The sequence below is a fragment of the Nelumbo lutea genome, chromosome 5 (genome assembly GCF_056320005.1).
Source record: "Nelumbo lutea isolate HS-2025 chromosome 5, American lotus-T2T, whole genome shotgun sequence".
Taxonomy (NCBI): domain Eukaryota; kingdom Viridiplantae; phylum Streptophyta; class Magnoliopsida; order Proteales; family Nelumbonaceae; genus Nelumbo; species Nelumbo lutea.
In genome coordinates this window covers 47,673,194-47,745,282 of record NC_142688.1, presented here as the reverse complement: position 1 = coordinate 47,745,282, position 72,089 = coordinate 47,673,194, and the positions used below count along the sequence as shown (strand labels likewise).

General features: G+C 39.6%; 2 protein-coding genes across 12 annotated transcripts in view; both read right to left on the bottom strand.

Annotated features, from left to right (window-relative positions):
• Positions 1-15,586: 15,586 nt before the first annotated feature.
• Positions 15,587-49,092, bottom strand: LOC148852205 (partner of Y14 and mago-like). Of its 5 annotated transcripts, none has more exons than XR_016099645.1 (6): positions 48,460-48,917; positions 48,223-48,364; positions 24,175-24,420; positions 18,004-18,056; positions 16,409-16,889; positions 15,587-15,935 (listed from the first exon to the last, which is right to left on the bottom strand). XR_016099645.1 is itself a non-coding variant. In XM_088946858.1 (5 exons), the coding sequence occupies exons 1-5, from the start codon at positions 48,652-48,654 to the stop codon at positions 15,887-15,889; spliced, it is 660 nt and encodes a 219-aa protein (XP_088802984.1). In that variant the 5' UTR covers positions 48,655-48,917; the 3' UTR covers positions 15,587-15,886. The 5 variants fall into 5 exon arrangements, 3 of the variants coding, with proteins under 3 accessions (XP_088802984.1, XP_088802983.1, XP_088802985.1); XR_016099644.1 differs by having other exon boundaries at positions 48,223-48,339; XM_088946858.1 differs by lacking the exon at positions 16,409-16,889 and having other exon boundaries at positions 48,223-48,339.
• Positions 49,093-62,058: 12,966 nt separating this feature from the next.
• Positions 62,059-72,089, bottom strand: part of LOC148852204 (syntaxin-52-like) — an 11,625-nt gene continuing 1,594 nt past the window's right edge. For all 7 annotated transcript variants that reach the window (XM_088943913.1, XM_088943912.1, XM_088943918.1 and 4 more), the window contains 5 exons: positions 71,215-71,437; positions 68,807-69,012; positions 68,606-68,706; positions 68,477-68,521; positions 62,059-62,344 (listed from right to left, as the gene is read on the bottom strand). In XM_088943913.1, coding sequence (XP_088800039.1) covers positions 62,213-62,344; positions 68,477-68,521; positions 68,606-68,706; positions 68,807-69,012; positions 71,215-71,432 — 702 coding nt within the window. In that variant the 5' untranslated portion in view covers positions 71,433-71,437 and the 3' untranslated portion in view covers positions 62,059-62,212. The remainder of the gene's footprint in view (positions 62,345-68,476; positions 68,522-68,605; positions 68,707-68,806; positions 69,013-71,214; positions 71,438-72,089) is intronic.

Genomic DNA, 72,089 nt, shown 5'->3' with positions numbered 1-72,089 from the left:
CTGCTAAGAGAGAAACCATGCTGCATTTTCAACCCCAATAGAGACAGAAATAAGGGGGAAAGGGAAGGATATTGTTTAAACAAGAGTTGGATGGATTGTGAGATTTGCCAAATACCAACTTAGTAATCTGTGAGATTTGCCGATTCTTAAAACAATGCTTATTTTTTGTTTGGAAGCAGTGCTGCCATATAGGCTGTTTTCTGGGAAAATAGCAGGTAACAGTGCTGTAAAATCGTTTTTAGCATTGGTTAATATTGTCCAACATCCAAGATGATGCCACATCATTGCACTGCTGGTAGCAATGAACTGTTTTCTGAGAAAAGTTGAATTTAGCATTTCTTCATACCACATTTTTCTGACTTCCAAAGTGTAGTCTGAAACACGTTTTTTTTCTAGAAAATGGTACCAAATAAGATGCCATTTTCTAAAGCACTTCTTTTTCTAATAAGGTGCCTACATGGCGTCATTTTCTCAGAAAATGGCATTGATGACAAACACCACCTTAGTTGAGTGTATTCCCTTTTTTACTTTTCCTTGCTGGAGCACCACTTTATTTGATTGGTGCCTACATGACTTGAATGCATTTCTTTTCTACTTTTCCTGACTTTATTTTTTGGGGTCCCAACAAGATGCTATCAACACAGCTTCCGACGTGCATGGCCTATATAGGCACATCTCATATTTCTGAGATGTATTGTTATAGATCATGCCAGAAGCTTTGTTGGTAGCGTCTTATTGATAGCATATCCAAACTCTTATGACAAATTAAGAAATTAGACAGAAATATGTGGTTAACCAAAATGCAAACTTCAAAAGCCTATAATTTTCGAGATCTATGGTTCCAAATGAACCAAAAAACACCTTTGCCATTATTTGTACCCAAAAGTCCAAAACCCCTTTTCTAGACGAATCCCAATTTTAATATTTTTATAAATAAAAAATATTTATGTATATTTAATTATAATCTATACCAAGTATGAATGAGTTGTTGAAGTTTCTGGAATTTTTTACTGAAAATTTCTAATTAGTACCCTTGTACTTTGGGTCTAATGTTATTTTGATCCCCCAACTTTAAAATGCGATAATTCGATACCCAAACTTTTAAAACGTGGCAATCCAGTACCTGTTGTTAACTAGTTGTTAACCAGCCGTTAAATGGTATTTGAAAAAGACACAAATTCCCTACAAGTGTTATTTAATTTTCTTTATCAACCATCTAAACGTTGACAAAAAAATTAACAGTCCCAAATCTTTGTCTTTTCCATTCAAGATTTGGGTCCCAAATCTAGTGACTCCAACTTTCTTGAATAGAAGATGAGACTGTTAATTTTTTGTCAATGTTTTGATGATTGATAAAGAAAATAAAATAACACTGAAAGGGCATTGTCTTTTCCATTCAAGAAAGTTGGGTCATATTTGAGTGGGCATTCTAGTGACCCCAACTTTCTTGAATAGAAGATGAGACTGTTAATTTTTTGTCAATGTTTGGATGATTGATAAAGAAAATAAGATAACACTCAAAGGGCATTTGTATCTTTTTCAAATGCTACTTAACGGCTAGTTAAGAGGTAGTTAACAGCAGGTACTGGATTGTCATGTTTTAAAAATTCAGGTACTAAATTATCGCATTTTAAGGTTCGGAGCCCATAGTGGCACTAGGTCCAAAGTACAAGATGCTAATCGGGAATTTCCCCATTATTTTACAATTATGGCAATTTAATCTATAGCACTATAAAAATATTTATGTATATTTAGTTATAATTGCCCATCATACTCCCTATTTAAATAGAAGGGCAAATTTGTCAATTTAATCAACTATGACATTTATTTATGGGGTAATTTGAGTTAATCCACCTGAGAATTCATAATGCGATTTTACAGGTCGAATGTGTCAAGAGAGGATTTCCAATTCATCGGGGACAATACTATTTATAAGGGGGGATAAATACATTTAGGAGAATTAATAAATGAATTTAGAGGTAGAGTGGGTTATAAAAATGTTTTTATTTTTCATTAAATCTATGGTACATGACGCCCATGCTTTCCAAGTTGATCCTATTTACCTAATTGGCCAAAAGTGTAAAATGCAAAATTCAGTTATAATGGCATTAATGTGAGTAATGATGTGATTTCTTTGAAATCTAGATCTTATCCCAACACTTTTTAAGATGATGTTTATGCGAGCGTTTTGAATCTGCCATTCACAATCCGGTCAGTCTTAGTTGTCAACGAACTCGCCTATGGGCTAGAGCGTCGGGGAGCCTGAAATGGAAAATATGAGAGAACTTCGGGGGAATCTGGTGGGATAACTCTGAAGCTCAAGTCAGTAATCTCTCAAAGGCGAAGCGTAGACCAGATAGTGCAAAGTTCACATACCTTGTTTGTTGGGGGCAGGGGGCTTTTATAATCACTTCGCGCACTTGCTCCGAGACCCTTGTCAAGTCGGGTATGATTACCCTTGCGTCTGTCAATTTGGTCGTTGTCCTTTCTGTTGGGACGGAACCATCACTGCCTAACCGTCTCTCTAACTGGAGATGGCGGTGTCAGGAGGTGGTGGCAGGTGGCCATTTAGAGTGCAGCTGTCAAGCATCAGATCCCAAATCAGTCAGGTGCGGCGCCCTCGGGTAAAGACTTCCTCAGTGTCAAGCATAGTACGGTTTGTTTGGTTTTGGTGCCCTGAAGGTGATGTGGTGGAGTGGTGAGTGAGGCAAAGTCTTGAGTTCGGAGGTATGTATAGGACAGGTCAGTTCGGCGAGGGGTATCCCGAGCTATTACATGGCAAGCCAGTTCGGCAAGGTGCATCCCGAACTGTTACAAGGCAGGCTAGTTCGGCGAGGTGCATCCCGAGCTGTTACAAGGTAGGCTAGTTCGGAGAGGGGTATCCCGAGCTGTTACAAGGCAGGCCAGTTCGGCGAGGGATATCCTGAGCTGTTACAAGGCAGGCCAGTTCGGATTACTTTCTAGTTTGGGGCAAAGGTGAGTTCGGGCCCCTAGTAGGGAGTTCGGACCGCTGGTTTCTCCCCTTGGTGCTTGCGCCTTAGGCTTGCTTTTGTGCTGAGCTGTTGCTTTTGCCATGTGTCGCATAACTATGATGTCGGGCCAAATCTTCCTTCATCAATTGCCCCCCACTCCTCGCACCAAGGGTCGTGCCCTGGTGCGGGGAGTTTTGTGAGGTGGTAGGTGGATTTGTCTGGTTCTTCAAATCTTGACTATGCGATTTGCTTTTGCCAGGGTTCTTCGGTTTCGAGAAGGCGGGAAATGTGCCTACTGCTCATAAATGTTGACGGTCGTGACAGCGCGCGTTTAAATTTCAAAAATTCGTGCCACTAGGACGTGACAGCGGGTCATTTAAATTTGAAGAAAGCGCGCCACTACCGTTCTGAAGGGACGTGCGCTGGCAGTTTTTGTCAGTTGCAGGGAGACGTGCGGCGTGGTCAGTTTCAGAAAGACGTGCGCCGGCACGACATCGGTTTCAAAAGACGTGTGCTGATGTTTCACTCTTTTCGGAAAGACGTGCACCAATCACGTCTTGACCTCAGGGGATGTGTGGTCAGCACGAATGTGGGTCGTCGGATCGTCTTTGATCTGCACGGTCGATTCTTGGTTACTGTAGCTATAAATAGTGGGGGACCCCAGTCGATTTGTCACTTCTGCAGTTTGCCCATTGAGCTTGCGTCCAACTTTTCAGCTCGTGTCCAAGTTTTTCAGCTCGCGTCTAGGCTGGTTACTTAGTCTCCAAGGTTTTTTGGCTTGTTCCCTTCTCCGGAGCCTTCAAAACTTTCTTCCGGTGAGTACCTTCCTGAATCCACCTATTTTCCTCGATGTCTAGCTTTGATAGCTCAGACGACTCTTCAAGTAAGACTGATGTAGGTTCTACAAACCGAGCCGTATCCCCCGACTGCCTTAGTGATCCCATGGTGGAACTTGAGGATGACTATGAACCCATAGGCCGAGCCGCTTCGGGCAGTTTGGCGTCTACCTCTCGCCAAGGTTGGATGCTAGACAGGTTTAGTCCCTCGACCATGATGCCCGAGGGGCTCCAATCTATACTCATGTCTTACAATCTGCTTGGGGGGTATACATATTTCATTCCCTCAGGTAGTTTTCCTTGGGAACACAGTCCTGACGAGATCATGATTTTTCGAGAGCAGCTCACCATGGGGCTGCGACTGCCTTTCCACCCCCTTTTAGTCAAAGTCATAAACCACTTTGGCGTTACCATTGGCCAGCTTCACCCGAACTCTATTCGGAACCTAGTAGGGACAGTCTCCCTTTTCTGTGAGCAGAATTTCCCTTTAGACTTGGAGATATTCTCCTCCATCTTGATGCTTAAGAGATAAGCGGGTTCTCTTCCTAGGGGAAGACGGATGTATTACCTTTCTCCTCGCCCGGGCTTTAAGCTTCTGCACGATCTTCCTAATAAGGTCCCGGCATGGAAGCGGGACTATCTTGGCATGCGAAGTGCACAAGGATGGCCCTTTTAGACCGGGTGGGGTGAAGCCGCTCCTGATTCTGGTGTCACTCTCGACAAAGAGACGGTGATGGGCCTCCTGCAATGGGCACGACAAGGTTTAAAGTGTCATGAGTACTTGACGGAGGCCAAGCTTATTGCGGCCGGCTTGAGTTCAGGTAGGTTTCTAGTTCTACGATTTCTTGCCTGCTTTTTTCCTTCATTTTTTCTGATGTCGAACTCGTTTCTACAGTTGTGATGGATGCGGAGAGAACTCGTGGGGGGCGCCTGTTCCAAGGCATGAAGAGGAGGAAGCAGGTCGCCAAGCGAACTCGTACCGAGCTGCCCCGGGATGAGGAGCCTCAAGTTCCAGGCCACACATCGGAGGATCTACCGAGGGAGCCCGAGGTGACTCCGCCGATGTATGAAACTACCATGGCGCCTTAAGCTGAGACCACTCATACGGGTGCTCCTGCATACTCCAGTGCTCTTGCTCACTCTGGGTTCGCTCATACGCGAGTTGGGCCCTCGGGCTCGAGAGCTCAAGGGGAGTTCAGGAGTGTGTTGACGCCGAACTATGCTCTTCAGAAGAGTAGGGAGGCTACTTTCCCTGAGGAGATCGCGGCGTGGACCGATCTTCCTTTGAATCAGGTCGCCTGCCACGCCATAACACACGCTATGGTGGTAAGTTAGATTTCGTCTGCCTTCATTTTCTATCGCTTTTGTTGTTGTTGCTCACTTGTTTCTTTTGGTAGGTGAATTCTTCAATTCACACCTTAGCAACCCAAGTGGAGAGGATCTCGCGACAGGCGCGAGCTGCTGAGGTTGCCGCCCATGCTGCTGAAGAGGCTTTCTGTGCCGCCGAGGCGAATACCCGAGCCGCTTATGCTGCTGAAGAAGTTGCTCGCGTCGCCATGGCCAGGCAGGCGATGTCTCAGCATGATGCCGAGGCCATGGGGGTAGTCATCAAACACATGGCAGATTTGAAGTTGGACTTGCAGCATCAAGTCGAATATCTTCAGGAGGACATCAGGGAGAAAACGCAGATTTTTTTCCAAGGCATTGAAGACGCCAAGAAGAAGGTTGTTGAAGACTATATTGCCTCTTCGCGTTTTGACGATCTGATGGTGGATTCTTACAGAAGGGGGTTCAAGCTGAGTCGGTGGATGATTCGAAACATGTACCCCGACCTCGATGTTAGTGCCATATCCACTTCGCGTATAACTCAGGAGATGGCCAATGCTGTCGATGGCGAGCCGGATTCTGAAGGAGAGGCAAGGCCTTCGGGTGTTGTTGAAGTGCCTTCTGATGGCGAAGAAGTAGCTCCAGGCATGTAAAGATTTTTTTTTTGAAGTGCCTTCTGATGGCCAATGTACTCATGTTTCTTGCAACGGAATAGATAATCTTTTTGGCCAAGTGTTCCTTTTCCCGAACTGATTCTTTGTCGAACTGATAATATGCCAATGTTTCTTGTTCGGGTTATTATACATTCACGACCTGTTTTTCCGCTAAGGCTTTTGCAACGAACTGATTTTTTGCCGAGCTGATAATATGCCCGACTTTTCTTTGCTTTTTTATGCCGAGGTTCCTCTTGGCTCTGCATCGTGGCCCATAGGACCTTATAGTGATTTCGTCCACTTCGCTTGGCAGTTTATAGGTAGTATCGCCTTAAATTCACGATGTTCCACGCTCGAGGTACTTGTTTTCCTTCTAAGGTTTAGAGCCCGTATGCCCCTTCCCCCCCGAGCGCTCTCTTTACTTTGTAGGGCCCTTCCTAGTTTGGTCCAAGTTTGTCCACGTCGGGTTCGGGCACCATAATCTTACAAAGGACTAGGTCGCCGACTCGGAAGCTTCGTTGCTTTACTATGGCATTGTAGTAGCGAGCTACCTGCTGCTGGTAGGCCGCTGTCCAGATGTGCGCGAGGTCCCTTACCTCTTCCAGTAGGTCAAGGTTGGTACGTAACTCCTCTCCATTTGTTCAATCGTCGTATGTTTCTAGTCGCAATGTTGGTACTTCGATTTCCGTCGGGATCACTGCTTTAGTGCCGTAGGTGAGGTTGAAGGGGGTTTCTCCTGTGGCGATTTTTTCTATAGTTCGGTGAGCCCATAAGACACTTGGTAGCTCTTCGGCCCACAATCCCTTAGCTCGATCTAGACGTGCTTTCAATCCGCGTAGGATAGCTCTGTTCATTACTTCCGTCTGACCATTTGCCTACGGGTGCGCGACTAATGTGAAGTTTTGTCGAATCCCCATGTCCTGGCACCATTCTTGGAACTTGATATCCTCGAACTGCTTGTCGTTGTCGGAAATTAGTACCCGAGGTAACCCAAAACGACATACTATGTTCTTCCAAAAGAAGTTCTGTATGTTTCGGGCCATAACAGTTGCTAGAGGTTTGGCTTCTATCCACTTCGTGAAGTAATCTACTGCAACAACTAGGAATTTTCTTCCACCTGTTGCTTGCGGAAATGACCCCAGGAGGTCGATGCCCCATTATGCAAAGGGCCACGGGTTGGCGAGGTATTTGAAGTTGGAAGCAGGCTGATGGTGGATATTGGCGTGCTTCTGACACTTGTCGCATTTTCTGACAAGCTCGATAGCTTCTTCCTTCATCGTTGGCCAATAATATCCTTGTCGAAGTGCTTTTTGGGCGAGTGCTCTGCCCCCCAAGTGTCCGCCGCATAGGCCTTCATGAGTGTCGTAGAGTACGAACTCGGCTTTGGCAGGTCGCAGGCAACGCAAGTAGGGGAGCGTGTAGGACCGTCGGTATAACCGTTCGTCTATTATGACGTATTTGGCTGCCTGGCACTACACCCTCTTGGCCGCGTTGCGTTCTACAGGGAGGGTTCCATCTATTAAGAAGCTCGCGAGTGGGTCGATCTAGCTCGGCTCTGCTTCGAGGACGGGAGCGACCTCCTCTGCCCCCCCGAGAATACTAGGCCGAGGTAAATCCTCTATGTACACGGTTCTCATGTTGTTGTTACTTGTGCTGGCTAACTGGGGCAGAGCGTCGGCCTCAGTGTTCTCTGACCTCGGGATTTGCTTGAAGAAGTGTGATTGGAAGTTGAGCAGGGCCTCTTTTACTTTCGCCAAATATGCGATCATGGAGAGCTCGCGTGCTTCATACTCGCTCGTAACTTGGTTGACCACGAGCTGGGAATCGCTGCAGATGACTAAGTGCTTTGCCTTTACCTTTAGCGCTAGGTTCAGCCCGGCTATCAGTGCTTCGTACTCTGCCTCGTTGTTGGATGTCGCGAACTCGAAGCATAGTGCGTATTCTAATTTTGTGCGTCCCGGGCCGCATAAGACTAATCCAGCCCCGCTGCCTTGCTTGTTTGAGGAACCATCCACGTGAAGGATCCAGGGCTCCTCATCCCAGTTCGCGTTTCGCCTGACCAGGAGAGATGCTACACTGGCTGCTACTTCACGGGGTTCAGACTATTGGCTTGGGAGCTCCGGGTTTGCCCGAACTAAGGACCTCGGGCTCAACCTGTAGGGCTTCGTGGCTGAAAGTGCACTCGGCGATAAAATCTACCAAAGCTTGGGCCTTAATTGCGGTTCGTGGTTTGTATTGGAGATCGTACTCGCTGAGTTCGATGGCCCACTTCATCAGCCTACCGGAGACCTTGGACTTCAGCAAGACTTGTCTTAGGGGTTTGTTGGTTAAGACGACGACGGTGTGAGCTTGGAAGTACGGGCGGAAATTTTGAGTTGATATCACCAGTGCGTAGGCAATTTTTTCTATCTACGGGTACCTTGTTTATGCTCCCTGCAGAATTTTACTAACATAATAGACGGGCCGCTGGACCCAATCTACTTGTTTTACTAATACCAAACTGACCACTTCGTCGCTTGCTGAGAGGTATAGTTCTAAGACCTCGCCCTCCTCTGGTCTGGCTAAGGTTGGTACGTTGGCGAGGTAAGTTTTTAGCTCGTCGAACGCGAGCTGTCAATCTCAGGTCCATTCGAACCCTTTGCCTTTGATTGCCTTGAAGAAAGACAGGCAACGGTCTACCGACTTGGACATGAAGCGGCTCAGAGCGGCTATGCGGCCATTTAGCCTTTGAACTTCTTTTACTTTTCGAGGTGGTCTCATATCAAGGATGGCCTTTATTTTGTCCAGGTTGACCTCAATACCGCGCCGGTTGACAATGTATCCTAGAAACTTACCCGAGGTAACACCGAAGACACACATGTTTGGGTTTAGTCTCATGTTATATTGACACAGGATTTGGAAGACAGAATCCAAGTCTTTTATTAATTCTCGCAAAAATTGTGTTTTGATGACCATGTCGTCTACATAACATTCGATTTTCGTGCCAATTAAAGGCCGAAAAAGTTTATTTACAAGTCTTTGAAAGGTCGCACCAGCATTCTTTAGCCCGAAGGGCATGACCTTGTAACAGTATAGGTCAAACTCGGTAATGAAGCTAGTTTTTTCTTGGTCGGACTGGTCCATCTTGATCTGGTTGTAACCTGAGTAGGCGTCCAGGAAGCTTAGCAGCTCATGCCCCGAGGTCGCGTCCACCAGGCGGTCAATTCGGGGCAGGGGAAAGCAGTCTTTTGGGCAAGCTCGGTTCAGGTCGGTGTAGTCGACGCACATGCGACATTTGCCGTTGGCTTTTTTCACCAGCACTGGGTTGGCTACCCAGCTCGGGTAATGAACTTCCCTTATGAAGTTCACTACGAGGAGCTTTTCGACTTATTTGTTGACCGCCCTCCAGCGCTTCGGGGCTAAGTTGCGTTTCTTCTGTCTAATGGGTATGACTACATGGTCAGTATTAAGCTTGTGAGTTATAAGGTCAGGGTCAATACCGGGCATATCTGCCACAGACCATGCAAAAATATCAAAATTTTGGAGTAAGAAACTCACCAGTTCAGTTCGCAAAGGCTCGTTGACGGAGGCACCGGTCTGTAGTGTTCGCGCCGGATCTGTAGCCGAGGCCGGGACTGCGATTGTTTTCTCAGTGGGCGAAGCTCGTTCCTCGCTCTGCTCCGCAGGTCGCTCTAGTTCGAGATCGTCGGCTGCCTTGGTTTTTCCCTTTAGGGCGGCAACATAACACTTGCGGGACTCAAATTGGTCGCCCCGCGCTACCCCCACACCAAAGTCTGTGGGAAACTTCATTGCTAGGTAATAGGTGGAGACTACCGCATGCAGAATATGCATAATTGGTCGCCCTATTATGGCGTTGTATGGGGAGGGGGTCGCAACCACCAAGAAATCATGGTTGAATCTTACCGCACACGGCCATGTGCTGACTTCCATAGGTACTGTTATTTTTCCCAAGGGCCTGACTTCCTCTCCGCTGAAGCCTACCAGAGGAGTGTGAGCGGGTTTCAAATCGCTTTTCTACAACTGCAATTGGTCGAACGTTGATTTGAATAGGATGTCCACCGAACTGCCTGAGTCAACCAGTATGCCCGGACTTCGAAGTCGTTGATCCTTAGCTTTATGACGAGCGCGTCGTCGTGGGGGTAGTGAACACCTCGTGCGTCGTCTTCTATAAAAAAGATCGGTTCTTCATTCTTCGGCCTCTTGGGAGGGTTCTGCTCCTCTCGGGCTGCTTCACAAACTGATGTCCTTGCTGCCGCCGAAGTGCATCCTGCCACCACCGAACCGCCCACTATCACGTGGATGGTACCCCGGACTGGCCTTTCTTCTGGGGGAGGTCGCTGCAAGGCTTCGACCGGTCTGTTGCTCGGCTCGGGGACATCCTTCCCGTGTTCCCCTTGCCGACCTGCTTTATTACTATTGTCATAATGTACAAAATTTCTTAAGTACCCGCGATGGATGAGTCCCTCTATCTCGTCGCGGAGATTATTACATTGCTTGGTGCTATGACCGTGATCTTTTTGAAAACTACAATATAAATTTTTGTTCCTCTCGTTGGGGTTGCTCTTCAGGCGAGGTGGCCACTTTACGTAAGGGACGTCCTTGATCGTCATCAGGATCTCGGTCCGCCTTGTGTTCAATGGCGTGTAATCCGTCCGAACTGCTAAGGGAGCTCGGGACGGCTGGCTTGGCTTCGCCTCTCGGTTCTGGCCTCTTCTGTCGCTAGGGTTGGAGGGCTCGCCTTCTCTTTTTTTTTTTTCAACCCCGCCTTCGTTTCTCTGGTTTATCTCTTCCTCTATTCTCATAAACTTGTCCGCGAGCTTGAGGAAGTCGGCCACGGTTGCTGGCTGGCTGGCCACCATGTGCCACTTGAACTCTTTGTGCGTCACCCCTCTTTTGGTCGTTGCGAGCTATACCGCGGGGTCTAATCGAGGGATCTGCAAACATGCCTCATTGAACCGTTTGATGTAGCTCTGGATGGGTTCTCCCTCTCTTTGGATTACCCTGAAGATACTTTCCTTGGTTCTGGGACACCTTTTGCTGGTAACATAGTGCGCAGTGAAGATCTGCATGAACTGGGCCAGCTTCTTATTGACCTGGAAGCTAGGTTCCGGTACCAGGTGCGGACCACCCCTCTGAAGGTGGTGGTGAAGGCCACACACATGCACAACTCGCTTACCCTAGCGAGGTGCATTTGCGACTGAAACGCGTCGACGTGGTCGTTGGGGTCAAAGGACCGCATACTTGTCCAGAGAAGGGAGTTTGAAATCTCTAGGCAAGGGGACTGCCAAAAGTTATGCTGAAAGGGGGGAAGGAACTGAGAGAATGGGGACGGTTTTTACCTCGCCCGAGCTCGTTTCTTCCTTGCCTTTGAGCTCGGGTAGCACGCGGGTAGCAGTTCGGCGACTTCGCCGGTGCCTTCTTTGAGTGGGCCTGGTGCTGGCTCTGCTTGCCTTCGTTTTGCCGAGCTCGATGGGCCCGAAATGCTGGCCTGCTACTAAGGCGCTAAAGCGGTTCTCCGTGAGTGGGAACTCAGGCTTGGAGGGCCGAGGTGACTTTGTTCGCAAGGTTCTTGACCCACCCGCGGGCTGCGAGGCGGGGGTGATCTTTCTTTGCTTTCGGCCCGGGGATGAGGCCTGACTATTAGGGGTTCTATGGTCGGGAAGCCTCTCCTTGGTGAGGTCATCCACTTTGAGGGGAGGCCTTGACCGGCTTTGAAATGGGGTGTCGGGGTGGAAGTAGTGGTTGGTTCAAGGGTAGCTGAGGGAACTGTTGTTGATAATGGTGTTGGGAGAGGTGGTGCAACACCTGGTGTTGTTGGAGTTTGTGCTGCTAGAATTGCTGCATTTGGGCCTACATTGCCCGCATGCATTGCATGAGGTCATCTAGCTGGTTTTGGCGGGCTGCTAATGGGACAACAGTTGGTTCCGCAAAGTTTGTTTTGATGGGGGGTGGAAGGGGAATGTTCAGCGAGGGAGTGTTTAGAGTTGCCACCGCCTGTGGCACATTCAAACTTGGGATCCCATCCAATGAAAGGGGATGGTGAACTGCCCAATGCACACAGCCGGAACATGAAGTTCTTCTCCGGTAGTGGCTGTTTCGGTTCCACGTCCGGCACTGCTGGAAGAGGCCATTTCGGTGTTGGAGTGGGTGTTGGAGTTTTTGAAAGAATGGTAGGTAAAAGAGATTTAGAGGGAGGCTTTTATAAGCGTTCCCACAGATGGCGCCAATTGATGGAGTGCAATCCAGCCGGTCTTAGCTGTCAACGAACTCGCCTCTAGGCTGGAGCGTCGGGGAGCCTGAAACGGGAAAGATGGGAGAACTCCGGGGGGAACCCAGTGGGATAGCTCCGAAGCTAAAGTCAGTAATCTCTCAAAGGCGAAGTGTAGACCAGATAGCGCAAAGTTCACATACCCTGTCTGTTGGGGGCAGGGGGCTTTTATAATCACTTCGCGCACTTGTTCCGAGACCCTTGTCAGGTCGGGTATGATTACCCTTGCGTCTGTCAATTCAGTCATCGTCCTTTCTGTTGGGACGAAACCGTCACTGCCTAACCGTCCCTCTGACTGGAGATGGCGGTGTCAGGAGGCGGTGGTAGGTGGTCGTTTAGAGTGTGGCCGTCAAGCGTCAGATCCCAAGTCAGTCAAGTGCGGCGCCCTCAGGTAAAGACTTCCTCAATGTCAGGCATAGTACGGTTTATTTGGTTTTGGTGCCTTGAAGGTGATTTGGTGGAGTGGTGAGCGAGGCAAAGTCTTGAGTTCGGAGGTATGTATAGGGCAGGTCAGTTCGGCGAGGGGTATCCCGAGCTGTTACAAGGCAGGCCAGTTCGGCGAGGTGTATCCCGAGCTGTTACAAGGCAGGCCAGTTCGGCGAGGGGTATCCCAAGCTGTTACAAGGCAGGCTAGTTCGGATTACTTTCTGGTTTGGAGTAAAGGTGAGTTCGGGCCCCTAGTAGGGAGTTCGGACCGCTGGTTTCTCCCCTTGGTGCTTGCGCCTTAGGCTTGCTTTTGTGTCGAGCTGTTGCTTTTGCCACGTGTCGCATAACTGTGAGATCGGGCCAAATCTTCCTTCATCAGTTAGGATTTTAGGTTTGGTTTAGTCAAACCCGTTAAATGGTCAAAAATCATTGATTTGGCAAGAACCGTTTGATTCGATCTGTTCAACCCTTGACCCATTCAATCTAGTCACCGGTCACAGGTTGTAAATTCAATGCAAGTAAACTTTCAGAAGTCATAACTTTGCACTCTAATGTCTGATTACATTGATTTTTTTTTTATTATGGGTAACTTTTCAAGATCTATATGTAGGTGCCTTGCTCGCAAAAACAAACTCCTTTTTTGGTCTTAAATTGTAATTTTTAATATTTTTATAAATAAAAATTTAAAACTGAAATAAAAAATATAAATTAAATACAAAAATACATATAACAATATAAAACATAATTATACATTATTTATTAATAATATATAACTTATATATACCTTAAATACATGTGATATGGTTTAACCCATTCAATTTGTACACAATCAAACCGGTGACTCGCGACCCAGAGACAAAAATGGTTTATCTTCTAAATCGGTTTTTAAAACATTGATTTATCCACACATTAGATGTGTGCGACTCATGTTGAAACCGTATTAGGGACAGTTTTTATTAGAGGAGATCCCAATTCAACTTTTTTGGGGCTACTTTATTTTTTGAGTGACACTAAAAATTGACCTTGGCTTGTTACAAGAAAAATGGTTTATCCCTAAATGTTATGTCCAGTCTTAACACTCTTTCAGAGCAATTGGGTAAAACCGTAAAACTCTAACAAAAGAACAAAGAAATTTGAAAAAAAAAATACATACAACAATTTGCTTTCTTGATTTTCTTAATTAATCATTCTTAACTAACCATTGCATCTTCCAATGCAATCTTGGATACCAACAAACTTGACGCATCTTGGTGATATTTGACTTGGGCTTCTCTTATAAACTATATATAGTTGGTGGTTGAATGAATGCAAACAACATAAGGCCCTCCTCCCTTAGAAATTTCCTTAGAATAACTAAGGTTTCATCATCAAAACTGGAAACCTGATCAAGTGTAAAGACTTGATAAGATTCTTGTCCAAAGAAATTTAATTAAGAACGTTGCACAAAAGCAGGGTTGAGAATCTTTCATAAAAGAACTACAAGTAAGAAAATTGCTTATATGGTGGAACTTTTTAAGGGGAGAAATGACTCCCAAAACCTCTGGATTAGCATTTTAATACTGCCACCTTAGGCCTATGTTGGTAATTTTGCAACTGCCGGCTTTGTCTGACTTTTTGTATGTCCTTTTCGTGTAGTAATTTTTTATACTTTAACATATTCTCTTTGAATCCCACTTATGACATGACCGGGTCTTTATATATAAAACAATTAATGAAAACATCTATTCTGCCACCCCCAAGTGAATTTGATAAAAAAACACCTGATTAATTATTGGTTACCGCTTTAATGATAACAGTTGTTTGGTTACAAGTTTTTTTTTTTTTTTCAATATCATAGTCAAACCCTTAAACAAATATGATAGTTCTTAAATTGTCATGTGCGATACTAGTACATATTATAAATATATAAAAAAATAGAAATTGAACCGATCAATCAATTAACCGACTGATTCAGTTTGACACTTTATATGAATCAAAAGTACTAGTTCAGTTTCAAATATGTACTTACAGTTCAGTTCACCAAATCGTGAATACCCTTGAAAGGAGTTAGGGGCATGTCAAAAAGAAACCTGGTTAAACTTTGAAGTAAGAAATAATTTAAGCATCCATAATTTAACAAAGAATATGACACTGAACAGAATAATTGCGACAAAAATTATATGTTATGTTGATTTTTCAATTTGCAAGCTCAGCCTTCTGGATGCCCGAGTTTAAGCTTTCAAAGTTCTGAACCACTTATTCCAGTCTGAGAAAAACTTGTATTCCTCCACACCAAATGCTGAACCTAAATTGGAGATAACCCCATCCATTCTATGAAACCAACAAAATTATCTTACAATATATTTTGAAAAGAAAATGTTGGGAAGAAAGTTTGAATTTGTCAATGCATTGATCACTATCCCACCATGTGTAGTACTTCACCACACTGCCTCAACACCAGTCACCATGTTCATGAAATTTGCCTAATCGTTTCATCCATGGTTCGTTTGAACCCTTGTCCTCTTAAAAGATAATAAACCATGTTCTAAGAAGTCTCGCAAGGTTTAAGATCAATCACTGTTGAGGCATCGTGGAATCATAGAACACTTCTTTAATAAATAACTAGAGAATGACCCGGTACTAAGTTCAGGTGGCCAAGGGAATTTACAGAAGCACCCCACGTCTTAAGCTTCAGATGGCCAAATTTTCTATGGACTCTGTCTTATTGGTGGAATGTTCCACATGGATGGCTCGAAGCCTCGAACCTTTCTGTTGTATTCCGTTTTGTTAGTCTAATATATTTTCATTTATCAAAACAAAAAATAAATATTGGTCCTTAGTTTATGGCATACGCAGGAAATTACCTCCCTTTTCAGAAAGAAGAAAACTAGCAAAGCAATAATGGATTTCATGATTCTGTTAAAGAAACCACCAACTCCCTCGTCTGTATTCTCCTATTCCTATGAGTTCTAAAGCAATATGGAACGATAATAGAAGTGCACTTACAGCACTTGCTTGATTATCTATCCAGACAAAGGTTTTAGTTCAAAGTTCTTTTTTTTTTTTTTATTCGTATTTTAAAGAACTTGATGGCTGATATTTTTTGACGATCTACATAAGAAAAGATGAACAAAAAAATGGAAATGGTAGAAGTCTTAATGCTGGAACATGAATACCATATTTGTTCGCAAGCGCCAAATGTTGATCATCCTAGGATCTCCTTGTTCAAAACCATACAAGACCAAAAGTGCTCTCTAAATGCCCAACAAGATTAGAACCAATCCACAGAAGAAATACTGCACAGTTTTCTGATGCCACCGTGTTCCTCACCTCATGATACTGCAAACTCGGCCTTCCTCTCCTCCAGAAGCCTTAGCTCTTGACGCCAACCTTCCAATTTTGCCACCTTCTCCAACTGCTCGGGATTCATATCCTTCTGGTCAGTTTTCTGCTGTTGAGCTTCTGTGAATCGAATCTGCAAAATTTACAAGTTCTGTTTGGTTGTACAAAAACAATTTTCATGTTTGATTACATAAAGAAAATTAAAACGAAATTGATCTATTTGGTAAATAGAACATGAAATCATTGTCTTTTTTGATTAAGAGATGCTCACAGCATATTGACCTAAAAGCATATATGAAGCTTGGGTATCCAATTTGAACCCAACTAAGCCTAGCCTGAGCTTCTGCACAGGTTGGACTGGGATTTGGTCATGTCCTTCCTAAAATCCCATTTTTTTCAATCCATTTTACTGCTAAAATCCATTAAAATAGAATGTATACCAGGAAGCAAAATGACAAGGAGAACATCAAAGAAAACACAAAACCATTTCACTGTGATATGGTGCAATTCACAATTGCCATTCTGTTATGTGTGAGTGTAATGAGATGGATAAGGACCAACGTAGATATTTGAATAAAACAAGAAAACTATTGAAGAAGTGCAAACCTGTTATTGTCAACAGCAAGGTTGAAAAGTGCCATAACTCCAAATTCCACAGCTTTCTCGTTAAGATCATGAACAACCAACCCCAAAAACCGCACAAGGGCCTCAACAAACCCATTGGTTCCCATAAAAATTCCGGCCTCTTCATCATCCTTCAACAAGTGTCGTATATGTTCCACTAGTTTGAATTACATCCTTAGGTCATTTCCTCCATACAAGACAGTCAGGAAATTCTCATACATCTGAAACAGGTCTAGTTCAGAGTTATCTTTTGGGTCAGGCACATTTTCAATCTCATTTCTTTCAATCTTCTCAACAATCCTATTCTCCTCAACAGGCACTACCTTGATTCTCTTCAACTTATAGGAGTCAACACTCTATGGATCTAGAATTAGTTGATTCGCACTCAGATAATGCAAGCCTCCAGTAGATTAAATCAAGACTTGTGAATTTTCTTGTTCCAGGTATCACTAAAATGTGGCAGCTGCAAGGCTTGCACAACACATTGAGAAGGGAAATGAAAATGGGCTATTTATCAGCATTGTGGCATCATGTTCAAATCTATGGGTCCTTATTCTAGATGCAAGCATTGGTTTCACTACTCAATTTTATGAGCTTTCACCTTATTTTCTTCATAAAGCAAGTAACTACTTGCACCTTATTTTATGAGCTTCCACTGTTTCATGTTCATGTTTGGGTATGCTTGGGCATGGACAAGTGGGTTGGTGCGTGAGGGGCAAGGAGTGTGCCTGTGGCTTGACTCAATTAATTTCTTGAACTTGTGCCAATATCATGGAATGCCATCAAGAAACTATTAAATTGACATAGCTTATATTCCCATTGACATATTATCAGAAGAATTTCAAAGAAATCTCTACTTCCAACTTTACCTTCTCTAGATATGGTTATTATGTTTCTCACTAGTATTAAAAAAATCACATTCCTTGAGTAAAGCACAAAAGTAGAGTTGATTCAGTTCCTATTTTCAAGCCTTGTCTTCTGTTAAGTTGATTTGTTTCATATGGATGGAATTTGTTAAGCTTGTTAAGTGAAAATTCTGCAACTGGGAAAACCAATATAGTTATTTATGTTTTTTTTCCCTTTTCTTACAGGTTTGTAGCAGATGCCTATATAGGGAAGTGTGATAGGGTTTGGCCTACTGACCATATGCTGATCAAATATTGGGATTTTCTCTGGTTATTAAGAAAATACCAAGATTGAGACTTAGTGAATGGAAAACGATTTGGTTGTTTACATGGTACATAAATTTAAGAATGTCAGATTTTTGTGTTGTTTGAAAAATGTGAGTTAGATCTATATGTTCTGGTTCCTTGATCGCTGAACCTTGAACCACAGAATACAGAATCCATGTTTATATTCAGAGTACACAAAATGTGAGAGATGGTTGTTTACATGGTTCCTGGGTTGGCTTCTATCCAATCACCCCCGATCTTATGGCAATCCATCTACAACTACGGGGGAAAAGGAGAAAAGGGGGAAACCGTAGAAATAAGGGACACAATGTGTATGATTTGTATCACATGGACTTAAGCTCAAAGGATAAAATTGGCAAGAGGTGAAAATGATATCAAACTTACCCAGGAAAGTAGGTCTTGCAAAAGAACATGGGAAAGTAAGGAAACTCACTTACCTGGATAAATTAAACAAAAAAAGAACATGGGTAAGTGCACTTACCCAGGTAAATGTATTTCCGAAAAAAGAACAGGGCCTATACGTCAACATTACCAATTATTATAGGCAATCCTGATAAATAAAATATGTTTGTATGGGTGTGCACGTGCGCACGTGTCTGTACATATGTGTATGTGAGAGAGAGAGAGAGAGAGTAGAAAGAGAAAGAGAGGCTACACCCTACCAGTGACATTGTGCAATAACCATACACGGCAGGAGGAAAATTTTCTCAATCACGTCATTTCAAAGTAATCTACAAAATTCAATGTCCTTTTTGGATGCAGAAAATGTGATACATGGTTCAGGTATGGGGGAGAGACATAGACTGGACCATTATATGTGTTGTTGATCCAAAGGATCCACAATGTCAGTCCACGTTGTGTTAAATTAGTCACCATAAGTGTCACATGCATACATGTACAACTGTATAAACACAGTCCACGTTGCAGAAAACTGTTTACCAATGGCCATTAATCAATCTTCCTAATTTTGCAACAAAACGGCTAATGAAACTGAATGCAACTGGTTAAACTGTTTACCACGTTGCAGAAATTCACTGTTCTTACAATGCCACTGGTTAAACTCCTGATTTAACTCTAATAATCCTTTGTTAATCCTAATGAAACTGAATGCAAAGAAATTAAAAAACAAAGTAGCAATTCACATTTGTACCGTTTATAGTAATTATAAAAATAGTAACATTGTTTTTAATAAAAACAGTGAATTTCTCGAAGATTGAAACTTAACCCAATTCTTAAAACACCAATAAACTAGAAAATAAATTTGAAAAAGTCAAAAATACCATATAGTAGAATATAAATCACCCAAAATTTCAGAAATTGCTTTTAGTTGAGGAATATTAAAAAACAAAAAAGTTTATTTCTTCTTCTGTGGTTTCTTTTCTTGCTTCCCATTTGCATCAGAAATGTTTTTTTACAAGTATATTTGCATCAGAAATGTTGATGGTTTAATGGTCCCTACTAGTTCGGCAGTGTAAATCCATAGAGCATATCTCATGCACAATTTTTTTGGATAAAACGTAATATACACAGTTACCTTACCTTATTTAAAAAAAAAAAAAAAAAAAAGTTTTGTATAGGGAAAATTCCCGATTAGTACCCTGTACTTTGGGCCTAGTGCCACCTTGGTCCCCAAACTTTAAAACACGACAATTCAGTACCAGAACTGTCGAAAATGTGTCAATCCAGTACCTGCCATTAACCGGCCATTATGTGACATTTGAAAAGACACGAATGCCCTTTGAGTGTCATCTTATTCTCTTTATCAACCATCCAAACATTGACAAAAAATGAAGTCTCAAATCCTTGCCTCTTCTATTCAAGAAAGTTGGGGTCACCAGAATGCTCACTGAGACGTGACCCCAACTTTCTTGAACAGAAGAGGCAAGGATTTGGGACTGTTCATTTTTTATCAACGTTTGGATGGTTGATAAAGAAAATTTGATGACACTCAAAGGGCATTTTTGTCTTTCCAAATCCCACTTAATGGCTGGTTAATGGCAGGTACTGGACTGGCATGTTTTGAAAGTTCGGGTATTGAGTTGTCATGTTTTATAATTCGGGGACCAAAGTGGCACTAGGCCCAAAGTACATGGTACTAATCGGGAATTTTCCCTTTTGTATATTGGCTCTCTAATTTTGGACTGGTAGCCAGTACATCCTTAATTTCAAGACTTGGAAATTCAGGGATGGACTTGGGTTGTCTTAGAATTATACAGGGATGTACGTACCTTTATCAGAAGAAAATGAAACATTTTTCCAGACTTGTACCATACATTTTTCCATGTAATGAAACACTGATTGCAATGTCTTAGTTTCTTCCATTTCCATGTGGAGAGATGGAGGATGACTTGAACTGTGTGATCAGTTGCATGCAATCTTCATAAAGGGGTTGGGGTTGGTGGAGTTTCTCATAAGCTTTGTTTTCTGATCAGTAAGTTCCTTACAAACTTAGAGAGGCTTTTGCTTTCAGGATGACCATATTATATTCTTGGCTTGATAAATTTATCATTGAATGAACACATAACATTTTAACCAAACCTGAGGTCAAGGAATGTTTTCGCATAAGTAAATCATAAATTTTCATTGTAACCTGTAAGCTCCCTATCGTAGATTGCACCCCTATTGTCTTTTTAGTTGCCTCTTATATCCCCTTTCTACTACTTTCAATTAAATGTTCCTAATATCAAATAAAAATGAAGAAGAAATTATGACAAGTAAAAAGATAAATGTGGTTAATGTTTCTGCTGATTCTAGAATTGCCTGCTGTCTATTCAACTAGATGTGGTGTGATAAAGGAATAAAGATATAGTATAGAAGACTAAAAGGGTGCTACTGTACACAAACTTAGGCAGCCCCTTGTTTTGTAGCCACAAACTTTTGCATATTGGAATTTGAATAAAGAGAGTTCTTTCTACTTTCTTCCATCTCCATAGCCAATTGATATTGAGTGAACTCTTCATTTTTTTTAACTCCATATTCTTCACACAATTGGTGGTAGGTGGTGCTCTTTCTACTATTAGTTTGTTGTTTGTGAAACTTCTGGGTGGTTCAATTTCAAAAAGAAGTTATTATATTGGCAACAACGTCCCTGCCTCTGACAAACTATAGTTATTTTGGCCTCCAAGTTTTGATATAACCAACATGCTCTCTGTTTTTCTAGCCTTATAATTCCTAGATGTAAACAACATGCATATGTCAGAGTGAAAAAGACAGTCCTCTTCCTGTAAAACGGAGCTTTTGTTCCTTTCACACATTAAAGCAATAAAAATGTACTTTTAACTATCAAAAAGATACTGATATGTATAGGAAAAGGAAACTTGGAGGAAGAAAGTAAAAATTAAATAACAGAACTAACTAGAAAGAGTTTTATTAAACATAATAAAATGAGTACAAGAAACCGATTGACTTGGATGAATGAAATAGTTATCTTTCCTCAAAAAAAAAACAAAAAAACAAAAAAAGCAAAAGTAAAAACCAAGACAACTCCTCTTGCACTTCAGCTCTCTAATGGTGCAATTTGCAAGAAAATACTGTAGAGTTAAATGATGAAGGTATTATCAGAAAAGAGATTGATCATCCACTTGATTTGAAACTACTTATTTGTCCAAAACAATGAGATTAAAGCCCTGTTCAATAGCGCTTAAGTCTTAACTCTTAAAATCCTCCATAGTCTCACCCCTCCTCATGCAAGTGAATCAGCCAGGGAATTAGTCAATATACGGAGTTAAACAAGCTCTTCAACCTAGACAGGAAAGCTGTTGCCTCTCTAATGATTCAATTTATGATGGTCACTCTATAGGATAGGCCATTTGGGCTTTCTGCTATTACCAGGGTTCAGATAAATGACCAGCTACACAATTTATGAACTTTCAGATCAGATAAATCATGGAGGTTCTAACATGTTTGAGTCCACCTCCCTTCTTGAGGACCTTAGGACCATCAAATAACTAGGCTTCCTCTATATCATCCTTGAAGATGCTAAAAATGCAATTTCACTGGATCTGAACAAACCATGTACAGACAGAAGATGTACAAAGGGAAACAAAAAACTTTCCCGAAACACCAAACAATGTCCCAAACCCTTGAAAGTTTACAAAGATACTATCCTTAGTCTCTTTACGAAAAGACTCCCCATCTCTAAAAAGGTACTATAGTTTCTTCCTTTAAATTCTCCATGAACACTCAACCATGAAAGCATCTTTCCAACTACTCTTTGAAGAACTGTATCTAAAGAATTATGCTGATTATGGAAGATTCTTCTATTCCTTTCTCCAATCACCCAGAAGATTGCTGCTGGGATTACACTCCAAATGATTTTCCCTCTCCAAGTTAAGCCCTCTAAATTCCAACCCTTTAAGAAATCCTCCACTGAACTTGGACAATAATTTCTCACCCCAAAACGTGGTCATAATTCTGTTCCTGATTAAAGAGAAAAAGGTGCAATGAAGGAGTAGGTGATCAGTTGACTCCTCAGCAACATCACGAAAGACACACCTTGTCTCATATAAGGTCATCTCCCCTTCTCAACAAATTGTCCTTCGTTACGATTTTATTCAACAAGGCTGTCCAAATGAAGAAAAAAAAAAAAAACGCCTTGGACACTACATTTCTGCAGCAAATCCTGTTGACAGGCACTTCTTGCCCCCATGGATCAAACAAAGCATTGTAAAAAGATCTGACAGAGAAGGAAATTTGGTGTAAACCTATCCCGCCTAAAGTTTAAGAATTGTGTTGGGAAGTACTCCTTGGTAAGATAAACACCCGTGGGCCTGACCTCGGGCCTAACACAGTAAGTCTGACTGTGTTACGGGCCGGGCTCGGGATTTGTCAAAAAAGCCCGGCCCAAGCCCAGCCCGGCCCGACTCAGCATTATATATTTTATAAAATACATAATATGTATTTTATATATTATACAAAATATATAAATAATATAATATTTATTGAAATATATATATTTATAATTTAATATACATTTTTTATTTTTTTCTTTATAATTTCTCTCTCACTCTCTTTCTCTAAGTAGTAACAACATCGGATAAATTTTGGGCTCGGACCCAGGCCCGGGCTTCGGGCTTTTTATGAGAGCCGGGCTCGGGCCCAAGTTGTAGGCCCGATGGTCGAGCCGGGCTCAGGCTCGGGCCTTAGAAAAATCTGTTAATACAGAGTGAAAGCCCGGCCCGACCCGGCCCATGAACAGGTCTACCTGTGACATACTACAGAAAAGGTGGTCAAACCCTTGTCTCTCTCCTCATGTGTGTTCTCTATAAGACTAGTGATGAAACCTTGTCTCATTTATTAATCTTCTGTCCTCTTGTGGTTTGTCTTTGGGAATACTTCTGTTCTCTCTTTGGTTGCAGATGGTAAACCTTTCCAAACCCAACTTCCTAAAGACCCAAGGAAAAGAAAGGGAAAATCATGTGGAGGACTTTAAGAGCTGCCTTGGTTTGGACGGTCTAGGAGGAAAGAAACAGCAGAATTTTCAATGAGAAAAGTAGGTCCAAAGAGGAGATTATGGAAGCTATCTCAATGAAAACCACTCACTAGGTAAAAACATTGGAAATGTTCAAAGTCTCCAGTTAATAATATTATTAGAGCTTAGCCTGAAGTGGCGTAATCAGATAGACATACTGAAGAGGTAAGAATGGACTGGAAGCCCCTTACGGAAAATAAACTGAAGCTGAACTTCAATGGTAGCTCTATGGGCAACCCAGAAAGAGCAGGTATTGGGGGAGTTATCAGAGACCATCTAGGTTCAATGGTGGCTTTATATTCAGGACCAATCGGCATGGGAGATTCGATAAAGGCAGAAACTTTGGCGTTGTTACAAGGCTTGAGATTAGCACAGCAGCTTGGCCTTAGAGATTTGGAAGTGGAGGGTGACTCACAATTAATGATCCATTGGTAAAGCAGCTCAAGGCAGCACCTTGGAAATACAAACATGCTTTCATGGAAATTGATGTTATTGCAAAGCAATTGAACTCACATTTCAGCTGGGTGAGAAGGTCTGCAAACGGGATGGCAAATGTACTAGCTAAACAGGGAGTTAGGCAAAATCCTTTTTGGGAAAACTTGTAAAATGTTACCAAAGGGTATTCGTATATTCAACAATTGTATAACTTTAATCTTCATCTTTAATGAAATCATTTGCTGATAAAAAAAGATCTGACAGAGAACTGTCCAGTCTTTTCCCACCTCTAAACCCTCTTATCCCTCCTATCCAGGCAGACCTGGGTACTGTATAACAGGAGTAGATCAAGCATGGCATTAACCTCCCAATTGTTTAGATTTAACTATTTCATTTAAATTGAATCTCACAATCAGTTGATAAAGTGGGATATTAACTCACTATGGACAAGCTGTTAGAGAGAAGTTCTGCAAAGGATCAGGTCTTCAAACATAATTTCCTCTTTTAGTAAGTGCTTCTAGCCCTTCTAATTGGGTTCATGCTTTCCTCTTTCGATGAAATTTCCTTTTTACATACATTAAAGGACAAAAAGAAATAGAGGATTGAAGATTTCACCACTATGGGAGTTTGTAATAAACTCAGGAAATTACCTTCTTTTTTAGTGCCCGGATTCTTTTATCAAGATCTGGACCAGGACACCCTGGATTTAAGCTCTCCACTGAATCTGCAGGAGACATTGCTGGAGAGTTTTCTGAAACAGATAGCATGTTAATTTGATTTGCTGCCAATTCGACAGCTTCAGGTCTGTCATTCACATCCTCGGAAGGAAGCACCTCTCCAGTTTTCTTCTCCACCTCGGTCTTCAAAGTTACATGTTTTTCCTTCTCAAGAGTAGCCTGCAACGCATACTTGGTCAATCAAAGAAATAATAGAAATAAACTACAAGTAACCAGACTATGTCCATAAACATAACCTTCAAATATCTACTTTATCATATGAAACACCTTGAAACTTATGCAACAATCTAAGACTTCTGAAATTCACTGTCACTTGGTTTAGAATCTCACTCAGCACAAACATATATGTTTCTGAACTGAAAAAGGAAATGTGTACTTCAGATTGTCCTATTCTTCATCTTGATCATGAGATATTTAGTTAAACTATAAAAGACCCAGGGGTAAAACTTTAGTAACCTTAAGCACTGTATCAAGATGTTATGTGCCAATTTTTTTATAGTATAAAGAAATTTGTTAAAATAAAAAAGGTAAGCCCACCCTGACACTGAAAACCCTGTTCAGAATTGATGCCTTATAAATGAATCCCCTAAACCCAACCAAACTAACAGATTGAAACATAATGGAATCCATCAAAACAACCAAACTCAAAGCTGAAAGACCCAACCAAGAGGAACAACCAATACCCTGCAAGAGCCATCCAACAGCCCAACCAGCACCCACCAACAAACACCAGTGACCCACATCAAAAATAGCCAACCCAGCTCCATGATGCAGTAGCATGTGCACAGCTAGATTAATTTGATCCTCAATGGAAGCCCAGAAGAAAGTCATCAGATCTGAAAACACGAAAGAAAAGGCCTGAAAATAACTTCGGTCTCATGCCAAGCTCGTGAGAGAGCCTTGGGAGAAAACTGACAAAAACAGTAACTTGAGCCTACAGCTCAGGTAGGACCAGGTGACCAGCTACTCAGCTGCCTCCTAAGGCATGCCTAGTTGAGTATTGCAATGCAATGAGACCAAGAAAACTTTCATCATTCATTTGAGAGAGATGATTTCTTTAGAAATTTGCATTTAGTGACAATTCTGTAATTATTGACATATGTAGCTAGGGTTGAATCTCTCTAAATTTAAATATTTATGGGTGTTTATCAGTGTACCAGGGCCAGAAAGGTTTTTTTTTCCTTTTTTTATAAGTAGGGCCAAAAAAGTGTTGTAGAAGTTTTGTTCAAGTTGTCTTAGTCAGGTTTGGTGGTTAGGTTCACTTATGTGACAAGGACCAATAGAAATGTTTCTTTTCAAAGTTGTAGTAAGATAAGGAAACAGTCTAGGGGTTTCTGACGCTCCTTTTATTTTAAATAACTAGTGGAAGGCCATCAGAAATTAGAACAAATCAGTATAAGAAATGAAGGTGAAAATTAAGACTAAATATGATGGTTGAATGTTTTATTGGGTAAAGCAATGGGAGAGTTGGAGTTTGCAACGAAGTGGAGGAAGGAAGCAAAGATTGAGGCCAAAATCTTTCTTTTCGAGGAAACTAGAAGCAGAGGGAAAGATTCTCTAAAGATTAGAGAAACAAGGAGAGAAACTGTGATTCTGGAAAATGGTGCAGCAAGCTGGTTCAAAGGTTTTGTAGACAGAGCGATTCAGTTGGTGAAATAACCAGGATGGAAAAACACTCTGAAATTGGAACAAAGGTTCTACCAGCTGGAACAAAGAAGCATAAAGGGCTGGTTTCTGATGCTAACAGAACATTTTGGTCGAGAACAAAAACAAGTTATCTGTATCCCAGAAGGTAAAACAGTTCAGGTTGGAAAGCTCTTGCAGGCTTGCTACAGGAGTTTTTTTAAGTAGGGCGATTGAAACTAAAAGGCTTGAACTGAAAGTGGGAGAAAGCCCACAGGAAATCTAGGAGATAAGTTTGCAGAAAATGGAAGAAACCAAAATAGAGAAGATAAACCAAAAGCTACCTCCGGTCTGCCGATGGCTCCAAGGATGGCTGTTAGTGGTGGGAGTGAAAACTGTGAGAAAAAAAAAATGGTAGTTTTGTTGAAGAATAAAGTGAAAGATTGGAAGGAGATTCTGAATGCTATTGCAAGCAAACTAGAGCTAAAAGACAATAAAGCTTAAGCCCTTCAAACCCAATAAAGCCATCTTGGAATTGGGAAGCACAAATCTTAACTTTTGTACAGTGGAGACCAGTGAAGGCCTGGTTATGGTTGAAAACTGATGCCCTGATTGCAATGATAAGGCATCATTTTGAAGATTCTGGGCCTCCCTTTCAACTAGTGGTTGGAATCCATTCTGGATAAAGTCACAATAGCCTGTGGAGAACTCCTGGAAGCCATTAATATAGTAGACCTTCAAACTGCAAGAATCAAAGTCATAGGTGTAAAGCCAGAAGCTGATGTGGCCTCCTCTTGTAAAACTGATTAACTGCCTTCTGTTCCTCTTGTAAAACTGATTAACTGCCTTCTGTTGGTCTGTTCCAGCAGTCTTGACAGAAGCCATGCCTCGACCAATCAATTTACTGGTTGATGGCGATTGGTGTGAAACGCCATTGTTACATGTTATAATTTTTAATTATGAGAATTATAAAATAAAACAAAACTACGAACTATGAAACTTTTTTGAGCTCCGAAGTCTGAACTAATTAGAGAAGAGAAAGCTAGGAAGTCTCCTTTTTTTTTTCTTTTGAAAGAAGGTAAAGTATGATTTTATTAATATAAGGTCCTGTGTACAAAGAGAAGCTGTACAAAATGGACCTCAAAAAAAGGTCCTGTGTACAAAGGATAGGAAGTCTCCATTGTTTCAGTCCAATTCAACAAGGGATCTCCAGGTAAGTCAGACCGAACATTTTTAACAGTACAAACGTTCCTGCATTTTATTTTCTTATTTTTAAGGAATATTTTTGGGAATAAAACAGGGGCTCCAGCCCCTTATTTCTTCTTAAACAGGGGCTCCACCCCATCTTTCCAAATCTTTCCTGTATTTTTTGCATTCTTTTTAATAATGTTTTATTGGAATGAAACAGGGGCTCCACCCCCTTATTTTTCTCTTTTTTATCGCTGCATTCCTCCGTTTCTTCTTCTGCTCATCTTTGGCTAGTAATTAGTTGCTTCTTATTTGATTTATTGAACTGTTAGCAAAATATTGAAACTAATATGTTTAAACGATGAATATATGATGGCAGTTTATATTTTTACATGAAATTTATACTTGAAGATTTTGTTTCTGATAGTTAATGTACAGGATTGTTTATTGGCATACAAAGCTAATAAACCACCTTAGGAGGGGTAGGATCTATAGATTTTATATTTTCAAATTCCATCGCCTAGTCATCACCCCTGTGGTCACCTAGGCACCTTGACAACTATGGAAGTGGAAAAGTCTTGGACAAAAAAGGAAGGCAAGGTTTTACGAAAAGGGAATTATTTCAAATTAATGGTTGTAATAAAGCAAGTGATCAGTCAAATCTCAAAAGGGGAGAACAATAGTCCCAAACTTTTAATGGAAATCTGAGCCGGGTGGAGAAGAACCCAATGGTTGTGAGAAAACCATATGTGAGGCAGTGTCAGAAGGGACTGATTGCTTGGGGGTTCAGTTTGATCGCGTGACTAATGGCCTGGTAACCCAGCCATGTGACACCTAACTATCCACATGACTGGAGGCCTAAACCAAAGAACTCAGAGTGAATTGGGCCATTGTTTAAATCTGATTGCTGATTTGGCAAATCGGGTGGTAGATCAGTGTTGGTACCATTGTCCTCTATCCCTGCAACAGGGAAACCCGAAGCCATGGGAAAGGTGGAGAAACAGAGTCAGAATGGATAAAAAGGCAAAAATCGACAAGTTCAGCAAACTCATTTCAGAAGTCTTTTCTCCTGGAATGGAAGCTAAGGCAAGAGATGCTGGCTACAACCCAGAGAAACCCAACACAAGGTACAATAGAAAGAAAGAGGAAGAGGTTTGAAGAGTTTAGTGATTGAAGTGATTCACAGTTTGAAAGTGTTGAATCCCCGTCAAGCTTAGTAAGTGTTGACAGTTCCAAAGCCGGAAAAAGAAGGAACGACGAGCAGTTGGAAACGGCTTTGCTATTCAAAGAGGTTTCATCTACTGGTTTAAAAGCTACACCAAATGAGGTTAGGACAATGCAATTGCTGACAGACTTTAGTACCTCTACAGATAAGGATGGGTTAAATGAATGGCTAAATCAAGAGCAAAGGCAGGTTATTTGCTCTTGGAGAGTTGGACTGAATAAATGAGCCAAGTTTTAGTGCATCAAAGGTTCTACCTTTGGAGTCCAATCAAGGAGAAGCTGAAAAAAAAACAACTTACAAGAGGTTTCCAAGGAGTAGGCTTATGAAAGTGTTGAGAAAGAAGCTTTTTTTCCCTCCCCCCTTTCCCTGTTTTTTTTCCTACTCCATTGTTTTGTCCTAATTTTGTGGGTTTTGATTGTGAGTAGGGAGGTAAGGCTACGTACGGGAGTCTCCTTGAAGGACAAAGGAAAGCCGAGAGTAGGAGGTAGGCTAAAGGCTAGGGCGAATGAAGTGATAGAATGATTCTCCCGTTATGAGTTGGACCCCTCTTTATAGGAAGAGATCCTGAGGTCCCAAAAGGGAGGAGCCAAAACTATTTGAGTCCCATTAGGAAAGGGAATCTTAGATTCAATGTAAGTTGTCAGGGAACACTGCTAGGGTTTCGCCATGTCTTATGAGATATCTCAAGGATGAGCTTTCCTTTTCGTCTGAGGATTCTCATAATACACGTGTGCTACTTCCTTTCATGACCCTCTTAAACCGATGTGGTGCGAATGACGCCACTACTTATCTCGTGTGTCCTTTTTAAGCCTACGAAGCATCTCGTCATGTGCGTTGTAAGCAACGCACGTATTCCTTTTGCTTGTTTCTGACCTGTGATGAACTTGCATTCGTTGCGGATGTGCGATGAACTTAAGCTCATCAAGGTCCGCGCGGATCTTGAGATCATCGCAGCTGATTTTGGGTCATAAGCTCATTGCATGCCTACGTGGGTTCTGAGTTCATCGCAGATGTGCGATGAGTTATAGACTCATCGCAGGCATTTGTGTACTATTGGTTTAACCCCTTCTATGCTCTGATGGTCTAGGTGACCATCATGTACCTACACTGATCTTGTTCCTGGTGGCTCAACTGTTGCAGGTCCTGTTCATGCCTAAGCCCAGAATGCTACTTAAGACAGACTCTCTTGAAAAGAGACAAGAAGAGGGTGGAGTAAAAGGAGAAAGAAATGAAAGGAGGGAAGAAGTAGTTTTCGACCTAATCCAAGAGAATTTAAACGATCTAGTAGAAAATGAAACAGAAGTAGGGGAAAGGAAGTTAAAGAAAAAGAATGAAGGGTGTGGTGTATAAAACCCAAAAAGGGGGAAGAGATGGGTAAAACCCAAAAAGAAAAAGAACAAAGAGATGTTGAGGAAGTTCAAAAGGGGAATGAAAGAGGGGAGGAATTTAAAGAAAATTCAAAAAGGGGTGTGGTGTATAAAATTTAAAGAAAATTCAAAAAGGGGTGTGGTGTATAAAAGAAAGAAAAAAAGAAGGAAAAATGAGAGAAATGTTTGAGTGAATTAGAGAAGTTGCAATGTGGGATAGACTACAATAAGTTAGAAAGTGGAAGGACGAATAGAAGACAAGTAGGGAAGTAGGGTGAGGACTGGAGAAAGATGGAAACCTTAGTCTTGATCATGGTTTAAAATGTCCTTAATTTCCCTAATATTTCCATGACATTTCCATTTCCATTGGTAGCAACATGAAATTTTACTAGAATTGGCATTTCCCCAATGAAATTTTACTAGAATCAACATGGGTAGTAGCAACATGAAATTTTACTAGAATCAACACATTCCTTAGTGAACACAACCAGTACTATGTGGAGTAGAAGAGATAGTATTATAACATAAGTTGGTGACAATATTGTAGACATGTGAAGTAACAAGTTATTGTCCACCTAACTTACATGATTACAACTTCAAGCTAGCTCAATATTCATTTCAAACATTAAGTTAAATATTAGTTTTTGTTTGTGTAATAGATTATTTGGTTTATCTATTACAACCATGTAAATTTTCTGAGTTCAAATTTTGCTTTAACTCATTCTACCATGAAGCTCTGAATGGTTTACAAGGCAACTCCAGAACATACTCTTTTGTCTATAACACCTTAGTTTCTTAGCTTTGTTTAGTGATTTGGAATAAGATAATAATTTAAAAAGGTAAGATAATGGCTCTGTATTGGCTCTGTATTCAGGTCCAGTAGGAGTTGGAGATTCCTTAAGAGTGGAAATCTTGGCACTACATCAAGGTGTAAAACTGGGCAAACAATTGGGGCTACAGCAGATTGAGATAGAGGGGGACTCCAAATTGGTAATTGGATGGATGCAATCAGGGCAGCTGGGAATTTGGCAGCATAGACAGCTGATAAGGGAAATACTTAGCATAACAAGGGAGGTGGGTGTTATTCATCAAAAAAAGAAACAAGGGAGGTGGGTGTTTGTTTCAAGTGGGTAAGGAGATCAGCAAATGGTTTTGATAGAATTCGGATCCGTACCAAAATTAGTTTAAGAAATAACAGTAGAAAGAGATAAAAGAGAGAATCCTTTCTCTCTAGTCGGCCAGGTTATATTTATAGTTTTCTATAATAAAAACAAAAAGTTTGTTATGCCCCTACTTAAGTATGGGACACATCACTTAACTTATGTATTACACATCACATCAAACATAGATAAAAAGACTGAACTACCCTTATACAATCGATACTAACAGGTTTTGCTGATGCCCTAACAAAACAAGGGACTGTAAGGGAGAGACTTTACTGGGCAGTGCTGTAATGTTTGATGTTTATTGGATCAACCTTTTCTAATTAATTTATCTCTAAGGAAAGTTATCATTTCTGATCAAAATAATAATAATAATAATAATAATTTAAAAGGTGTGCCTATGACTCTTTTATCATCATTTCATAAAACTTCATTCTATATTTTGCATATTTTACAATGTTTCCACCATGTCTATAATTTTTAAAATATTTTCATACGATATTTCCAACATTTCTGACATGTTTCTTATATTTGGATGACCGCCATTTCCACCAACATTGACATTTTAAACCTTGGTCTTGATTTCAGATGAAGATCATAAGTCGGAATGTCAAGGGATTAGGAAGTGCTAGGAAGAGGAGTGTAATTAGAAACCTACTAAAAAGAGAGAAGTCGGATGTGCTTATGTGCCAAGAAACAAAGCTTCCAGAAGTGAATAGGAGGTGGATAAGAAGTATTTAGGGGTCGGGGTGTAAGTTGGGTTTTTGCCCCTTCTTGGAGGCATCAAGAGGAATTTTGACATGTGGAGAAATGAGGAGGTGGGTTATGTAGAGGAATTAATTGGGCAGTTTTCAATTTGAATAAAAACTGTGAGACAAAAGGATAATAAACTTTGGGATTTGACAAATGTTTATGGCTTAAACACCTATAGAGAAAGAAATCTGTTGGGGGATTACATCTAGGAGATGTTTCAAAGAGGTTTCTCTTAAAGTGTGTGCACAGGGAAGAGGAGGTGGGAGGTGGAAAACTAGTAATAATAAGGGAGGTTTAGATGCAAAAATGAGAACCAACTTCTTGTTCAGTAAGGCAACAACGGCAGGGGTGTGGCCGGAGTTTGGACATTCGAAGGTGAAGAAGGTAAGTGACAAACTGGTGGTTGTCATGGAATCTACTGGGGTGGAGGTAGACGTGAGAAGAGCCTTCTACATAACTACCTGATGGGAAGGTTTAGATGGGGTATGGGAGTTAGAGATGTGGAGGAGTGGGCAAGCAGATCTTGGAGAGAAGTGGGAGGTGTTAGAGTTAAAAAAATGGCTGATGAATTTTTTCTCTTCATTTTCCCTTCGAGGCCCGAAGTACAGTGGTTGTTCAAAAATGGTACAAGACAGATGGGGAGAAACCCTCTCATGCTGGATTGGTGGGGGGCAAGCACAGGGTATTTCTACCTAGAATCTGAAAGTGACTTGTGTATCCCTGATTCTACCTGGATCAGAGTCTATGGCCTTCCCTTGATTCTCTAGTGTCCAAGTGTTATGAAAGCCATCGGAGATCTGTGTGGAGGTTTCCTAGAGACGGATGACTCACCAATTGAGCTTGCAACATACGAATGGATTAGAATGAGGGTGAGAGGGGAAACTCCATCCCAGAGAAAGTGGAAATTATTGCGGATGAGATCTTGTCCTCAGTTCGAATTTGGTTAGAGGTGCTTCCCTCAACAAGCAGGTGGAAGCAAGGAAGTCTGGAGGTTCGGGAAAGTTCCAAAAAAGGAGGGTGTGGTTCGAAGGTTTCAAGAATGTTGGTTTTAGAGGAAGGGGAGAGCTTTCTCTCAAAAGCAAACCAGAGGAGATCCCGCCCAATTTACTGATGATTTAAAAGTTACAGGTTCAGGTGTCACCAACCTTGGTCGCCAGAGGGGTTAAAGACGAGGGAAGGGGAGGTAATGATTTGAACCATTCAATTTCAAAAGAATTGGACAGTCAGGATGGAAGAGGAGGGGCGCATACTGAGGAGGGAGTTCAAATTTTAAATGGAGTAGGGATCAGGTGTTAACCTTCAATAAGTTGAAGGATTTAATTAAAGAATGCCTCTTAGAAGACCAAGGGGCCATCAAGTCAGATGGTCAACAAAATAAAGACAGGGTGCCTGGATTGCCTCATTTGGGTCTAATGGATCGGATGTTGGATACCCAACACCATGTGGAAGACCCAATTACCCATCCAATTTTAATTGGATCTAAAACTAAGTTTAGGCAAACTCCAAAAACAGTAAGTGAACCCCGAGCCCCCTTTCATGGCTCGACTAGTTACAGTGTAGACCACACAGGTCTAGCTTGGCTAAGTCTTCCCCCAAAGCAAACCAGAGGCTCTCGTCACCCTATCTCAGGTAAGAGCCTAGTCCCAAGCTCGTCTAATGCAACAACAAGAATTTTCAAAGGATGTATTGAGAGCAACTCCCACACCGGCTCCCCATCGTCGCCCCCTCTAACAAATATGACTAAAGTTGCGGAGAACTTCAGCTCCCTCTTGTTCGGCTGGATGAAGACTATCTAGAAGTAACTTCTATAGCTATGGTGAACAACGAGGAGGAGGTTTCTCTTCAGGAAAACACAATCCTTGCGGAAGCCAATCTAGGTAGCAGACAGAGAAGCAATGGTGGTGTGGCAACAAATGAGAGAGATGTGATCCCAATGAAAAGCAAAGGAAAAAAAGGCGGTGTAGATGGCCTAGGGAGGTAAGCCGATAAGAAACTCTTCTTCCTCTTCTTGGGCTACTTCTAAAATGCTGGGCTTGGAAAATTTTTGGGAGTTTCGATGGAGGGTTTAGAAGACGAAACAATCAAATACCTAGAAGGGGTGGAAGAAAGAATCCTCATGGAGAGAGGGAAACGCGTAGCCAGGAACAGTGAGACTTCATCAAGAAAAAGTAGAGGGCTGATGAGGCTGCTAACATGGGGTTTAAATGACAGGGTTGGGAGTAGTGAAGGGGTGTCGAGGGGAAATAAGTAGGAGGGTTTTTTGCTTTCAATTGTCGTGGATCACAGACCTCCTACATATTGTTTTGTTTCTTGCAGCAAAACAATATGCAATTTAGACCTCTTAAGTGCATCACAGACCACCGTCCTCCTTCTCCTTGACCTTAACCTCTACCATTCCACGAAATAAGTAGGAGGGAGAAGTAGGAGTGGGTGGTGAGTCTTGTTTTTTGCTTTCAATTGTCGTGGAACTAAAAAATCCTTTCGCGGAATGGTAGAGGTTAAGGTCAAGGAGAAGGAGGACGGTGGTCTGTGATGCATTTAAGAGGTCTAAATTGCATATTGTTTTGCTGCAAGAAACAAAATTGGAGTGTGGATGCAGAAGTAATATGGAGCATGGGGGGGGAGGAGTCAGGAAGCTTTGGGGGCTTAGTAACTCTCTGGGATCCTCAATTTGGCAGATTGGTGTCTTGTAGAATTGGACTGTTTTCAATATCAGTTGTAACGGAGCTCGGCGAGGGGCAGAAGTGCCAAGTAATAAATGTCTATGGTCCAACAGAATCCAATTTGAAACCTGTCTTCTGGGAGGAGTTAGCACAAATGGGAGGTTCCCTCACTTGCCCTTGGGTTATTGGGGGTGTCTTCAATTTGACTCATTCTAAAGGGAAAAAAAAACTCAAGGACCAAACGAACAAGGTCCATGAACTTGTTTGCTGATTTTGTAAGCACGTTTGATCTTATGGATCTCCCTTAGTGGGGACCAAATACACATGGACAAATAATCAAGAGAACCCGACAATAGTAAGGCTGGATAGAATAGATTTCTTGTCTCCTCCAGTTGGGATGAAATCTTCCCAGAATTTAGGCAGGTTTCCCTTCCCAAGCCACTATCAGATCATACTCCAATTCAGTTGGTCTGTGGTGGTAGAGAGAAAGTCAAGACACCCTTCAAACTTGAGAATGCCTGATTTGAAGATGAAAGTTTCATCCCCATGCTGAAATCTGTTTGGTATGAATTACAAGTGGAAGGAACCAGCTCTTTTATCCTTGCAAGGAAGTTGGTGCCAATAAAGGAAAGGACAAAGATTTGGAAGTTTGAAAACAGTCTGGTCTTGGAAACTGAAAAGAGACCCTGCCTTGGTACAATAAAAGAGATTGACAGGGCTGAAGAGTAAGGCCAATCCCCGAGGACCTAAGACAAAAGAGAAATCAGGCAAAATTGATCTATGATAAACTGGCAGTTAAAGATGAAATCAGATGGAGGCAGAGAAATAAAATTTCTTGGTTGCAGTTAGGTGACAGAAATACTCACTTCTTTAATAAAATGGCAAATGCTCAGAATAGGTCTTCTCTAATTAGTAAGCTGGAATGGGATGGACATACGAGAGAGTCAGTTGCTCAAATTAAACAGATTGCTACAGCTTTCTATAAGAGGCCATACAAAGAAACCTGGTCTAGAAGACCTCTTCCCTCAAACTTACCCTACAAGCAATTGAGTGGTGAACAAAAGCAGTGGCTTGAGAGACCTTTCACAGAGAAGGAAATAAAGGCTGCAATTAGCATGATGGAAAGTGAAAAGTCCCCTAGACCCGATGGTCTAACTAATCTCTTTTATACTAAATGCTGGGATTTTGTTAAGCAAGACTTGGTTAGTGTATTTCAGGCCAAAATGGGGGAAAAGTATAATATGCAAACTAGATCTAGAAAAAATCTATGATTTTGTGAACTGGGAGTTCTTTTTGGAGATCTTGGAGAAAATGAGTATTGGAGTTAGAATACAGAAATGAATCAGAGGATGCATCAGTTCTTGTCATTATTCTATCTTGACTAATGGAGGTTCAAGGGATTTCTTTCAGCTAAGAGGGTTTTGAGACAAGGGGATCCGCTCTCTCCTATGCTTTTCACTTTGGTGGCTGATGTGCTAAGTAGATTGATACTAAAAGCTGATGAAGTAATCTCCTTGGAGATGGAGAGTGGGAAGGCAGGAAGTGATTGTGACTCACTTATTATTTGCAAATGAAATCATCATTTCTGTTTTTGAGTGTTGCTCTAGATTGAGAATAAACTTGGGGAAGAGCTTTTTGGCTTGAGCAAATTTACAAGAGTTAGAAGTATTGGCTGACTACTTGGGATGTCAATTAGCTTCTTGGCCTTTAGTCCACTTAGGTCTGCCCCTAGGTAGGAACCCAAAATCTTTTTTTTTTTGGAAACTAGTTCTAGAGAAATTTGCAAGGAAGCTTGTAGTTTGGAAGAGAAATTGTCTCTCTTTAGGGGAAAGGATTACCTTGATCAGATCAACTCTGGAAAATCTTCCTATTTATTTTCTCTCTACTTTTCGTATCCCAATCAAAGTGGCAAGGAAGCTAGAGAAAATCATGAGAGATTTCCTTTGCGAACCAGAAAGGAAAGGAAAAATCATTTGGTGAAGTGGGAAGTAGTGTGGTAAAACAAAGAGCCATGGGGGTTAAGTTTAGGAAATATGATACATAGGAACACTGCTTTACTTGGAAAATGCTTGTGGCACTTGCCTCGAGAAGGAAAGTTTGTAGCACAAAGTCAAAGTAAGTATCCATGGTACTTCAAGCAATGAATGTCATGCAAAGGTGTCACCTCTTGCTTCAGTTGCTTCTCCTTGGAAAGCCATTTATGAGGTACTCTCTACTTTCTTATATTTCACATACTTGATGTAGGAAGTGGTAATAAAGTCCTTTTCTGGGAGGATGTCTGGTTGGGTGATACTCCCCTAAAATCTCAATTCCCTTTGCTCTATTCACTTTCTAGTCTTCAAAAGAAGCCCATTACTCGCACTTTTTGGGAAGATGGCAAGGTTACTTGACAAAGTGTCCTACCATACAACTCCAAATGGTCACGAAAAAAGTTAATGACTTCTTCCTTGGATTCCGAACCAGAAGAACATGATTGTGATACAATGTGGCTAGTAGTCTCCTGAGATGCCACATTTGCTGAATTATACCTCTTTTGGTTCTGCTGAATCGGTTTCTTACCCTAACCTAATTCTTTATTCAACTCCTAAGCCCACTTCAGCTTTCCATGACGATCCTAACAAATCCTTCTGGTGTAACTAGAGTCCATAGACAGCTGACATTGAGTGTACCAAAGTTTATCCTTGTCCTCTATCCTTTTCTGGGAATCACCCTTCTTGAAAGAATTACCACCATCTGTATTTGCACCTCCCCTAGCTACTAAAGCAACCAGAGCCCCCTCAGAAGTATTCATCACATTTATTCTACTCCATTCTATCTACACCAAGGCATAAACTTCTTGGACTGAAGAGACTGTTTACTTGTCCTTTTGTTTATGTTCTATGCTGTTAATGGGCCTTACTTATGTTATGTTTACTTAAGATTAACCACCCAGTTAAGGGCCTCTCTGTAATTACTGTAAACTAAGTTTAATGAAAAGGAATTAGGGTGTAAGAGAGGATTACATTTCGAAATATTCCTCTGAACCCTATTTGCTGCAATCTTCTTCATCTCTCTTCTTGCTTCTCTCTTCTGCTGTTATCAATCATCTTTTAGACTGATTTTAATTAGTCCGTTAGTTTCAAAGTACTGTTTTTCTTCTTGATATCAGAATGGGATCTCCTTTTCTCTTTTTTCATCTTTTTCTTCCCATACATAGTGTGTATGGAGAACTGAAACGAATGAGTAGCTAAAAAACTTTTTCTTCAGCCCAGTTGTTAGTGGATTTTTGGAGAGAAGGCTGTCTTTGTCATCATTCTGACAGTCTCTGGTATTTTGCCCAAAACCCTAATTAACTGGAGAATTCTGCTTGCGAGCCCCACAGGGAGTTTGATCTTGGCACTCAGTGATTAAAAGGCTTCTTGTTCTTCATTTTGAAGATCAATTCAAGCAGCTTGGTGTTCTGTGAAGTCTACAAGGAGCGGCTAGGTTTTTTTCTGTTTCTCTCGGGTTCCAGGTGTGACGCAGTTAACAGGTACGGCTGCATAGAGGTTGGTTCTCAGCATCTATTTTTTTCCTGTCTTCCTTGATTGTTAATTGAAGTTGTTAGAAGTTCTTTTGGAGTGTTTTTAAGATGGATACGTTGGGAGTTGAAAACAAGCATGTTGTCGAATCCGAACAGGTTCCAAGGGCTCCTATTGACTCTCTACTGGACTATGACCACAGTCAAGCTAGATGGAACCAACTATCTGGCATGGTCACAATCAGTAAAAATTCATGTCTGCAATAGAGGCAAGTGGGGGTATATCTCCGGGAGCAAAAAAGCTCCTCCAAAAGATGATCCATCTTATGAAAAATGGATGCAAGAAAATTATACTGTCATTGGATGGTTAGTAAATTCGATGCAACCTCAAATCAATCAACACTATTTATGGATGAATTCAGCAAAGGAAATATGGGACAGTGTTGCTGAAACTTATTCTCAGAAACTGAATGTGGCCAGGGCATATAAGCTGAGGAGTGATGTGAATAATTTAAGGCAGGGGGCTGAAATCCCTTTAGCAAGAAACTGACTTTATGGAAACTGTTGTCTGGGAAAGTACTAATGATGCTGAAACTTACAGAAAATTAGTTGAGAGAAACAGGGTTTTTGAATTCTTGACAAGGTTGAATCCCGAGTTTGACTTGATGGAAACTTATTCTTCCAACCCTCCGAGAAATTCAACTTATTCTGCATTTGCTCATTCAGATATACCGTACATGGGCTACTACCAATCATGCAACTATCTCAAGTAATCGTAGGATCCCTTGGATTATTGATTCTAGTGCTTCTGATCATATGACCAGCCTTTCCACTTTGTTTATTTCTTATGATTTGCTTCCTGGCCGTGATAAGATCACCCTAGCCGATGGCTCTCTTGCTCCTATCTCTGGCAAGGGAACCATCAAGGCTATAGACTCTCTTTTACTTCCTTCTGCTCTTCATGTACCCAAACTAAATACAAATTTGTTATCTGTAATGCAACTATCTCAAGTAATCGTAGGATCCCTTGGATTATTGATTCTAGTGCTTCTGATCATATGACCAGCCTTTCCACTTTGTTTATTTCTTATGATTTGCTTCCTGGCCGTGATAAGATCACCCTAGCCGATGGCTCTCTTGCTCCTATCTCTGGCAAGGGAACCATCAAGGCTATAGACTCTCTTTTACTTCCTTCTGCTCTTCATGTACCCAAACTAAATACAAATTTGTTATCTGTAAGTAGCCTAACTAAGTCTTTGAACTGCAGTGTTAGAACTCCATAACATAATGGAAATGTTGAAAGAAAAAACCGACACATTGTTGAAGTTGCAAGGAGTATCCTATTTGCCTCACATATTCCTACAAGATTTTGGGAGGATGTTGTTCTCACTACAACCTACCTAATTAACCATATGCCATCCAGAGTATTGGGTTTTAAGTCTCCTTCATCCGGGTAAGGACCTTTTTCCTATTCCACTTCGTGTCTTTGGCTGTACTTGTTATGTACACATTCCAAGTACCCAGAGACATAAATTTGAACCAAAGGCCCACAAGTGCATATTCCTTGGTTATGCCTCCACACAGAAGGGTTATTGTTGTTTTGATCCAAAGTTCGGAAATCGGTATGTCTCGATGGATGTCACCTTTGATAAGTCATCTCCTTTCCATGATCCTTCTCTAGAGAAACATTGTTCAAAGGGGGAGAATTTGTCACAATTGTTTGCTCTCCCCCTTCCTGTCCCAGTTGAGTCTTCTTTTGAGCCTCCTTCTATTTCTAATGAGTTAAGGAAGGAACAGTCATCTCATTCTCCTTCCAATATTCCTATTCCTCCTCTGTTACCTCCTCGTCCTCTCTTTAATCCTAGGTTGTACCAGCGACAAAGAACTAGAAGTGGGCAGATTGTTTCCTCTACATCACATGAGCCTCCTACACTTCCTGTTATACAAGAGACAACAGGTACTGATACAGTCCCTTTGGAACCCCCTTCCCAGATCTTGATGCCCAAATTGCTATCAAGAAAGGTAAAAGGAAGTGTAGTGCACATTGCATTTCCAAACACCTTTCTTATAGTTTGCTTTCTCCTTCATATTATGTCTATCTTTCTTTTGTTGCTTCTAACCCAATACCTAGGTCAATGTCAAAAGCTCTACTGTTCCAGAATGGAGGGATGCTATGAGAACTGAAATTGATGCCCTGCATAAGAATGACACATGGGAAGTGGTTGATTTGCCTGAATGGAAGAAACCAGTGGGTTGTAAGTGGGTTTTCACCATCAAATACCATGTTGATGGCACCATTGAAAGGTACAAAGCTAGGCTAGTTGCAAAAGGTTATACACAGACATATGGTATTGACTATCTGGAGATCTTTGCTCCTATTACAAAAATGACTTCTGTGAGGGTTCTACCATCTCAGATTGCACATTCATATTGGCCACCTTATCAGCTAGATGTGAAAAAATGCATTCTTGAATGGGAGAATTACATGAGGAGGTCTAGATGTCTCTTCCACCGGGGATGTATGACACAGATATGGAGGGAAAGGTGTGCAAGTTAAAGAAGTCTCTTTATGGACTTAAACAGTCACCTAGGGCATGGTTTGAAAGGTTTAGGGCTGTTCTTGTTAACTTTGGCTATATACAGACTCGGTCTGACCATACCCTCTTTGTGAAGAGGAGAGGCTCTTCGGTGGTATATCTTATTGTCTATGTTGATGATATAGTTGTGACTGGTACTGATCTAATAGGGATTAATGATCTTAAATCTTTTCTTCATACAGAGTTTGAGATCAAAGATCTGGGAGAATTGAGGTGCTTCCTTGGCATAGAAGTAGCTCGGTCTAAGGATGGGATCGTTATCTCTCAATGAAAGTATGTGATTGATTTGCTCACTGAAATAGGCAAAATGGGTGCAAGACCAGTGGCTACTCCTATTTATACGAGTCACAAACTTTCTACCTCAGATGGAGAACTGTTGAAGGATAAGGGAGTCTTTCAGAGGTTACTTGGGAAATTGCTCTATCTTTGCATGACGCAATCAAATATTGCATATGCTATCAGCTACATTAGTCAGTTCATGCATGCTCCCAAGGACACTCATATGGCAGCAGCAGAACGAATTGTGTGTTATTTAAAAGGTTATCCTGGAAAAGGAATTCTATTTGCTAAGCATGGTCATATGAAACTGGAGGCTTACACAGATGCTGATTGGGCCAGAAACATTGATGATAGAAGGTCAACTTCTAGGTATTATAGCAAGGTGGCAGGTAATATTGTTTCTTGGAGAAGCAAGAAACAATCAGTTGTTGCCAAATCCCCAGCAAAGGCAGAGTACATTGCCATGGCTCATGGAGTTTCTGGGTTACTTTGGCTTCGATCCTTGATGGAGGAACTGGGTGTTGACTATGATAAGCCATTAATGTTACATTGTGATAATCAAGCTACCATCGACATGGCTCACAATCAGGTGCAACATGATAGGACTAAACATATTGAAGTTGACAAACATTTTATCCGAGAAAGAGTAGCTTCTGGAGAAGTTTGACTGCCATTTATTTCTTCTAAAGAACAGTTAGCTGACATCCTTACCAAGGGAATCCCCAAGGCCAAACTTCAGCATGATACTGGCAAGCTTGGCATGATTGACATCTATGCTTAGCTTGGGGGGGAGTGTAGAGAGAATGGGCCAAATGACCCGTAGACTATTTACTTATCCTTTTGTTTATGTTATATGTTGTTCATGGGCCTTACTTATGTTATGTTTACTTAAGATTAATCGCCCAGTTAAGGGCCTCTCTGTAATTACTGTAAACTAAGTTTAATGAAAAGGAATTAGGATGTAAGAGAGGATTACATTTCGAAATCTTCCTTTGAACCCTATTTGTCGCCATCTTTTTCTCTTGCTTCTCTCTTCTGTTGTTCTCTATCATCTTTTAGACTGATTTTAATTAGCCCGTTAGTTTCAAAGGATTGTTTTTCTTCTGAGATCTTTACTTCCTAAGATCTGCATGCAAATAGATTGATACATAGGATTCAACCCTAAAAGGAAAGCAAACATCCTCTGTTCAGACTTGAGAAGCTAGTGTTTTGTAGGTTTTGGCATCATCATCATATTTTCAATTCATGTTTTGATAATGATCTAACTCCTTCTAGATTGAAGTCAGTCTAAGTAGTACACTAAGAGACTTCTCTCCCCCTGTTTACATGTGGATGCAGCTTGCAACCAGCCATGACATCACCATACCATAGTTGTCAAGGCAATGCCTAGGCGACAAGGCACCCTTGGAGACTCGCCTCGCCCAGTCGCCAAGGAGTTTTGCATACTATGTAATAAAATATTTTTATACTGTTATTGTTTTGAGATTATAATTATAAAATGAACATTATTACAGAAAAATATTGCTACTATGTTTATAAAATAAACAGTTTTGCATACTGTGTTTATAAACTAATCAACACAAACATTGCTAGCTGCTGTATTGAACCCTCAGGTTGTGTTTGGTTTGAAGGAAAAAGTAGGGAAAGGTAGGGAAACCCATACAAGATCTGTAAAGGTTTCCCTACCTTTCCTTTCCTTTCCCTACTTTTTCCTTCAAACCAAACATACTGTCAATGACTTCAAAGTCTGAACCAATAAGTAAGGGAAGAACTTAAGATTTTGTCTAATCAACACAGTTCTTTTTCCACATCTTCTTCTTCTTCTTCCACCTTTTCTTCTCTTCTTTTCCTATAACAAAAATAGGGGTTCAGCCTCTATATTTTTTGAATTTTCTTCCTTTCTTCTTTTTCTTCTCATAAATATGTTGATTTTCTAGACATAAACATGAAGCTTCTTATGAAAATTATGGATAGTTATTAAAAAAAGTTGGTTATGGAACCTAAGGAACTACCCAAGGATATGTGATTTTTACTTAAAAAATCCATCGCCTAGGCGCCTGCCTAGGCGACTAGGCGACAAGGCACCCCCCTATCGCCTAGCCTCGCCTTGGCACCTTGAAAAGTATGAACCATACTATTTTCTTATTCCCATTTGTCATGTTTTGCACTCACAGATTTTGGTTCTTTAATTTTTCCATTGATATATCCTAGCCATGGTTTCAAACGTCGCGAAATGTCGCCAATGTTGCCCAACATATGTCAATGTCAAGGCTCACCAACATGAAAATGGATGGTAATATAAAAATTACATTACTTCGGTCGACATTTCCTATATTTCAGAAATGTCGACCAAATCAATCCAAATAACCAAAAAAAAGGTAGCTTTTCCTATTATGTCGACAAGATGTCGATAATGTCGACAGGATGTCAACTAATGTACATTAATATATTATATTGTTATAATAAGTATATTAATATAAATTATTCCATTAATAATTTCTATTTAATATTTCAAATAAAATATTTAAAAAAAATTAACAAAAATATAAAAACAAAAGAATAAATTAATTACTTTATAATATAAAACATAAAATATTTTTCAAGTAATCAAATATTAACTAGTTAGTATTTTTTAAAATATTTATTAAAATCAGAAAATGTTTATTAATTTTTAAAAAAATATATATTCTACATTTAATATAAAAATTCAGAATAAATTTATTAAATTTTATACTAAATCATAATTTATTATAAGTTTAGTATTAAAAATCATAATAAATTCATTAAGTTTTATAAGAAATCAGAATTTATCATAATCTTAATACTACAAAAAGGAGAATCAGTTTATAAAATTTATAATAAAACATAATGTATTATAACTTTAATATTTAAAAATCAGAATGAATGTATTTCTATTTACTAGTGTGAAATAAATATATTAGAATTTATAATAAATCAGAATTAAAATTAAGAAAAGAAAACATCAGATAACCTTGTAAAAACATCAAAATGCATAATAAATCAGTAAATCGTCATTTACTAATTTGTTATTGATCTTTGTTTCTTAGCTTTATATAATAGTTGGGAATTAGATAATAGTCTAGAAATATGTATTAATGCTTCTTTTATCATTACAAAATATCATTGCATATTTCCACATATTTCATAATATTTCCACAATGTCTCTAATTTTTACAATATTTCCCATCGACATTTCTGACATATGTCCTATATTTTGGTAAGCGACATTTCCATCGACATCGACATTTTAAACCTTGAACCTAGCTTTCCCCTTCCAATGATGTAGAGTCTAATTCTCTTTAACCACTCTAGATGATTAAGACCATCTAGAGGAATAGCAGCCATGGGAAAGCTCATGTTCACACTCCCATTCAGTCCACCTTGACTAAAGGACACACCCAAGGTAACTGTATCTTCAGATGACATGATGTATCAACTAGAATTCATTGTACAGACACAAACACATCCACAAAAAACACTAATTCTGGTAGTACAGCCGTACAGGCCAGCACTACTGGGAGCCAGAAACACTGTACTACAGAGTTTTCGAAGCCCTACGATCGCAGAGATTTACTTAAAAAAAGGCCACATACCTGGGTACAAGAGGATCACACCAGATCTACAGAACCAAAAAGCTCTAATTACTGTTGTTACAGCAACAACCAACATACCAGATCTACAGAACCCACATACCTGGGTACAAGAGGATCACACAATCCATACAGGTGTTGGAAAACACCCAAAAAAGAAATCACAGCATTCAGCCACCACAAAGAATCAACTTTTATTTTGGCACACAACCAAGAAAAACAGGGAGAAGAAGAGACAAAATGCTCTCAGACCAATCTGATATAAATCCAGCTGAAATCGATCTGGAAATCCTCAAGAAAGTGATAAAAAATAGATCAATCTGTTCTCAGGCCCACAAAGACTATTCTGATACCATGTTTTCTTGATTAAACTAGGAGAAAATAAGAAGAAAAGAAGAACGAATGAGGAAGAAGAAAAAAGAGAAGAGAGAGAAGAGAGAGAAGAGAGGAAGAGATAAACAGTGATTAGAGAGCCAAAAAGCTTACTGGCAGTGCCAGCTTTCTTATGTATATATTAGGGCAACAGAATATAACATAAAAGTAAATAAAAAGACCATAGCGCCCACTGGTGGCACATGCCACATAACTATTGACAGATTTAACACTAGAAAAGTACAGATGATGCCATCCAACTACAGTGAGGGAGTTATTAACAGGATCAAAATTGAAGAGCTTAAAGAGAAGAAGCAAGCTCATCTGCGGGTGGTAATGTGGAATGCATGTAAGGAGAGAAGCCTTAGAAATTTCAATAACAAGTGCTAAGCCCCTATACTTCCCCATTCATCCACAATAAGGTAAACAGGGAGGTTGAAAAGCCTGGAGTTGATTCGTAGAATTTTTCCTCTTAGGGAGATGTGGTTTTTCTTCAAAGCTAAAAGAAAATAACTCTAAGGTCACCACCATTGGGAGTCCCAAATATTTTAATGAAAAGCCGCTACCTCACACCCTAAGACACTAACACAACCCTCTACCACCTCTAGTTCCATGTAGATCCCTACTAAGCCACATTCTGAGAGACTTGCTCTTAACCCAAACACCTCCATGCTCTCAACTATGGTTTTTAAGCTTTTCATATCCCACTAAATCCTGAATTCACAAGGATAATGGTATTATCCGTGAAATGCAAATGAGAAACCACCTTGCTATCCCTACCCATCCCAGACCCTCTAATGACGAGAAAGGATTAGCTGAACGCGATAGCTGTTAAGCAGGCTGTGAAACCAATGATAACACTCCAGACCAGTCATAAAATACATAGGGCCCACAACCACTCAACCTCTCTCTATGGGCCCCATATGTTTTATCACTGACGTGGGGTGTTATCATTGGTTTCACAGCCATCAGGTTAAGGTAATCCCAATTCTCTAATGACATCTCTCTCATCAGCTCACTCAGAAAGTGGATCAAGGTTTCCACAATCAGGATACACAGCCGCACTGGGGGTTACCTTGACTTAATCTTCTTGGTGCATTAAAAAACACCTTGGAGATCCATTTATTATTAGGGTTGAGAAGTGGGTAGACGAGACACATTCCATCCAACTCACACATCTTCTACCATAACCATCTTCCCCATCAAAGTATTTAAAAATCTGGTTCACAAAATCATAAGTTTTTTTCTGTTTCTAGATCTAGTTTCTAAATGAAGCCCTTCTTCTCAGGTACCTATGTCATGAAAAGCTTCATAGGCTACCAAGATTTGATCTAGTAAGCTAGTCTCCAAGAAACACTGGCTAACTGAACTGAACATATATATATATATATATATATATATATATATATATATATATATATATATATATATATATATATATGTGTGTGTGTGTGTGTGGACTCCCAATGACCTCCACCAAATCAAAGTACAAAAGCCACCCCTAAACCTCCTTCTCGAACACTTCCTCCTGCCATTCATCAGCCTCGTTCCAAATCTCTCCTCCTTCCCCCACTATGACTTTCCTCTTCCTTCTTTCTCCTCTCAAACTCCTCAAAGGTTCTAGCAAACGTCTCACCTCCTTGGAAAAACAGACCAAGACTCTTGCCAACCTCCATATCTCTATCAATGGTATTCTCTAGGGCCAAACTTCCTTCCCTCCCTCTCCAACTTATCTTCTGAAAGTACATTGTTCATTTTTATCAGAGATTCATTCCCATCCTCCCTTTTCTTCTCCTCTTGAGACAAGGTCACCAGCTGGGTCTCTGACCTGATGGGGACTTGGGACACCACCCCACCAGACACCTTGAATGTTGAGACTCTTGACTTCACTCCTTTTCTATTAAACAGCCTTACTTCTTTGTAGGATCTGCCCCAAGCAAACCAAGCTTCAACTGTGATAAGACTTTAGTCATGTGAACAATGTGGGAATTACATGATCCACAAGGTTTCTTAGGAGCCACCTCATCAACAGCAGACTTTTCTTTCTCTTCAATCTTTCTCCTAAGCCCAAGTCAACACCTAACATTCCAATCACCACTTCCTTAAACAAACAAAGATCACCAATTAGGACCTCGTCTTGGGAACAGCCCCTAACAACTGCATCTTCGAATTCACCCCCTTCTTCACCAACTCCAATTTCTTTGTCCTTTTTAGCATTACCTTCTACTCTTACAGCTGCCTCCGCTCCAGCCCCCAGCCCAAACTTCACCCCTTCTGCTTCTTCCCCTGATTATACTTACAGAATAACCTGCACATCAAGTTATCAATCTCCAATTCAAGGAAAAAGAAAATGGCCCAAACATAAGAGGTAAAACAAGTAATTTCTTCATTAGATAATAATCCAACCACTAGTCAGCACTACTATGGAATAATATGATGAAGAATCGGTTAATTAACAAAATAACCAGTGGTGCTCTATCATTGAAAAGAAGGGTCTCCTTCAAACCTTGAGTAAAATTTTTAGACCAGTCTCAGGGCACAAGTTAAAACAATCAAAAGTCTAAAGTTTCTCATAGATACCCATTAATCCTTACTTTGGGAAGAAAAAAATGTATATGGACCTCAACTTGAAATAGAAGAGAGAACTGTCTCAAGGCCATTACTATCTGATTAGGGGATTGGAATATGGTCATTTGGGCTTCTTTTCTGGATCAGACAAAATTTGGTTTTCAGGGTTTGTATTTTGGTTGCAGAATTTGGCTGTGTTGTACTTCTTGTATGATTAGTTTTGAATGTTTGTATCTTCTTACTGTTGTATGTTGGTAGGGAAGGTATATCTGTTGAGCATCAATGGATGAGATCTCAGTGTTTGAGTGGTGCCGAGTTTTTGAGGTTGGTTGGGCTTCATGGTGGTGCTTGGGCGACAAAGCCCATATACAGATTGCATACTCTTTTTTCTTTTTTTTTCTTTGCTTTATTAAATTTTCTTTTTATTATATCAAAATAAAATGATCAGAATCCAGAACCAGTAAATCAACATTAACGAAACTGATAATAACCCCAAACAAGGGACTTAGAAGATTACCAACCAGCTCATAATGAAGCAAAGCAACGAGCTTAACTGAATCAAAATGCATATATACCACGAGCCAATGGCCCAATGCAAGCACCTGGTTGACTGCCCAACTGAACCACATAAAAGAATCGCTAAGGCATAAGCACATACATGTTTACACTTTACAATGAAAACCACTGTCCATATTAAAACTCAGTTACCACCCTATAAGCTAGCCTTTTCTGATCCACCATCATTCTAAAAGTATAAAGTATGCCCTTCACCCAGTTACCACATTGGCTATTTCCATGTCCTCTACCACAAATCTAATAAAATGTTCAGAAATTTTTTCAGACTTGTCACTTCAACACTCTCCGTCTAATAAACTCATGCTCTAATGAGAAGAACGCTAACAGTTTTAAGGAATTCTAGAAAAATGAGGAATTATAAACATTTCTTAGTTACCATATTGGCTGTTGCAAGTCTTCCATCCCAAAAGATTAAAAAACAATCTTTAACGTAGAATATATATATAGAGACACACACCAAGGAAATAAACCAAGCACCTGGTGCTTCTTCTCCTTCTTTCTCTCATTCCGCTTAGCCGCCTTTGTCTTCGGCTTAGCATCCAAAACCGGGTCATAACCCGGCGGGACCTCCGGCGTGGCCATGCTTTTCCTAAACTGCATCAAAAGAAAACACCATCGGCTGCAAAATCCCCGACGATAATAAGCGAAGACAAAGACCGACTCAAAACAGAGAACGTCAAAGAAACCAAAAAGGTTGAAATTTTCCGCTCCTACCAGAGCACCTTTGGATTGGTATATTGCAACTTCATCTTGAGGGATGTAGCCTGCCCTAATCCGAATGGCTTTCCTCAAAGTCCCGTCTGGTCTCCTCGTTGGCGCCAAAATTCTCTCCCCTTCTTTTAAGGGTTTTCCCAGAAGAGCCAGTTGCTCTTTCTGTAGTTCGTCTTCTGTTCCTCCAGTGGAAGCCATTAAAGAATGTATTTGAAATCACAAAAACGAAGGCTCCCTCAACGAACTCGAAATGAAAGAAACGTCGGAACCAAGGAGAAGAAATGGAACTTGGGGTTTCTTTGATTAATTAATTTTCCTCTCTCTCTCTCTTCCTTCCTGTGTTTTTGATGATTTTTGCTGCTCTTGTCGTGCTAGTATGTTTGAGGGGAGTGACAGAGGGTGAGAGAAGGAGAGCTGACTTGGAGAGCCACTTACAGTAAGAGCCTCCCATGGCTTTGCTTTCCAGCTTTTGCGCCCTCGTTTGTTTATTGAACTTCTGTGAAGGGTGACGGTAAGAGCCTCTTACAGTTGACTACCTGCCACGTGGAGAGCTGACTTGGCAATTTGAATAAAAGATAATCTCTGCCACTTATCAAAGCTGCCATGTCTATAAAAGTGTCCGTCAGGGAGGACTTTCAGCTTTACAAATCGGGGCTTTTTCGGCTTTATAAAGGGGGCCCATCCAAAAGGATTATATGTCACGGGGGTGGTTCTGGAGTGGAAGAAACCCATGCAGCGTCGGCGTCCAAGCGCATGGAGGCCAGGACAAGCCTTTGTGTGATGCGAGATTAGGAGTTGTCCGATGAGATGGCTCCACCAAGGTTAATAGCACTAGATCATGACCTCAAGTCGCATGGTCGGGGCATTCGGTTGGTTTTGGCCGGTCCATGGGAAGCGTCGTTTACGTGCTAAATGGGGAAGGCCATGATGTGAGGCGACTGGGCGCCGATGTGATGGGTCTCCTGTATGCCGATGATGTAGGCACCTATGTGCCAAGGATGATAGGCAACCGCTTGGGTTGAAACACACTCGTGCACTATGGGCAACGAGATAGCTCATTCAGCTTAGCCAAGGGGCTGGCATGGTAAAGGGTCGTGCTTGAGCTAGGCCCACATGTCAAGCCTCCCTTGAGTGTCAGTGGCGCAATGCCGGTCTATGCATTATCCCCATGAGCATGTGTGTGCCCATGAGGAACCCTGGTAGCCATGCTAGCCATTAACCAGGGCTGCCCCGCAAGGGATGAAGGTCTAGGAGTGCCAAGGTTAGGCACCCAAGGAGATCGACCACCCCTACTCAAAGAGTACGTTAAGCTTTTAATGGTCTAGCTAAAGATAACATCACTTTTTTCAAAAATCTTACAGGCAAAAATGATGATGGTGTCCCTTAACGTAAGTCCGCCAAGCGTAGGCAAGGCTAAGCCTGTATCAGACCATGACATATAGGCAATTTCTAGAAAGCAAAAGGTTAAACCTTCCCAAACGGGCCCATATCTATACCAAGCGCTGACAAGCCAAGCCTCGTTAGCTCAGTGAGGGATGGCAATCTGACTAGCCCCCGCCGAGGCCCTGGCGCCCTGCCTTGCCCCACCTCGGTCGAGGCGGGTTTTTTCACCATTGACTGGGTTCAGAGTTAACACAATACCCAACATAATATTATTTATTTTTTGAGAATATATATCAAAATTAAAGTTACTTGATAATTGATAAACCAAATTTTCATGTTCAAGATATGTTCTTGTTTATGAAATTTAAATTTTTATAGGTAATTTTAAAATTTCATTAATGTAGTTATTTCTAAATTTAATGGATTTTAAAATAATGTAATTAACATTTAAGATTGAAAAAAAAAAAAAGAAAATGGTATCTATTTCTCTTAATTCAAATTAAGACTCAATTGGTTTGGGCAAATTAAAGCTCAATCCGAACAATATTTTTAGGTAAATTACTTGTCTAAGAATTTTACTCTTTATCGATTGATTTAAATCAATGTTATTAAGATTTTGGATTGCAAATGGCATCTATTTGTCCAACACACAATTGGTCTAGACAAGTTCAAGACCAACTCAAGCATTATATTTAGGTGATTTACTTGTCTATGAATTTTATTTTTTCTATAGATAACTTTAAATTTTATTGTTATAAACAAGATTATAAATGATATCTATTTTGACTATTTGTTCAATTTCAAACTCAATTTGAAGTGTAAGCCTTTAAGTGGTTTGGATCAAATTAGGGATGGTGAATTAGTGATTTTGTGGGAATTTTTGGGTACCTGATCCATCCCAAGTTCCCAACTCTAATAGTACCTATTTATACCCAGATTAAAACAGTGTAGGGTTTTGGGATGGGTTTGGGTTTCGTCCTTTCTCTTTAAGTTACCTCAATACCCAATAGGCCAATACCTAAACATGTGTAAGTGTGTACATATTATTAAGCATAGGAAATCTTTGGTGTTGTGTGCCGAAAATATATGATACTAAAAGAGTTTTGACCAATCAACTCCCTCCCCCTCTAGATTTATCGAAAAAGAGCCCATGAATTTTAATAAAAGAACATATGATTTATTTCCACTTTTATGAAATTACTTGATTGATTATAAGTTCTTCTAGTATCATAGTCAAACCCTAATAAATATATGTACATGTTTTACAAGAATTAAGAAATAAAACCGGTTTAACAAAGTTTGGGACAAAACGGATGATAGAACATCACTTTTTGCGCCACTATAAGAAATAAATATATCTTGTATGTCTTTCAAACTTAACAGGGAATCACATTCCACTTGTGTGTAGTGGTGTCAATTGGATGGATTTGGTCCAACCCAATCTACTCCAATGTGAGGCCATTGAGGCCACTTATAAATGGATTGGACCCAACCCAGTCCAAGGATAAAAAAAAACCGTTACGTATCGCCTAATACGTATCGTATCAAGCCCTTCCCGATACGCCTCTATAGGGGTTGTATCGGGTTAGGGCCTAGTTCAAAGGGTAGACAGGACTTAAATCGACCCCTCTGAACCAAAAAAAAAAATGAAAAAAAATTAGAACTTAAAAAAAAGGGTCGATATTGGCCAATACGTCCTACCGGCATATCGACCAGTATCGATACTTTGAACCTTGATCCAATACAAACCAAATCCAATCCAATCCATTAAAATGTAAATGGATTGGATTGGATCCAATCCAAACCGAATGAAATATAAAAAATTATATAAAAGCATTATTAGCATTGAAAAAACACTTTTGTATAAGTACTTTGATAAAAATACTTTCAAAAAAGTGCTTTTGTAAAAGAACTTTTTGAAAAGTAGTCCATAGACTTTTATAAAAGTACTTTTGTAGAAGTGCTTTTGTACTTAGAAGTGTTTTTATAAAAGTGCTTTCATAAAAGTACTTTTATAAAAGTGCTTTCATAAAAGTGATTTTCTAAAAGTGCTTTCGTAAAAGTGCTTTTATAAAAGTACTTTTGTAAAAAGTGCTTTCGTAAAAGTGCTTTTATTAGTGTGATTTTGTAAAAGTGCTTTTATAAAACTACTTCTGTAAGGGCACTTTCATAAAAAGTACTTTTGTAAAAGTATTTTTATAAAAATGCTTTTATAAAAATGTTTTCGTAAAATTGCTTTTATAAAAGTACTTTCATAAAAGAGATTTTATGTTGTTTTCAGTTTTGATTGATTTCAAATTGGACAAAGGTTTGTCCTTATAATTGGATTATTAGAAATTTAGTTGAGGTCTAATTCAAACCAATAAGAATATAAACCAATTTTTTTTGGATTGGCCCAATCCAATAATTATAATGGACTGTCCAAATCTAATTTGATAAGGTTTGGTTCGGATTGGATCCAAATCGAAAGTGGTCAATTGGCATCCCCACTTGTGTGATGACAAGGTTTGGGATAGTGAGAATGTTGGGATATTGGGAATGGAAATTTTCACATATACCCTATTTGTTGCCATCCTTGGATCAAATCCCACTATGGGATAGTCATATAGGATTAGGAAAACATATATATATATATATATATATATATATATATATATATATATATATATATATATAGATAGATAGATAGATAGATAGATAGATAGATAGATAGATAGATAGATATATCAAAAGTTTCCCTTTTGAAAATGAATATAACAAAAGTTACTTGATAAAAATTATAATATTATAACATATAGATAGACCAATGACTGGTATACCCTTTGAAGACATAAAAATTTAGAAATAGGATTTTATAAGAAGAATTTACAAAAACAAAAGGGAATGTAGTTGTGTCAACCCTTTATAGGCATTAAGAGTAAGACCAACCTAATTACCCAAATGGCCAAGCGCACACATGAGCTAGTCTCACAACCATCTTGGGCTTTTTGGTCTTTCATTTTCAAACTTTTAACTTTTTGTAGTGTTTGAAGTCAAATAGAATTAGGAGTTGGAAGTTGGAATGCATAATGGGGTTACTTGAAACCAAATCTAAATTGTCCAATGTCAAACTCCAATATATATTTTGAACCTTTGAAAGTTTGAAAGGGACAAAAGTTTCAAAAAGAATGGAAACTCAAAAGTCAAAAGACTCAAAAATACAAATTACATACAAAGACGTGAAGCGATTCTTGAAGCTTGAAGATTCTGATATACATCCCACTGGACACCACGACCCAGTCTACCTTTGTAAAGCTAGTGGCAGATGGGCTGAGTTTATTGAATATACACCTAGATGAGGCCCATGCAAGCCGCGCACGTGAATAAATCTCACACTACCTGTAGCCTGAGACTTAAGGTATTATTAGCTTTTGCTTGTTTATTTTCTTTTAAAAATGACCTACAATCATTGGGGAAATCATGGGGTAAGGGGAATATTTCGTACGAGAATGGCAGGTTGTTATAACAATCCAACTTATATATCATTCTATTCTTATTTCTCTGAGCATGAATGAAATAGTCGATCCCTAAACTTGTCTCTCTTCCTCCGAAGCAGTGAGCAATGTCACTATAGCTCAAGGACGGACTGATGCCTCTTCTCATTGGCGGGAGGAAAGCGACACTAATCCAAAATCAGAGCACCAAATCTTAAGTGGAAACATGGAAAGATTGGGGAAGCAAATGGTCGGAACAAAGCATCACCAAGAGCGCATTGACCAACGACCAGAGGAGCTATTCAATGGGATAAGTAGCCTCACTCCATCAAAAAGAACCAACAGACAAGACCCTCTAGAGGAGCTAAATTAACACAATCTTTGACTGTAACTTAATATGTTGTAAACTTTCAAAGGCTTTCGATGAGAGCTAATGGCTTACCAAAAGAATACCTTGTGGGTTGTTTTGTGGCATGATTGGAATTGGAGAAAAATCGTTTGAACTGGTGACTCTAACTAGAGCCATTCGGTTATACCGATTGGAGGAAGAGGGATGGAGGCTAGGAGAAAGGTTGCAGTGAGGAGTGAAAATCCAAAACCCAAGCTATTCCCGAACCAAAACCTAGATGGAGGACCTCAGATGCCAAAAGTGAAGTGATTAACACCAGTAAAAGTTCGAAAGGGAAGTGCCAAGGGGCTTTGCTACGATTGTGATGAGTTGTTACCCCTCAGTACAAATGTATGGTGCAAAATATATTATGGATCATGGCTCATGGAGCTAGAGGAGGAGATATAGGAGGAATCGGGTGGCCAAAAGAGTACCTTGACATAACTAAAAAGCAAGAAACTCCACTTGAGATCTTGCCACACAATCACTTGTATTAACTCTTTTTAGTCCATGTGAATCAATGGTAGTCTCTATAACCGACCCTTATCAATCCTTATAGATAGTAGGTAAATTAAAAAATTTTTAGACCCTTAGGTGGTTGAGAGAGTGAGATTCTCTCCCTCCTCTAATCAGGCTTTTGAAGTCATGGTTTCTACTGGACAAAAGCTATAGGGTACAAGCAAATGCCTTAAGGTACCCATCAAAGCCCAAGGTGTGGTCATAGTTATTGACTTTTATTTATTGTCATTGCCTATATATGATGTTATTCTAGGCATGCAATGGTTGAAAACTTTGGGACTAGTTCTTTGGGACTTTAGTGCTCTATTTCTCTAGTTCTTTGATAGTGATGGGGCCCACGAGCTGAAGGGAATAAGGATACCTAAAGGCAGAATTGTGGAAATGGATTAGAAAGAAAAGGTAGTGGACAAGGCCTATGAAATATTCCTATTACAACTGATCACTCATACCCAAGAAAAGCCTAAGATGACTGTGGACCCTCATATAAAAGCATTATTGGATTCCTACCCAAATATTTTTGTAAAACCAGTAGGCCTCCCACCCCTTAGAATACAAGACCATGCCATTCCCCTCCTGGAAGGCACCAATCCCATTTTTGCTCGGCATTACTAGTATCCCTGTATTCAAAAGAAAGAAGTTGAGCTTTTGGTGAGAAAGGTGCTACACACTGGAATTATAAGGCCTAATACTAGCTCTTTCTCCGCCCCTATTATTCTAGTGAGAAAAAAATGGAGGGTGGCGCTTGTTTGTTGACTATTGGGCCCTCAACAGTGCCACAATAAAATACAAGTTTTCCATGCCCATAATAGATGAATTATTTGGAGCCAAGGTGTTCTCTAAATTGAACCTTCGGTTCAGTTATCATCAAATAAGGATAAAATAAGAAGGCATACACAAAACCACTTTTAGAATACATAAAGGGGCATTATAAATTTCTTGTCATGCCCTTTGGGCTAAATAATGCCTTGTTAATTTTCCAAGCTTTGATGAAGAATATATTTAGAGATCATTTGAGAAAATTCATCATTGTTTTAGTTGATGGCATTCTTGTTTACAATGAATCTTTTGAAACCCATCTTCAACACTTGAAGGTTGCATTAGAGATCTTCAAGCATTACCAACTATTTGAAAAACTAAGTAAATGTCAGTTTATTGTACCTAGAGTAGAATATTTGAGTCATGTAATATTGACCCATGGAGTCAAGATGGACCTAGAATAAATTAAGGGGAACCACTTTGCCTAGGCCTAAATTCAATAAGGGATTAAGAGGTTTTCTTGGGCTAATAGGGTATTACCGTAGATTTGTGAAGGGGTATGGAGTCATTGCCCAACTCTTAACATAGCTCCTTAAAAAAGGAGAATGGAGATGGATGAAGCAAAACACCTCAGCTTTTGAGCAGTTGAAACAAGCCATGGTGATTGACCCTATGCTTACACTACCTGATTTCTCAAAGAGTTTCATTGTGGGGAGTGATGCAAGCACAATAGGCCTTGGAGTTCTACTCTCCCAAGGGGGTAGGCCCATAGCGTATTCCAATCGTGCTTTACAAGCAAGGAATCTAGGTCTATCTACTTACAAGGAGTTGTTAGCTATGGTTTTGATAGTTAAAAAATGGAGGCATTATTTGTTAGCTACAAAATTCACAATTTTGATAGAACATAGAAGTTTGGGTTTTCTCTTGAAGCAGAGAATTCACACCCCCACTCAGCAGAGATTAATTACCAAGTTATTGGGCTTTGGCTATGAAATTGTGACTCAAAGGGGGAAGGACAACGTGGTGTCCAATTCTCTCTCTCGAAGGACTAAGGAAGAGTTACTCGCCATCTCCCACCTAATTCCTAGTTAGGTATAATCAGTTTAAAAGGGAAACAACCTCAAGTTCATAACTATAGAAGATTATTATGGGATTATAATGAGAACTCGTTCCAACTAAGTTCAAATACATGAATTGAATTTTATGGAGGAAGGGAAAGATAGTGTTAAGCTCATAGTCTGAATTCATGAGTGTTTTGTAAGAGGAAGCCCATGAGTCACCTTCAGGTGGCCATTTCGGGTATCAGAACACCATGCACTACCTCAAACAATTTTGTTACTAGGAGTATCACTTTGAAGTGAAGAAATGGGTCTAGAAATGTGAAGTATGCCAAAGGAACAAGACTAAAAATGTAAATACTCCTGGGCTATTATAAATTCTACCACTTCGAGAGTGGATTTGGACTGACATCAACATGGGATTTATAGAAGGATTACCCTCCTCTCACAAGAAGACCTCCATACTTGTGGTTGTAGATAGATTGTCCAAATATGGACATTTCATTGCTTTGACTCATCCTTTCTTGGCACAAGACAATGCTAAGGTTTTCATGAAAGAGGTGTTCATATTACATGGTATGCCTTCCTTGACCATCAGTGATTGTGATCCCACCTTCACAAGCCTTTTTTTGGAAAGAGTTATTCAAACTACAAGAGACCAAATTGTTCATGAGTTCAGCCTATCACCCATAATCGAATGCCCAAACTAACGTATTGAACAGAACCTTGGAGATTTATTTAAGATGTTTTGCAAGCACACATTCACACAATTAGGCCAAATGGATAGCGGTTGTTAAATGGTGGTACAACACCACCTACCATTCCACCTCCAAGCTTACACCATTTTAAGCAATGTATGGCATCCCACTACCTATTCCATTGACGAACATTCCTGGTATTGCAAGGTCACAATCAGTGGAAAAAGAATTTCTGGAGCGAGACAAAGTTTTATCACAACTCAAAGAAGACCTTGCCCATGCAAGGACACCATATGATGGTTAGGGTTGATAAACACAGAAGTGAAAGGGAGTTTGAAGTTGGTGATTTGGTTTATCTTCATCTCCAACCGTATAGGCAAGCCAACTTGGCTCTAAGGAAATTCTAGGAGCTTGTTGCCTGGTTTTATGGGCCTTACAATGTGTTAGAGAAAATTGGCCCATTGGAATATAAACTGGACTTGCCACCAGGCTGTAAACTCTACCCTACTTTTCATGTCTCATGGATCAAGAAGAAGTTAGGGAGCCAATGCCATTTCATAACTACTCTACCTCATTTTTACACTATTGGAACTATGTTGCTCTATCTGAAAACTATACTAGAGTGTTGAATCATCAAAAAGGGGGATAGAATAAGGGTTGAGATGTTGATATAGTGGGAAGGGACCCAAGTTTCGAATGCTACTTGGGAGGATTGAGAAGTTTTGAAACAAAAATACTCTAGGGCCCACTTTGAGGACAAGGCTTATCATAAAGGGAAGGGAGTGATATACATCCTACTGGATTCCACGACCCAATAACCCACCTTTGTGGAGCCAGTGGTAGATGGGCCAATTGAGTTTATTGAACCCACACACCTGGACGAAGCCCATACAAGTCATGCACGTTAATAAATCCCACATCGCCTATAGCCTGAGACTTAAACTATTATTAGTTGTTCTTCTACTTTATTTTGCTTGTATATTTCCTATTAAAAAGGCATATAATCATTGGGGAAATCTTGAGCTTAGGAGAATCCTACTCTTCTTATTTCTTTGAGCATGAATGAAATAGTTGATCCCTAAACTTGTCTCTTTTCCTTTGGAGTGGTGAGCAATCTCCTTATAGCTTGAGGACAGTCTCGTGTCTCTTCTCGCTAGTGGGAGGAAAGTGGCACTAGATTCAATGTTCAATCCAACATTCTAGTCATCTAGTGTTTTTTAATTCTACTATTTGTAAGATTTTGTTCTCTAGACTAGCCAAAGAGATCATTTAGTTCTGTTGACTCACATTTTTCTGGGTTCTCTTGATTGTGCCTCAGAAGCTGCGAATAACAACCGTCACAAATAAAAAGAAAGAAACAAGAAAAAAAATTAGGATATTCATATAAACCGAAGCCACCCTTCCATGTTGTAGACTAGTTCTTGAAATGATAGCTTAGATAGGACAATCTTTATGATGTCGAAAGGGTCTAGATTCTAAAATAACTTTGAACGGCCATAGTTGATTGAATAGTAATTATAAAGAAGATAGAAAGAATGTCCACCTTATTATTGTTTCCAATAATGAATAGCCTTCATTTTTTAGCTCATCATTTGTTAAGGCATCAAGACAAATAGCACTAATAGCCCGACCTTGTTCTGTAGTGGAATTGTGTTTTCTCTCGAGTTTGTATTGCTCAACCTGTAATATTTAGAATAATACTTAAGTATAAGAGTTGATATATAGCCATTTCATTGTCTAAAGTTTCCAAAATTAATCACTAATGTTGTGTTCGGTTTGAAGGAAAAAGTAGGGAAAGGAAAGAAAAGATAGATATAAGAGTTTCCCTACCTTTCCCTTCCTTTTCCTTCAAACCAAACATAGCCTAAACGATGTATTTGCTCAATTTTTGTTGCTTGTTCTACAAAAAGATTTTCAAGGCCTCTCTCTCTACAGTTTCTATTGATGAAGCCATTTTGATGTCCTTATTAGTAGAAAAGGAGTCATATTAAAATAGAATAAACAAGGAAAATGAGGATTCTGAAAATCTAAAAAAATGCTTATTAACTTGAGCAGGCATTTTAGTTGTCGATTGATCAATCTATACTTTCTCTACTAGCATGATCAACATATTAAAGTTATCTTGGATTTTTCTTGAACCATTAAAGTATCTTGATTTGTTTTGAATTTGATAGATGTTAATTTGAATAGCCATTAGAAATTATTCACTTGAATAATGAATAGTTGACTACTTGAATCATAAAAGTTGGAATTTGGAAATTTTATCTTTGTAGGTAACTTGATATCATATAATTCACTTTCAGACGTATGATTCATTAAGACACAGTAAAGTTGTTTGATTCTATGGACTGTTGACATTTGGTTAATGGTGAAAGGATTTCATATTATATTATAATATTATATAATCCGAAGAGTTTTATTTTAGCAATTGTATTACGTTAAACATCTATTTTAACAATTTTATCATGAAATAGCCTTGGCTTCTCTCTTTGTATGCATATGAATTTTATTTGGTTCTTGTATTATTTATTTTTATTCATTTGTAAATTGTATAGGTTGAATATGTCATAACAAGTTAGCTCCCAACATTCTATACAAATTGATAATTCCATTCCATTAACCCCAGTTGATAGCTCTAGACCAAATGCACCAGATGCAAGCTCAAATCCATCCATATAAAAGGCGACGATGGAATATGAAACCATTCTTGCTTTGATCATTTCTTGAACTCCTCCCACTCATAATATATATATACATATATAATGGGCATTAAGAGGCTTCTAAGATTGCAGCTGTTTTTAATAACTCTTTGCTGGTGGCATTTGGATTGTGGTCCACTTTTCTTTAGCTCTTGTTATTAATTGATGACAAAGCATTAAAACTTTTCAATATTTAAATAAAACAAAAGGGTAATTTTAAATTGAGGCATTTTGTTTTCTTTTTTATCATAATTTGTTTATGTGGTGGTTAATTCATTTATGTATTTTTTCTAGTATAAGAATTATAGTTTTTTTTTTTTAACATGATAAAAATAGCCTTATACTGTTACATGGTATGACTAAAATTTTAGTATTTATATATGTCATCCTATTTGAATTTAGGTTTTTTTAGGAAAATGAGGTATTATGATTCCTGAGCTTCATGCTTTGATACTTGTCTCTAATGCCTCTAAATGTTCATACGATGTATTCTAACCCTTCATACACAGGAGGATTTTACATTTTACCCTAAAATTTAAATGAGCAGGAGAAAGGTGCAAACAACAAAAGGAAAGACATTAAGCTTCTGCAGTCTTCAATGACATGGCCCATGCAACAAGGTAATGTGGAATTTGCCAATAGTAACTTAACAAAAAAGGGGGAATCACTTTCAAACAAACAAGTTTATGGGCAAAGAGAAGAGCATAGAATACATCAAGTGCCTTTGCCCCCTCGACTGACACAATAGGTACGCATACAGCTCTTCATATACGAAAGGCCAGTTCACTTTGGCTGTTTTAAGATCCTCTACACATGACACTTGGCTAATTCAGGTCCTTATTTATCGTTTCAGCTAAAAAAAAATAGTGTAAAATTCCCACACTCATGACTAGATGTCATTCACAACATGTTACCAAAACAGCCCAGGCTGTTAAAGTTTTTCCATGGAACGCCCCCTATGATATGTAAAAACCGTACCCATGCCAGCCTAAAGTGGAATAGCTGCACCATCCAAGTTGATACAACTCTCATGCGGCAACACCTAGCGATTCAGAGGTGGACTGCCAGTTGTGGGCCAATTGGATTCATTTAAAAGCAAGGTTTAAAATTTTGATATGGTACATTGGACATTTCAGATTACATCCCTAACTCTCGAAATCTCAAATAAAGGGTAACTTTGACACTTTCAAGAGGTAGGTAAATCTAAAACTAACCCTAAACAATTTTCAAAAAAAAAAAAAATCTAAAGAAAAGATATGAAATATCAAAACATCTAATACGCCTGTTCGTATCAGACATATCAATACTTTAAAGCATGCTTGTAAGCACAAAAGAGTTTGTAGTTAGTAATTCTAGACATTGGGCATTAGCCGTGGCAATAACATCTTGTGGGGAGAAGTTATCTATCCATCCCTTCAAAAACCTTATGACCACCATTTTCACGCATGCCAAAACACTACTGTACAGGAAAAGGAAAGAGCCATCGCTGTCGCTAACTACTGCATAACAGGAGTCCGGATCTGCCGACGCTGGACTCGTTTCTAACCCATAGAAACTCTCTAGTCTCTATTTGGCAGAAAAACTTTAGCTGTTGGTGCCCAGTCTATCCTGTTAAGAGAATTTCTGAAAATGCAACCTTACCACGAGAATAGGTAAATTAGTAATTACATATTAATTTATTTAAAGTATGGGCGTGAATTGCCCAAAACATGCTCAATCCAAGAACTGTTTCAACAGCCTATACTATTGGGCCCCAACAGCCAAAGTTAACCCCTATTTGGCGTTTTGGTGACTGAAAAATAAGACAAATAAGTTTACCAAAGGTTTGAACATTGTTCCCATGGAGAAGCAAGAATGTTGCTTGAGGGATCTAGTTTCCATAGAAAGGAAGCATAACTAGATTATGTTGAACCGCTAAATGTGGAGCATGCCTTTCTCCTGCAACTTCTCTCTTCTGAACTATCGATACAGCAACTAAAGTAATAAGCTAATTGTAGATGACCTACAAGTAGGGGCATAAATTGGACTGGATTTGGTCCAATCCAATCCATTATAAATGGACCAGGTCCAATCCAATCCAATGAATGTTTTAGACCAATTTGCACCACTCCAATTCAATGTCTGGATTGTCCAATCTGTTCAAATTCATTTTGATTTAAATTAGTTTCAACTCAAACTCGTTCCATTGACACATATTCTTTCTTATCTTTTATCAATGGATCAGATATTGGCTTAATCCAATACAATCCAATATAAATTTGTTATGGACGGACCAGGTCCAATCCAATCTCATAAATATTTTGGACTGGATTGGTCCAATCCAATGTCTTGTTGGTCTGTCCAATCCATCCAAATTGATTTTGAATTGAACGGGTCCAATCCAAAACTGGTCCATTGACAGCCTTACCTACAAGACTTGAAAAAGCCTTACTTACCATTCTTGTCATTCCACATAACTGCTAACTCCATTTCACTTCCCAGGCTCCTAGCAACATCTTAGCATGAGCTTGAAGTCGAGAATTCAGGTTCATGTAGGGTATGTACAAAGCATGAACACTTTAAGTCTGTAACCCTTTATTTCCACCTTATGATTGAAAGATAATGATTTCTAATAACAAACCACAAAAATTAGAAAATATTTATTCTATAATACTCGGCTATTTGCAATTTACAGAGAGGGTTGCCTTGGTTACATAAATGCTATAACCAGTGCAGAGATAAAAGCAAGAGAGGCCAAAGATGAGAGAAATGGTCACGGTGTTTGCCATAATTAAGATTAATATTACAAGTACTTGATCAGCGCCCAAATAACCACAGTCAAAATCACAATTCCAATTACTGCCAAGAGCATGCACATGCAGGAGCAACCCCCCTTGGTCCGCTTATTCAGGATTGCCAGTCGCCTTTGCACTCTCTGCCACAATAAGAAAAATTTAAAAGAATGAAGAATACTTTAATAGTTCATCCAAAGGGAAATGATGAGAGATCTTGATTCAAGAAATGGTAACAGAAAAACATAACATCTATCTGCCAGCATTAGCGACTTCTCAAAAGAAAATTTTTCCACAAGAGACATCGAGTCCTAAGAACAGAAATGGAGCAGCAATCTTCATTGAATCTTCTGCTAACAAACTTTGAGACGAAGGTACTTACTGTTGGAAAACGTAGGATTACTGGTTCAGATCTGAAAATAGAATTGTATATATTCCTAGGATTGTGAAAGGATTGATTTAGAAAGTTTTTTCTTTCTATTTTTGTACTTTCTATTTTCTCTTTTTTCTTGTTTTTCTTCTTTCTATTTTTTTTTCTTTCTATTTTTCTTTCTTTCTATTTATTGCGGCAGCTTACTGTATAAATATGCCCATTGGCAATAGAATGAAACATATCAGTATTCTACCATTCCAAAACATGGTATTAGAGCTCTAGGTTTGTCAACCTTGAGATTTTTTCGGCCTTCATTGCCAGTTTTTTGTGTTTTTCTCTTCTGGCCTTCAGTGTTGATCTGTAACCAGAAGTGTTCCTTTATTCTCCTTTCCTGCTGGCCTTATTTTTCCTCCATTAACAATGTCCGACATGACTGCAACAAGTACTCCCATCCAAACCGATGAAAGAGCAACAAATTCTCATCCTCACACTAGTGATTTGCAGAATATTCAGACAACATATAGACTGAATGGCCAGAATTACTTGAAGTGGTCACAACCAGTGCGTACCTATTTGAAGGGAAAAGGAAAAAATAGTCACCTCCTTGGAACAGGACTAAGGTTGGGCGAGCCAAATCTTGATGCTTGGGACGAAGATGACTCCATGATTATGTCATGGTTGTGGAGTTCAATGACACCCGAGATCAGTGATACTTGTATGTTTCTTCCCTCTTCAAAGGCTATTTGGGATGCCGTCCGACAAACCTATTCCAAAGCCCATGACGCTGCTTGTGTCTATGAGGTCAAAGTGAAGACTGTGGCGGCCAAACAAGGGAGCAGGAGTGTTACAGAGTATGCAAATCTATTGCAAAATTTATGGCATGAGCTTGATCATTATTGGGTTCTCGAGACAAAGTGTGCAGATGATGCTGTGATCTTGAAGAATTTTATTGAAAGAGATAGGGTGTATGATTTTTTGGTCGGACTGAATGCTGAATTTGATCAGGTCCGAATACAAATTCTTGGCAAAGAAGAAGTGCCTCCCTTGTCAAAGCTGAGGAAAGCCGTTGTGGAATCATGCTTGAGCCTAAAGATCCCAAAGACTCAGCCATGGTGGCAAGGGGAGGAAGTTACAGTGGTTCAAAGGGTGAGAACAATCACAACTTGGCCCGTGACACAACCACCCGTGACTCTAACGATAACCTCTGGTGCACCTATTGCAAGAAGCCCAGACACACGAAAGATCGGTGCTGGAAACTTCATGGGAAACCTTCCCCACATCCAGCAAGGAATGAGGAAATCGAGGAGTTTCAAAAGGAGTTCAATAGGCCCATAATATCTCCACAACCCCGCAGCAAGAACACTCAAGTCAGGGACCATTTAATGATGAAGAAATTGAAAGGCTAAGGTGCTTCCTGAAATCCTTGAAACCAGGAAGTGGTTCTACCTCTCTTGCTTTCTTAGGTGAGTCTTTATCTCTAGGATTACATGCCTCGGCTAGTGTTTTTCCATGGATTCTTGATTTTGGAGTTACTGACCACATGACACCCTCTTCACTACATTTTCTCACCTATACACCCTGTCCTAGTAATGGAAAAATTTATGTTGCTGATGGTTCTTTCACCACAGTGGCAGGGATTGGGAATATTCAAATTACTCCATCCCTATTACTTAAAAATGTGCTTCATGTTCCTAAGTTATCCACTAGCCTTATCTCTATACATAAACTCACCCAGGATGTGAACTACAATGTTGTGTTCTTCCCTTCTTATTGTGTATTTCAGGACCAGGTTTCAGGGAAGAAGATTGGACTTGCTAAGGAAAGAGATGGACTCTATTACCTTGAAGCAACCAGCAAATCATCTCACACTGTTATGCATGTCACACACGAGTCATTCTTATCTACATCCAATAAAGATTTAATTTGGCGTCATCATTTCCGTTTTGGTCATCCTTCATTCCCTATTTTAAAAACAATGCTTCCTTCCTTGTTTAAAGGAATTGATGTTGAAACCTTTCATTGTGATGTTTGTGAACTTGCTAAGCACGGAAGGGTTTCTTTCCCAATCAACAATAAAATATCAACTCCTTTTTATTTGATTCATTCGGATATATGGGGCCCTTCTCAAATTCCCAACATTACTGGTTCCAGATGGTTCCTCACATTTATTGATGATTGCATTAGGGTCACATGGATTTTTCTTCTTAAGTCTAAATCTGATGTGGGTACGATTCTTCCCAACTCTCATAACATGGTCTAAACTCAGTTTGGTGTGAAAATTAAAAGGTTTCGATCTGAAAATGCTACAGATTATTTTAATCAGAATTTGTCCCCATTTTTTCAGAAAGAAGGCATTGTGCATGAATCTTCCTGTGTTAACACTCCCTAACAGAATGGGGCAGTTGAGAGAAAAAAATGGCCATCTTTTGCAAACCACCCAAGCCTCTCTTTCAAAATCAGGTGCCAAAACAATATTGGGGGGAAGCTGTCCTTACTGCTGCCTACACCATAAATAGACTACCATCTAGACCTGTTCATGGGCCGAGTAGCCCAATGGCCCGGCCCGGCCCACAACCCGGCCGGGCTTGGTCATATAATTAGGCCTGCGGGCCTGATCTCGGGCTTAACACAGTAAGCCCGACTGTGTTTTGAATCGGGCTCGGGATTTGTCAAAAAAGCCCGGCCTGACCCGACTCAGTATTATATATTTTATAAAATATATAATATGTATTTTATATATTATATAAAATATATAAATAATATAATATTTATTAAAATATATATTTATAATTTAATATATATATATTTTTTATTATTTTCTTTATAATTTCAATCTCTCTCTCTATTCAATTGCTTCAACATTAATAATAATAATAGTATAGGCTAAATTTCGGGCCCGGGCCTCTTCGGGCTTTTTATGAGGGTCGGGCTCGGGCCCAAGTTGTAGGCCCGATGGTCGGGCCGGGCTCGAGTCTTAAAAAAATTTGTTAATACATAGTAAAAGCCTGGCCCGGCCCGGCCCATGAGCAAGTCTACTACCATCTAAAGTTCTTGACAATCGAAGCCCAATACAAGTCCTTTCTCAAATTTACCTTGATATTCGAGCCTAAAAAAATCTCACACCAAGAATTTTTTGCTGCACTGCCTTTGTTCATGTCCATAATAAGGGAAAATTAGACCCACGAGCAATCAGGTGTCTTCTTGGGATATTCCCCAACTCAGAAAGGTTATAAATGTTATCATCCAGCCACTAGAAAATTCTACACCTCCATCGATGTCACATTTGAGGAAGGAAAATCTTTTTTCACTCAACCTTATCTTCAGGAGGAGCCCTCATTAATGGAAGATAAGGCCTCGAATCTACTCTCCCTAGATGTATTACCCTCCTCACAGACATTCAATCGTCAAGAATCACATCCCTCTGAGTCACATTCCTCTGAGCCCCACATTCTCGAGTCTCAACAAGAGTCAAACAACCCGACCATTGAACCAAATTCAGACACTGTTAACCCCACGAATGATGTGCATGATAATGTGAGATATATGCATGTTTACTCTAGGAGGAAAAAACCAGATCCTCAACCTGTGCAAGTCCAAGATTCAACTCCTAATCCTAGAACTGAGGGATGCTTAGATCCTGAACCTACACCTTCACAGTATGAGTATGGACTACCTATTGCACTGAGAAAAGGAACCAGAGAATGTACCAAACGCCCATTGTACCTTTTAGCCAAATATGTATCATTCCAAAGATTCTCTAAATCCCATAAAAGTTTTCTGGCCAGCCTTAACACCATTCCAATTCCTAATACTCTAGCTGAGGCACTTTCTAACAAGGAGTGGAGAAAAGCCATGAGAGTGGAAATGGAGGCATTAGAAAAAAAAACAACACATTTGGCTAAATGGGTTGTGGATCTACCAAGAAACAAGAAGACGGTAGGTTGTAAATGGGTGTTCACAATTAAGTACAAATCTGATGGGTCATTAGAAAGGTACAAAGCACGCCTGGTAGCCAAGGGATATACATAGACTTATGGGGTAGATTATCAGGAGACTTTTGCTCCAGTAGCTAAAATGAATACAGTAAGGGTGTTACTGTCGTTGGTTGCTAAATATAATTGGGATTTGCAATAGTTTGATGTAAAAAATGCGTTTCTCCATGGTGATCTAGAAGATGAGATATACATGGACATTCCACCAGGTTTTGGAGAAGGCATTAAAGGGAACAAAGTTTGTCGGTTGAAGAAAGCACTATACGGTCTCAAACAATATCCGAGAGCATGGTTTGGAGGATTTACGAAGGTAATGCTGAATACGGGTTACAAGCAAAGTCAAGGTGACCACACATTGTTTATCAAACACACAGCCTCAAGGGGAGTTACTGCACTATTAGTCTATGTGGATGATATAATCGTTATTGGGAATGATAAAAAGGAGAAGAAAGCATTGAAAAACTGCCTTGCCAGAGAATTTGAGATAAAAGACTTGGGGAGACTAAAGTATTTTCTCGGAATTGAAGTTGCACATTCTAAACAAGGCATCTTTATCTCTCAACAAAAGTATGTTGTTGATCTTTTGAGAGAAATAAGAAATATGACATGTAAACCAGCTTCTACACCTATAGATCCCAATCATAAACTTGGAGAAGCCAACGAGAATGCAAGTGTAGACAAGGAGATGTTCCAAAGACTAGTTGGAAAACTCATTTATCTTGCACATGCACGACCGGATATTGCATATGCTGTAAGTGTAATAAGTTAGTTTATGCATACTCCTAAAGAAGTTCATCTGCAGGCTGCTCATCGAATTCTGCACTATTTGAAAGCCAATCCAGGAAAAGGAATTTTATTCAGAAGAAATGGAGGACTGACTCTTGAAGCATATACATATGCCGATTATGCAGGATCTCCAGTAGATAGACGGTCCACTTCTGGTTACTGTACCTTCTTAGGAGGAAACTTAGTCACTTGGAGGAGTAAGAAGCAAAATGTAGTGACTCGGTCAAGTGCAGAGGCAGAATTCAGGGCTATGGCACAAGGAGTGTGTGAATTACTCTGGTTGAAGATAATTTTAGAATACCTGAAGATTCCACGAGAAGAGCCTATGAAACTATGTTGTGACAACAAGTCAGCCATCAATATTGCTCACAATCATGTTCAACATGACAGGACGAAGCACATCAAAATTGACCGACACTTATAAAAGAGAAACTGGACAGCAAGTTGATTTGCACTCCTATGTGTCTACAAAAGGACAACTGGCCGATGTACTTACTAAAGGGCTCAATAGTACAGACTTTCGGAGAATTATAGCCAAGCTGGGAATGGAGGATCTTTATTCACCAACTTGAGGGGGAGTGTTGGAAAACGTGGGGTTACTGGTTCAGATCTGAAAATAGAATTGTATATATTCTTAGGATTGTGGAAGGATTGATTTAGAAAGTTTTTTCTTTCTATTTCTTTCTTTCTATTTTTGCACTTTCTATTTTCTCTTCTTTCTTTTCTTTTCTTCTTTCTATTTTCATTTCTTTCTATTTATTGCAGCAACTTACTGTATAAATATGCCAATTGGCAATAGAATGAAACATATCAGTATTCTACCATTCCAAAACACTTACCCAATTTATTCCATCAAATATTTGGGGTTAAGGAGTTTGATTTCCACACAAGTAGATCCCAGTGGTTAGGGATTTTGATTTTTCTCCAAAGTATTCTTTTCCGTAATGCAAAATTTTTTCTTTTCAGGTTATTACAAATATAAAGTGGAAATGATCTATCCTTTCTTGCTTATAAGAAATGTCCCCAAACCAAAAGAACAAAACCTCCAGTCATTTTGTTCATGTATGTCAACCTCACTAAGCTAATAATGAATGATTGAAAATCATAGAGATATTAAGTCTAACCTGTAGCCTGGAGTCTGTTGAGTCCACGTGTTCATCCAATGTATCCTGCACAATAGAGCAGCAGACATAAGATTCAGCAATTAATATAGACATTTGGAAAAGGAAATGACCCATAGACAGAAAACATACAAGGAGCCTAGTATGTAGGCTGAGTTCCTCGTTCACTGCCAATGCAATATGTTTAGTGCTTAATACTGTCTCCTCCAATTTCTCAAGGCCTTCATCTTGTTCTGCTTCCAATCCAATAACACACGTGTTCAGATAGGCAAACCTAATGATAATAAAGAATATGAAAGAAGAATGTTCTCTGATGAAATCGTGAGAACTTGCCTTTCATAATTTGTCGTTGAAAGCCCACAAGGCCGTAATTGTCCAAGCCAGTTGTTCTGCTCATGACATCTGTTGGCTTTGTATCTGGTCCTAGCAAGCTGTCTCTGTTAGCAAAATTGGACATGTTCAATGTGGAAGCCATTTGGTTGGCTTTTGATCTCAAATGTGCAAGCATATCCTGACGTCGATGCATCTCCTTCTCTGTTCTGTCCATTGGAATGAAACAGAGCATAAACAAGATTAAGAAACAGAGTTATTTTTCAATGAAAAAAACAGCTTAAGAGCTACTGAGTTCAGATAATAAACTCAAATTTACAACACCAGAGTATTGTGGGAATGACAAAATTTGATCATATCTGTCTAACCTGATCAGAGTTATTGAAGTCCAGTTGGGAGAACATGGATACAATAATTATGTTAATAACTGACACCCAAATCTAAATGATATGCATGCTCAGCCATGTTGACAAATTTGGGTTCATCATCATTATCATCATCATCTAAGCCTTATCCAAGCTATATGGGGTAAACTACATGAATCCTGTTTTGCCCTTGCATTATCCATTGTTAAATTATGAGCTCTTAAATCATTTCTTGCTACTTCAACCCATTATCTATTTTGATCTTCCTCTAGCCCTTCTAGTCCCTTGAACTTGGTTCCTTCAAATATTTAAAATAGAAATGCCTACTTTTTGATCGGTAACAGGTCAAAAAGCTTTATTAGAAACAACTGAAATTAGTACAGATAAAACAAAACAAAGTTGGGCTTTCCCCAAAGAAGCATGAACGGAGGTAGCCCCCATGCTACTGCCTTGATCTCCCCTAACAATACATAACTAATCCCCAAAAATAAATTAAAACTTAATCCAGAGGGGGCTAGGTTCCCAATAAAGTTCATGTCTCTTCACAACTGCCCTAGTAGCAGAATCTGCCAGTGAATTTGCTGATCTCAGGACTACTTGAATAAGCAGTTCAATTTTTTTTTTTTTTTCAGTAATCCAGAATATCATTTCATAGAGCAAACAAACTACAGAACACCAACAAACAACAAGAACTCAACAAACTAACAGTAAAACCAAGAAACCAAACACAGACAAGAGATAGCATACCAACACACTACAACCCAGACACATTACAAACTCAGACAAAAACTGCTTAGGACTCCTATTACTACTGCTAGAGACACCCAGAAATTTCAGATTAACAATGTTTGACGACCAAAAAGGAAAAACATCAAAATAGAACAACCTAAACTTAAGACCAGATTTTGCAATGGCGTGAGCAGCACTATTTGAGCTTCTCTAGTCCATTTGAAAGTGATTTCCCTGTTCTAGCACAATGCAGAAATATCTTTACACAAAAACCAAGATTGTCAAAGAACACTCCTTGCTTGGATCTTGCAGATAGCTGATGACTTGAAAGTCACCACTTTCTACAATAGCTCTATTCCAATCCGAACTGACCAGAACCTTCACTGCTTCCAAAATAGCTACAGCTTCTGCCATTAAGGGAGATGAAGCCTTTCACGTGTCTCGATTGCCCAAGTTGACTATTGATGTCTTTAATCCACTAAATAATCACTTTAAACCCCTCCAAGAGTGCTAAGCTTTAATATAGTTTCCAACCCCAATAGGGTCCATGATTATTTCTAAAAGCTCCTCTAGTTCCAGACCTCCCTGGGTTGCATAGACTACCTGAAATTTAATTGGATAGAATTTGGAATGTTTCTAGTTGAAAATAAGGACACAGACTGCCATCCTCTCAGTATGTCATTTGAATTGAAAACCTTGAATTATTCCTTTGTTAAGAACCAATGTGATACCCCAAATATAAATTAGTTCAATAAAATATTCAAACCTTCTGAGGATTGCTCCGTGTTGGGGAAAATTTTAGCATTTCTGAACTTCTCCTTATTATATCTTTTTTCTTTTGAGAAGATAACTTATTTCTCAAAAAGGGGAAAAAAAAAACTTATACTATCCATCAATGTTTAAAAACATGGAGGCATGAGGACCTTAGGATGCATGAGGCTTAATGCTCATTGGCTACCAATTAAAAAAACCAACTTGCCTTGGTTTCTGTGTAGACTGTAAAAGTTAAATCAAAGTATTGGAATCATATAATGTAAGCTTGTTAGTTTTTTCCTTTAATCTTATACACATGCTCTTACACTAGGATACTTAACCCACATGAGTTATCAATTTTTTCTAAAAGAAATCCAACTGATATGAGAAGAAATTAGAACATGCATGACAAGAGTATCTATCTATCTATCTATCTATCTATAGTGTGTATGTGTAAGATTCCAATGAGATAATAATACAATGCAGATCAGATTCTTGAGGAAACTAACAACAGAAAAGCTTGCAAATTACATAAAGAAACCTTAACTATAACAAAGCACTTACATAGGTTGCTTGCTTGGTAGCTTTGATAAGATAGACTGCAAGCTATCTAGTCTGGTCCCTAGGATTGTAATCTTCCTTCTAATGGCTGATGAGTGACGTTGTGTTTCTGGTCCTGATGGGGGAAAAGAACCTCTTTCAGAGATCATGCCATTGATGTCATCAGCAAGCTTTGATGCTTCACTAAATTCCTTCATCCATGAATCTGAAGAAGATACCATTGCAACTGAAAGAAACGGAGTTAACTAGATATGAGTAAACATTCCAAGACGAACACATATGAGCCCCGACTATATTTATGAAGATCCAAAATAGAAACATTTAGGACCGTGGGCCAGCACAGTGAAGCCATAAAATAGGACTGTGCTGGCACGACCAATTTTATTTTCAATTTTATTTCAATTTTATTGTATTTTTTTCAATTTCATTTTATTATTCATATATAAACCATTGTATACATCAAAATTCATATTGAATAAAAATTTAAGATTTTTTTTTCAATTTCTTGTCCATCTTGTTAATTTATTTTAGCTTTTCATTTTTTTTCAATTTTTCTAAAAAATCATGCCACCTGGCATTGTCCACACTACAACTCCAAGCATGTACTAGAATATACACATGCATCTTTTATCATGATATGCCTGGTATAGACATTGTTGTACCTCAAGAAAATTTTCTGCAATACAATTCCAACCATAACCATCCTTCCCATGGTTATTTGGTTATGGGCTTAATTTTGTCCAGCATCAAGCCTCCTACTACTGAAAATGTAATCCATCTACTACACCAATAAGAATATTCTGAATTCCAGCATATTTATCCAATACATGGTTTTCTTTCTATCCTTTTTTCCGTTGGTATCCAATACATGGTTTTCT

Bases quoted from the DNA above. Each gene is read 5' to 3' on its own strand.
- LOC148852205 (XM_088946857.1), bottom strand. From the start codon at position 48,654: ATGGCTTCCACTGGAGGAACAGAAGACGAACTACAGAAAGAGCAACTG. The intron at 24,421-48,222 runs GTGCTTGGTTTA...TATGCGTTGCAG, and splicing joins AGAAGGAGAAGAAGCACCAG to GCTACTCTTGAGAAGGAAAA. The intron at 15,936-24,174 runs GTAATTTCCTGA...TAAATTTTGCAG, and splicing joins TCCGGGCACTAAAAAAGAAG to ATTCGATTCACAGAAGCTCA.